The sequence below is a fragment of the Zea mays genome, chromosome 8, assembly GCF_902167145.1.
Source record: "Zea mays cultivar B73 chromosome 8, Zm-B73-REFERENCE-NAM-5.0, whole genome shotgun sequence".
Classification (NCBI taxonomy): Eukaryota; Viridiplantae; Streptophyta; class Magnoliopsida; order Poales; family Poaceae; genus Zea; species Zea mays.
This window is the reverse complement of record NC_050103.1, coordinates 108457758-108529846: the sequence shown is the minus strand read 5'-3', so window position 1 is coordinate 108529846 and position 72089 is coordinate 108457758. Positions and strand designations below refer to the sequence as shown.

General features: G+C 45.3%; 1 protein-coding gene and 1 long non-coding RNA gene across 3 annotated transcripts; one reads left to right on the top strand and one right to left on the bottom strand.

Moving 5' to 3' along the window:
- Positions 1 to 49980: 49980 nt before the first annotated feature.
- On the bottom strand, positions 49981 to 53209 carry LOC109942011 (uncharacterized). Of its 2 annotated transcripts, none has more exons than XR_004852009.1 (4): positions 52748 to 53209; positions 51839 to 51957; positions 51014 to 51079; positions 49981 to 50454 (listed from the first exon to the last, which is right to left on the bottom strand). It is a non-coding gene; the product is annotated as an uncharacterized lncRNA (long non-coding RNA). The 2 variants fall into 2 exon arrangements; XR_002749079.2 differs by having other exon boundaries at positions 50045 to 50454; positions 51839 to 51952; positions 52748 to 53182.
- Positions 53210 to 56077: 2868 nt separating this feature from the next.
- On the top strand, positions 56078 to 67407 carry LOC100281565 (LEC14B). Its single transcript, NM_001154484.2, has 10 exons — positions 56078 to 56263; positions 56763 to 57174; positions 57323 to 57442; positions 58479 to 58556; positions 59182 to 59358; positions 64416 to 64493; positions 65208 to 65380; positions 65754 to 65909; positions 66515 to 66575; positions 67010 to 67407. The coding sequence occupies exons 2-10, from the start codon at positions 56794 to 56796 to the stop codon at positions 67166 to 67168; spliced, it is 1383 nt and encodes a 460-aa protein (NP_001147956.2). The 5' UTR covers positions 56078 to 56263; positions 56763 to 56793; the 3' UTR covers positions 67169 to 67407.
- Positions 67408 to 72089: the final 4682 nt, after the last annotated feature.

Here is a 72089-nt window from a genome sequence, read left to right as displayed (position 1 = left end):
GTCCATGAGGGCCTTGGTGAGCCTGACGTCGCCGATGATGGGGTCGACAACGAGCGGGTATTTCCCCGGGCTCGGCACGTGGTCGGGGTGGTCGGCTCGGTCGAAGGCGATGGGCTTGTCGGACCAGTCTAGGTAGACTGGCGCCGCCACCTTCACCGAACAGACCTCCCGACGCTCTTGCTTGCGGTGCCGAGCCGAGGCGTTCGCCGCTTGCCCACCGTAGATCATGAAGCAGTCGCGGACCTCGGGGAACTCTCCTGCCTGGTGATCTTCCTTCTTGTCGTCGTCGTGAGCCCTGCCACCCTCCGCGGGTGGCCCGGCCCTGTGGAAGTGGCGCCGAAGCATGGCGCACTCCTCAAGGGTGTGCTTGACGGGCCCCTGATGATAGGGGCACGGCTCCTTGAGCATCTTGTCGAAGAGGTTGGCACCTCCGGGGGGTTTCCGAGGGTTCTTGTACTCGGCGGCGGCGACAAGGTCCGCGTCGGCGGCGTCGCGTTTTGCTTGCGACTTCTTCTTGCCCTTCTTCTTGGCGCCGCGCTGAGTTGACGCCTCGGGGGCATCTTCCGGTGGGCGGCCCTAGGGCTGCTTGTCCTTCCGGAAGATAGCCTCAACCGCCTCCTGGCCAGAGGCGAACTTGGTTGCGATGTCCATCAGCTCGCTCGCCCTGGTGGGGGTCTTGCGACCCAGCTTGCTCACCAGGTCGCGGCAGGTGGTGTCGGCGAGGAATGCGCCGATGACATCCGAATCGGTGATGTTGGGCAGCTCGGTGCGCTGCTTCGAGAATCGCCGGATGTAGTCCCGGAGAGACTCTCCCGGCTGCTGCCGGCAGCTTCGGAGGTCCTAGGAGTTTCAAGGGCGTACGTACGTGCCCTGGAAATTGCCGGCGAAGGCTTGGACCAGGTCGTCCCAGTTGGAGATCTGCCCCGGAGGCAGGTGCTCCAACCTGGCGCGAGCGGTGTCGGAGAGGAACAGGGGGAGGTTGCGGATGATGAGGTTGTCATCGTCCGTTCCACCCAGTTGGCAGGCTAGCCGGTAGTCCGTGAGCCACAGTTCCGGTCTCGTCTCCCCCGAGTACTTTGTGATAGTAGTCGGGGGTCGGAACCGGGTCGGGAACGGTGCCCGTCGTATGGCGCGGCTGAAAGCCTGCGGACTGGGTGGTTCGGGCGAGGGACTCCGATCCTCCCCGCTGTCGTAGCGTCCTCCACGCATGGGGTGGTAGCCTCGGCGCACCCTCTCGTCGAGGTGGGCCCAACGGTCGCGGTGATGGTGCTCGTTGCCGAGGCGACCCGGGGCCGCAGGCGCTGTGTTGCGCGTGCGCCCGGTGTTGACCGAGGCTTCCCGCATGAATCGGGAAGTCGCGGCGCGATGTTCCGAGGGGTACCCCTGCCTTCGGGAGGCGGAGCTTTCGGCCCATCGGACCGCGGCGCCTTCCAGGAGATTCTTGAGCTCTCCCTAGATTCGCCGCCCCTTGGTGGTTGATGGCTCCGGCATCGCGCGGAGGAGCATTGCCGCTGCAGCCAGGTTCTGGCCGACTCCACTGGAAGCGGGTGGCGGCCTCATCCTGACATCGTCGGCGATGCGGTGCTAGAAACTCTGGGGTAGATGACGCATTTCTCCGGCCGGAGGTTGGCCCGCCAATTCCTGCCCGACGTCCCGGCGGATTGGCTCAAGTGTTCCTGCTCCCTCGTCGAGCCTGGCCTGCACCCCGTGGATTTGCTCGAGCTGTGGGTCATGACCCCCCACCTGAACGGGGACCACTGCTAGCTCCCGTAGGATGTCAACGCGAGGCACAGGCCTAGGGAGATCACCATTCACCGGCATACCATGATGGTTGCCTTCGGAGGGACCCCCTAGATCGACGTGGAAACATTCACGACTTGGGCCGCAGTCCTCGTCGCCGAGGCTGCGGCTACCGTCGGAACAGTCGGAAAGGCAGTAGTTGCATGCGGTCATGAAGTCCCGCATGGCACTGTGGTTACCAAGTCCAGAGAAATCCCAATAGAAGTCGGGCTCGTCATCTTCCTCGGACCCCGAGGGCCCGTAGGTCGAGACGTCTGCCAGCCGGTCCCAGGGTGACCGCATACGAAACCCCAGAGGGTTTGGACTCGCCTTTACGAGAGCGTCCGCCAAAGCGAAGCCGCTTGGCGGGTCGAGGCTGAATCCAAGGGGCGTGAGATGGGAATCGGTCGGTACCTCTTGGTCGACGGGCGATGATGAAGTCACGTCAGGGACTGACTGCACCGTCGTCTCAGGTACGAGGGTGACGCCCAGCAAGCCTTTCGCGAGCGTGCTGGCGTCGTCCGTTCGCTCGGAATTGGCGTGTTGCGGGGAGACGGTGCTCGTCTTCGTCTCAAATGCGAGGTCGATGCCCGACGCGCCCCCCGTTGGGGCGCCGGCGCCGTCGACTCGCTCGACAGCCGACGAGGTGCCGCCTCCTGCTTGGCCTTGTTTGCCCCGCCTCCTCCTCCGTCGGCGGGGGAGAGGGCGGAGTGAGCTCGAATGTTGTCCTTCCACCACACGGGGAAGGCGTCGTCGATTCCGCCGCCGGCGGGCGGGCTGTCGGCCGCCATTGTCGCTGTCGCACGGCGGGGGAAGGAGTTTCATGTCGTAGCTGCCGTCAAGGGACATGAACTCAAGACTCCCAAAACGGAGCATCGTCCCGGGCTGGAGAGGTTGCTGGAGACTGCCCATCTAGAGCTTGACGGGAAGCTGTTCGTCAACACGCAGCAGGCCCCTACCTGGCGCGCCAACTGTCGGCGTTTCGAGACCGGGGGGTCCCTGGGCCGACAAGTGAAATGTCGCCGCGTGCCCCAGCCCAGATGGGTCGGCGCGAGACGGAGCACGAAGGGGGGAACCAAAGGAGAGAGACAGGCAAAAAGGGGAAACCCGCGGCCTTCGTGTTGTCCTGCGCCCAGGTCGGGTGCGCTTGTAGTAGGGGGTTACAAGCGTCCGCGTGGGAGAGAGCGAGGGACTCTACGCGCCGTCCCGTCTTCCCGCGCGGCCAACCCCCTGTAAGAGGGCCCTGGTCCTTCCTTTTATAGGCGTGAGGAGAGGATCCAGGTGTACAATGGGGGGTGTAGCAGAGTGCTACGTGTCTAGCGGAGGAGAGCTAGCGCCCTAAGTACACGCCATCGTGGTGGCCGGAGAGGTTTTGGCACCCAGTTCGTGTGGTGTCGTGGCCGTCGGAGGAGCGCTGGAGCCTGGCGGAAGGACAGCTGTCGGAGCTGTCGAGTCCTTGCTGATGTCCTCTTGCTTCCGTAAGGGGGTTGAGAGCCGCCATCGTCATAGAGCGTGCGAGGCGCCATCATTACTTGTCTGGCGGAGCGAGCCAGATGGGACGTCGGTCTTGTTCCCGGTAGCCTGAGTCAGCTTGGGGTAGGGTAATGATGGCGCCTCCTGTTGACGTGGTCGGTCCGCGCCCTAGGTTGGGCGATGTGGAGGCTCCTCCGAGGTCGAGGTCAAATCTGTCTTCCGTGGCCGAGGACGAGTCCGAGCCCCAGGGTCGGGCGAGGCGGAGACCGTCGGCTGAGGCCAGGGCTGAGTCCGAGCCCTGGGGTCGGGCGAAGCGGAGTTCGTCGTCTTCCGGGGCTGAGCCCGAGTCCGAGCCCTGGGGTCGGGCGGGTCGGAGTTTGTCGTCTTCCGGGGCTGAGCCCGAGTCCGAGCCCTGGGTCGGGCGGAGCGGAGTTCGCCGTCTTCCGGGGCTGTGCCCGAGTCCGAGCCCTGGGGTCGGGCGGATCGGAGTTCGTCGTCTTCCGGGGCTGCGCCCGAGTCCGAGCCCTGGGTTGGGCGGAGCGGAGTTCGCCGTCTTCCGGGGCTGAGCCCGAGTCCGAGCCCTGGGTCGGGTGAAGCGGAGCTTCCTATGGTGCCTGAGGCCGGGCCTGACTGCCTGTCAGCCTCACTCTATCGAGTGGCGCAGCAGTCGGAGCGGCGCAGGCGGCGCTGTCCTTCTGTCAGGCCGGTCAGTGGAGCGGCGAAGTGACTGCGGTCACTTCGGCTCTGTCGACTGGAGGACGTGCGTCAGGATAAAGGTGTCAGGTCGCCTTTGCGTTAAATGCCCCTGCGACTTGGTCGGTTGGCGTGGCGACTTGGCCAGGGTTGCTTCTTGGCGAAGACTGGGCCTCGGGCGAGCCGGAAGTATGTTCGTCGCTGGAGGGGGGCCTCGGGCGAGACGGAGATCCTCCGGGGTCGGCTGCCCTTGCCCGAGGCTGGGCTCGGGCGAGGCGTGATCGAGTCCCTCGAATGGACCGATCCCTGACTTAGTCGCACCCATCAGGCCTTTGCAGCTTTGTGCTGATGGGGGTTACCAGCTGAGAATTAGGAGCCTTGAGGGTACCCCTAATTATGGTCCCCAACAGTACTTATCTAGCCAATTCATCCCTAGGATGACATCTATTCACTGAGTACCCATTACTATGAGATTAGCGGGAAACGCTATCCCCCTTATTTCCACACTTACATTCAAGCAAATGCTATCGACTCGAATTCTACCACCGGCTGAGTCAATTTGGATGGGGGTTGACATGGTAGTTATTGGTAGGTTATGTGCTTCTACCCATGATGCAGTAATAAATGAATGTGTTGCTCCAGTATCAAATAACACTTCTGCAATATGGGAGTCGACTGGAAACATACCTACTGTCATACCGTGGGTTTCCTGAACTGCTTCAGCTTCCAAGTGGTTTAGTCTCCCATGGTTATAGTGTGGCTGGGAGCGGTTGCCTGCTCCAGGCTGGGGCACATTCTGCTTTGTTGGGGCACTAGGGCCTGACTGCTGCTGGGCTGCCTTATTTGAACATTGCATCACCCAATGGCCTTGCTCTCCACAGTGGAAACATGCTCTACTTCTGCCTTGGACTAGGGCTGCTTGACTGTTCTGGTTGGTTGCTAGGGCGGGAAGATGAGGTTCCTGCTGATTCTGTTTCTAGAACTGACCTCCTCCTGACTGGTTGTTCTGACGATTCTGCTGCTAGTGCTGGGGGTACTGCCTCTGAAACTGCTGTTGTTGAGGTGGGCGCTGGTTCTGTCTGAACTGCTGAGGTGGGTTGCCTGAGAAACGAGGGCGATTGCTGCTTTTAGGTTGAGTCCACCAATCTTGCACTTGCGATCCTCCATCTCCTTGCGCTTCTTCTCCGTCATGATCGCTCTGTCGATCAGGTGCTGAAATGTGGGGAAGGTATGATTAATCAGCTAATACTGCAGAGGATCAACTAAGCCTCTCAAGAAGCGATACTGCCTCTTGGCGTCTGTGTTGACACCTCAGGAGCATAGCGGGATAGCTGCAAAAACTTGTCTCAGTACTCACTAACGGACATAGGTCCTTGCTTGAGCGCCAGGAACTCCTCCTTCTTCACTGTCATCAGGCCTGCTGGAACATGGTACTGACGGAATCTATCTCTAAATTCTTCCCAGGTGATGGTATCGGGGTTGGCATGGGTGGCGAGATAAGACTCCCACCAAGACTGGGCTGCTCCTCTCAACAGACGGGGACCATACAAAACTTTCTCCCTACCGTCGCAATGGGCGGTGTGCAACTCCCGCTCCATAGTGCATAGCCAATCTTCAACATCCATGGGGTCAGAAGAGTGAGCGAAAACTGGGGGATGACCTCTCATGAATTCAGCACGCTTGTCTCTGGGCATCTAAGGCATCTAAGGCTGAGGTGGTGGTTGCTGCTGCTGCTGAATGGCGGCCAGAGTCTGACCAATGGCTTGAACTGCCTGAGTCTGCATTAAGAACATCTGCTCGATGGTCATCGGGGGCGGTGGTGGCAGCTGCTGATGGGGTGCCTCTTCCTGCGGGGCTGCCTGCTCCTGCTGAGCACGCCTTCCTCCTCTGTGCATGTTGTCTGACATCTGCAGAATGCAATCCCACATCAGAACTGATTTGCAAACCTTGCAGCATAAGAAAAGAGTATAGAATCCTTCCACAACACTGAATAGATGAACATCTTCACTGACTTCCAACACAGGCAAACACTCTCAGATAAAGAGGAAAGTAGAACAAAAGGGCTTCCCAACTAGGTAACTAATTCTATTAACATTTAACAGGTAAACCAAAGTGCAGGGGATACCCACACCCTAGCGACAGTCATTACAAAGATCCAAATCCAGCATAGTTCATCATGACAAACATAAAGGCACATGATAAGCAAACTACCCTGTCTAACTAAGACTAACTAAGAGTAACACTGATGCTAAGACTATAGCTTCTATATATGTTTTTTTGCATTAATTACAAGATCTAACGCTGACGATCTATGGTTCTAAATTTATCTTGGTCCTGCAGTCGGGGTTACCATAAGTATGGTGTCCACGCTGAGGTGAGCGGTATTGGTGCTGAGTCCCGACGGGAGCGGGGGAGCCATCCTCCAGGTGACGATGCTCCGCGCGCTCAGCCCGCAGCTGGGTGATCTCAGCACGAGCCCTACTCAGCTCATCTAATGCATGGTCCAGTTTCGTGTTTAGCACAGCGGCTAGGTTGACTGTGCTGCTCAACCTAGGATTGTCCTCACCAACAGGTGAGACAACCACCCCTCTTGTGCTGCCAGATGGGCGGCGGGGGTAATACTTCAGGTTGAGACCATCAGCTACCCCACCAAGCACTAAGTAGTAGTGCGAAGGCGCACACCGTGCGGCATCTTGCATGGCCGCCTCAGCTGAGTCCCGCTCAGAAATAGAGTAGTGCTCTGAGCAGACCTCCGCACCCCGGAGACTGTTCTCTGGACGGCGCACTAAGCAGGTCGCCTCCCAACGGTCCGGGTAAACCCCGTGACTGTGCTGGAAGACCACACAGCGATACTCGATAGACCAAGTACATCGGTCAAGTGCCCGGCATAGCAAGGTGTCGAGCGCATCGTGAAAGTGACACCCGCGAGCGGCGTCACGGGTGATGGGTTGTAATACCCAAAATTTAGATAACAAAATAGAAGGGAATAATACTTTGTGTAACATGGGTTCTTACTCGTTTTAAAGCATATAAAGGTTCATGATTAATGTAATTAATGTAAGAGATGAACTATAAAGAAGTTAAGCATTCATGCTAGATGTTTTCTTGATTTATACATTTAAAAAAACTAAAACTCTCATTTAGGTTTGAATTTTGGATTAAAAAAAGAAAACCTCTCTGCGGCCGACTGTTTTTTTTTTTTTTGTTCTGGCCCAGAACCACATGGGCTCTCGCTTTCCCCTGGTGCCGTTCAGTGGACCAACTAGGCAATCGTGGCTCACGGCTTTGGCTGGTGCTCAATCACTGAATTGTGGTCCCCACATGTCATCCCTTTCTTCTTTCCTCCTCACCGAAACAAGCGGGCGGTGCCATGAACCTCAGACGGCTGTGGAAACCTGATTCTGGGAGATGGGGCTCCACACCGCGCGGCCTCGCCACCAACAGTGCCTGGGGCCCAGGGATTTATCCGCCTGGTGTATTCCCCTCGCGAAAACTCTCCCAGAGCCATGCACGGAGTTCGTTATGAACTAATCCCGTGAATAAAGCATCTGTCTGGCCAGCTTCTCCTTCACCAGCGTAACAAACCCAACAACAACTGCATGATCACCGTAACTACCTCCTCCATGTATCCGCCCCTGGGTATATTTATTCACCACCGTGACCTCGCGTTGGACATCATACTTATGGTCTGCGCGAATTAACAGATATATAGCAGGTAGAGAAAGAAATAGAGTTTGTCACCGAGGAAGCGTTGTGGTGTCTATGCCATTGGTTAACCTCGGAGTGTAGCTAGGAGGTCCCTCAGATCAAGTCGTGCATGCACCAGAGGATTGCATGGAGCTACGACGGCTAGATAACTGGGAAGATCGTTGTCGAAGCCTCGGTCGTATTCGCGACCACGCGAAGCTATGGACAAACGCTGGCACCAGCACCGGGGTCCGTCCCTACTACCGGTATGATAGCCTTTCCGAGTTTGCCCCTCCTGTTTCATTTTCATCGAGTCGCGCTTAAGTTTGGATGCTAGCATACCGGATGGGCGTGTGCCGGCAATGGCCTCTGCTGTGTACTGCGCGAGCCACCATGGCTGACCGCCGGGAGAAGGAAGAAGCAATTTGAGACGCTGATCTGGTGTTGGACGAGTGAGATTAGAACTAGATGTTTTAAATCAAGGCCGTTGTAGTACATCAGACGGTTCAGGTTGCGCGGTACCCCTTCGGCCAGGCTTTTTACGTGAGAGACCCTCAGGTTTATGATATTGAACCCGCAGTCCACCCTAGCTGTAGCCTGAGCCTTGGGAGTCTTTCGAATTAGACCCTGCATTTCTCTGAAATGCTGCGCGCAGTCCTGTAATTCGAGAAAATAGGGAAAAGGTTTTAGAAAATGAATTTCTAGTGCTAAAATAATTCCAAAACTTATATACTTCATAGAAAATTCATTTTAAATCCTTTTTCATCCATTCTAGTTGCAATAATTTTTTTTGTCTATCACCTAGTAAGTTTATTTTGTTATGAAACCTAAACTAAAATTGTGTACTTAATTTCTTTTGTGCACCAGTGCTAAATCTATAGAAATTCGTAACTTTTTAACCGTAACTCTGATTTGATCCGTTCGAATTGCGTTAGATTCACAATAATATCATCTATACAGTATGACACTAACATTTATCGCACCCCATACTTTTATTTTTAGAAATTTGTCTAGCCTATGTTTAATAGATTAACTCCTCTAAACGAAGTTAACCTATCCATGATTATAGTTTGATTAAAATATGTTCTCTAGTCAAGTTATAATTAAGATTAAAGTTGAATTAATTATTCATAGAATATTATCTCATATGGTGTATACTAATCAATTTATAATATAGTTTAATAGTTAAATCACATAGATCTCCCATAAATCATAACTCCTTAACCATAACTCCAATTTTAGCTATTCTCGAACCCACGATCTTGTAGCTTCGCATAGATTATTATTACGCAGTTTATTCTTATGCTTGGTGTGATGTTAATTTTGCCTATACCATGTTTATTTGTATTGCTACGACTAGCAGTGAGGTCATGTGTCATCTGAAGAGCAAGTTGGTACCTGGAATATCAAGTCCCAGGCAAGTTGTGCCCTTGATCACTTCTTTTACCCAGTCATGTTCTAATTAATCATAATGATCTGCATAGGTTAATTTTGATGGGACCCAACAGGTTACCCTAGTTTGATTATCTTTATACCTTGACTCCACTAAACTTTTTGGGTAGTACCTGCTATTGCTTTATGTGGTTTTGGGTATGAAGATTACACTATTCATGATTATACTTTTGTTATCAGTTGTTATTTATTGTTCATGTTAAGATCATTATGTTAATTGGAACATGGAGAACCACCCGGGAAAACAGTGCTACCACAAGGGTTTATGGACGCCCTTGGCTGATTAACTAGGAAAGCTAGTGGATGACTACCTTAACCGAAAGGGGCAAGGGCAGTAGGGGAGTGGTCAGTGTAGGGATGTCCTTGGTTGATTTTGCTGCGATGGCGGTTAGGCGAGGGATTCCTGCACTGGAGCTTCCTATAAACTGTAGCTGGTTTTCTGAAGCTAGTGGAACTTTGTAAAGGCCTCGTAGTGTTACCCTGTCTCACCTCCTCGGTAGAGGTGTATGGGATTGGTCGTCTCTTGGCAGATGGGTAACATGACTTGTGGGTAAAGATGTGCAACCTCTGCAGAGTGTAAAACTGGTATACTAGTCGTGCTCACGGTCATGAGCAGCTCGGACACTCACATGATTAATATATGGAACTAAATTCAATTTGCCATATGCATTGCATCGCAGGTGATGTTGTTACTTTTGTTCTACTACTTAATTGGGTTGGTATTTACTTATACTTAATAATTGCTAATAAAATTTTGACCAACTTTAAAAGCAATGCTCAGCTCTAACCATCCTCTTTGGTAAGCCTTACACTTCACATGAGCTCCCACCTTTGGCGAGTTCATGCACATTATTCCCCACAACTTGTTGAGCGATGAACGTATGTGAGCTCACTCTTGCTGTCTCACACCCCCTCACAGGTCAAGAACAGGTACCACAGGATGAGGCGCATGGAGGATGCTGCGATGTGTTCGTGAGAGGTCTAGGCCGTCGTCTCCTAGTCAACTTTGGGTTGCTGGACCGTTGTCTCCTTATAATGTAATTATTCATTTATTTTGTATAGAACTCCTGTTATTTAGTAAAGATGTGACATTCGATCCTGTGCCATGAATCATCATATGTGTGAGACTTGGTCCCAGCACACCTGGTGATTATGTTCGCGCCCGGGTCTTGGTGCCCCTAAAACCCGGGTGTGACATGGGTCGGGCAACCCATCCTTCCAGCTCCTGCTCCTTTGAAAGGTCGGTGTTGTGGCTCGAGCTGCTGTCGCCACCTCCGTCGTCTGGGTCTCCTCCAACAGCTACTCCAGTGGCTGGGGCGCTCAGTGGTGGTGCAGGGGGCGCCTCCAGCGGGAGCACAGGGGAGCAGCTCTTCATAGACTCTATCTCCTGCTGAAGCAAGAAAGAAGAGTCCTGCTGCTCCAGCTCCTGTCGTCGACGCTCCTGCTCCTCGTGCAGGCGGTGGTGCAGCCTCTCCAAGTGGCTAGACTGACCAGTCACTGGACGGCGAAGCGGACGCTCCGCGAGACGAGAAGGCAAGAAAGGAATGACTGACTTTCGTGCGGTGTGTCTAAGACGAGCCATCTACAAAAGACACCGTAAGCATAAGAGTGAGAACAGAACTAATATGACCAGCAAGTAGACCATAAATGAATGATGAATTAGAATAAAACAAAATTTTCAGCAAGGTATAATAATATATAGTAGAACATAGGTTTGGTCGATATGACCAACTTTTGAAGAGATACCAAAGTCAAGGTGATAATAGGGGTCTATAATCCTTAGAACGACCATTCTATTCTAGGTTAGCGGTCCTACAGTCAGCACGGCTTTGATACCACCTATGTCACACCTGGTTTTAGAAGGCAAACCGAATGCGAACCATGTACGTGCCAGGATCAGCAATTCACGTACACAGCAGTTACATAACTGGATATCATCACACAGTGCTAAAATAATGACATAAAAGAGGGTATAATAGTCGATTACATCATGATGTCCGAGACATCCACATAGTCTTTTAATAATAACCAAAGTGCGGAAAAGAAACGTAGATACACACGGCCTACACAGGCAGCCGACTGGGGGTTTGCCGCTAACCCACGCCTAAAACTCATCATACTCCTAGAACTCTTGGAAGTCTTCCTCCACGGCTTCATCTTCTCCTGAGAAGTGGTTGCAACGCGGACAACCTGGGGGGTTTGGTGTGTAAAGCAAGGGTGAGTACACATCAACATACTCAGCAATATGTCCCGTTTGGCTGTAGTGGACTAGCTTTATGTGGAGTTAAGTCAAGCAGTTGCTTTTAGTTGGTCAGGTTATTATTTACTAGTAGAAAGCCAGGTTTTAGCATTAACCCAAGTTATTAACCCGGATGTACCCTTTCCAAACGGAAAGAATACCACTTACCATTACCATAAGCATAATCATAACCATCCTCCTCATCGCCACCTATAAATCATACATCTCTGATCAAGTATCTCTAATCAATGGAGCTCCCTTGACCGCTCATAACCGCGAGCACGGCTGATATATCAGTTTCATAACACTCTGCAGAGGTTGCGCACTTTACCCACAAGCCGTGATTCCCTCTTGCCTCGGGCCGATCAAACCCTTTAATACTACCAAGGTGAATAGGCAGGGTCTAACTACGTAGCCTTTACAAAGATTTCCTGGGGTTGTAGCCGCCCGTTAGGTTTCCTAAATGCACTGCACTCCTCCCCAAAGGGCGAACCAACCTTGGCAGAGCGAGCCGCATACACCGAGCCCCATTAACGACACGACAGAGAAGCGAACTACACCCCAGTTCCTCTAATTACTCACCTAAGGGCGTCCCACTCCACCCTCATGGTTGCACTGTTTTCCCGGGCGGTCATCCAACGAACAGGTCCTTACGGAGAGGCACTCGAGAAATAGCTCGAGTCCCCTTAAGGGCCACAAGTACCATCATCATAATCAAAAGGGAAAACAGCGTATCATAGATAATCTCATCATGTTCATTGATTAATGTGAAGCACTAGCATATAGCTAAACCAGAATAACCCAACCAAAATAGGTAAACAAGGACAAGATAAACAAAAGCTAGTCAATCCTTAGATATAAATTGTGTAAATGCGGGGAGTGAATTATAAAATGTATAGGACATAGATGGGTCAAGGGACACTTGCCTTTACCAACCAGCTGCTGCTCAGGGTCTTCACCTGCAACTCCTTCGGACTCTGCCAACTGACCGTTATCTATACGAGTTTCAAACATACATTCCACAAATTTAATACAAAGAAACAATACACCAAACAATAGAATGCAATAAATAAATAGACGTTCGACGCAGGGCTCACACCTACGACTAAGTGAGTGTTGGGACCATGCTTCGTCGCCGAAGGTCCTGCAGAAAGAGACAGCTTCGGCTGAAGCTGCTCGTACGTGACGCCGAAGGCACCATTCATGAGGCTTCGGTATTACAACATATCCGAAGATGAAGGGTCGAACCGACTTAAAGATAGAATGACCTTCTAGTCCATAAAGGTCTGAGTCAATGTTGTAAACTTTTATGAGGGGCATGATTGTAATTCCTCACAGGCTGTGTTCTGTGCCTATAAATAGTGAACAGTATTCCTTTACTGTTCATGCATCCCTGTAATTGCAATCACATCACTCGGAAATTATCCTTTGCCAAGGCAGAGGTATAAATGTATCTAATATTATATTTGAATACATCAAGTTTATATAATATGTAAATGATGTTGTTTACTTATAATTTACTTGTCTTTAATGCTTTATATCTCGCATTATTTTATATAATCTCTGAGAGTTCAATTACGAAGATTCAACCTTCGTAATTGTATCGTTTTAACCTTCGCCCGAAGTTCATTAAACCCTTGAAGGAATAATGCTTCAGCGGGCGAAGGACATTAACATTTAACATTTATGTTGCCTTGTTCTTAATTCATAGCATTTGAGAACAAGTCCCCAACATTGGCGCCCACCTCCGGTGAACTCACTTCCACTTTTCTGAGCTGATGGCTTCGTTCAACATTCAAGACGGAGTTGCTTCGGCTCCGAAGCTGGTACTCCCTATAACAGGCGGTTCATGTTCAGAGCCAGCCAACAAGAAGCAGAAGAAGGAGGCACAAAGAAGGGTACAACATGTCGGGGTACAAGGACCCTTCATTAAGTCAAGATGGTCTCACATTCCTATTACCTTCTCCCAAGAGGATCTTCAACTCAAGGATTATCCACACGATGCTATGGTTATCTCTTGTGTTATCAAAGGATTTCTGGTCCACAATGTTTTGGTTGATACAGGCAGTGCAGCTGATATCATATTTGCTAAGGCCTTCAGACAGATGCAAGAGCCCAAAGATAAAATTCTTGATGCCACACATCCCCTTTGCGGCTTCGGAGGAAGGCAGATTGTAGCACTCGGCAAAATCTCAATGTCAGTGGCCTTCGGATTTATCAACAACACAAGGACTGAACAAGTTGTGTTTGATATTGTTGACATGGAATACCCTTACAATGCAATCATTGGTCGTGGTACTCTTAATGCCTTCGAAGCAATTCTACATCCAGCTTATCTTTGCATGAAGATACCTTCGGACCAAGGGCCCATTGCTATTCATGGAAGTCAAGAAGCTGCCAGAAAGGCCGAAGGAAATTGGACAGACTCAAAAGCAATTCATAATATAGATGGAACTGAAGCTTGTGAGCAATACAAGTTCAGAAGGGAAAAAGCTGCTTCGGCTGACTAGCCGAAACCCATGCTCTTATGTAAGGATATAGCAGAGCAGAAGGTGCTATTGGGATCTCAATTGTCTGAAGAGCAGGAGAAAACCTTGATAAGGTTTTTGTTCAACAATAAAGATGTTTTTGCTTGGTCAGCTAATGATCTTTGTGGAGTTAACAGGGATGTTATTGAGCACTCGCTCAATGTTGATCCATCCTTCAGACCCAGGAAACAAAGGCTTCGGAAGATGTCTGATGACAAGGCCGAAGGTGCTCGGAATGAAGTGAAAAGACTCCTCAGTGCCCGAGTTATTAGAGAGGTAAAATACCCAGAATGGTTAGCTAACATTGTTATGGTGAAGAAGGCCAATGGTGAATGGAGAATGTGTATCGATTTTACTGACCTCAATAAGGCCTGTCCGAAGGACGAGTTTCCATTGCCAAGGATAGATTCTTTAGTCGATGCAGCAGCTTCATCAGAGCTTATGAGTTTGCTGGATTGCTATTTAGGCTATCATCAAATCTGGATGAAGAAGGAGGATGAACCGAAAACCAGCTTCATAACCCCTAGTGGGACATATTGCTACCTTCGGATGCCCGAGGGGCTTAAAAATGCTGGAGGAAGCTTCAGCAGAATGACAGCGAAGGTTCTCCATTCTCAGATAGGCAGGAATGTACTAACTTATGTTGATGATATCATTGTAAAAAGCACGAAGCAAGATAACCACATTGCTGATTTACAGGAGACCTTCGCTAATTTTAGACAGGCTGGTCTAAAGCTGAATCCAGAAAAATGTGTCTTCGGAGTAAAGAAGGGGAAATTTCTTGGTTGCCTAGTTTCAACAAAGGGAATTGAGGCCAACCCAAGTAAAATCGAAGCTATACTTCGAATGGAACCACCAAGTACAAAAAAGGGGGCTCAACGATTGACAGGAAGGCTGGCATCTCTCAACAGATTCATATCTAGATCAGCAGAGAGAAACTTACCATTCTTCGAAGTGCTGAAGTCAGCCGAAGTCTTTCAATGGGGACCAATCCAGCAAAAAGCCTTCGAAGAGCTAAAGCAGTATTTGATAGATCTAACAACATTAACTCCACCTACGCCAGGGGCTCCTTTGTTATTATATGTGGCAGCTTCGCACTCAGCGGTAAGTGCAGCACTTGTCCAGGAGAAGCTTGAAGGCCAAGTTAAGAGGCAGGCCCCAATATATTTTGTATCCGAGGTTCTTAGTTTATCAAAGAAAAATTATACAGAATTGGAGAAGGTACTGTATGCTGTTTTGATGGCCTCCAGGAAGCTTCGGCACTATTTTCAAGCTTACAACATAATTGTTCCTTCTTCACAACCTCTGAAGGATATTATGAGAAACCGAGAAGCTACTGGAAGGATTGGAAAATGGGCTGCAGAGCTCAATGAATTTTGTATTGATTATGTTCATAGATCTTCGATTCAGTCCCAGGCGTTAGCAGACTTCATTGCTGACTGGACGCCAGGGGCTCAGGAGGAAGAAACAAATAAAGATGCCGAAGCATGGACAGTGTTTTGCGATGGGTCTTGGGGAACCTTCGGAGCAGGAGCGGCTGCTGTGTTGCTTTCACCTTCCAAAGTTAAAACTTGTTATGCGGCAAGACTTGATTTTAGTTGCACAAATAACATCGCTGAGATGAACTCTGCTCTTGGGTCTTTGGAAATTAAAGGCAATGGGAATCAGAAGGGCCATCCTTAAAACTGATTCTCAAGTTATCTCTGGTCATATTGACAAGAGCTACAAAGCAAGAGACCCGAAGCTTGAAAAGTATCTAGATACAGTCCGAAGGATTGAGGCTTCCTTCGAAGGTTTCTCTGTCAAAAATATTCCTCGCGGAGAAAATGAATACGCTGATCTATTGGCTAAGTCAGCAGCCCAGGGGCTGCCTATACCTTCGGAAGTATTTTTTGAAACAATAAAAGCACCTTCGGTAGAGCTCCTTGAAAGAGCAATCCTTAACATATCCCCTATTTATAGTGAAGATTGGAGAACTGAGATCATCTCTTTCCTTCAGGGTAATTTTCTTTCAAACGACGAAGCTTATAACAGGAGAATAAGAGCAAGAGCTCGACCATATGTCATAATAGAAGGGGAGTTATACAAGCGTGGGGTCTGTTCCCCATTGCTCAAGTGTTTATCCAGATTCGAAGGTATAGAATTAATGAAGGAAATACATGCAGGCCTGTGTGGATCTCACATTGGATCTAGGCCCTTGCTTGGGAAAGTTTTTCCCCAAGGATTTTATTGGCCAAAGGCAGCTTCGGATGCAGCGGATTTAGTTCAAAAGTGCGAAGGTTGTCAGAAATGTGCAAGAGATCAAAAACAACCTTCGTCTTTAACTCAATTAATACAACCCACTTGGCCGTTACAAAGGTGGGGTCTTGATTTGCTAGGTCCATTACCACCAGCACAGGGGAACTTAAGATATGTGGTAGTGGCAGTGGAATATTTTTCCAAATGGATTGAGGCAAAGCCCTTAGCTACAATAACTTCATTTACTATTCAAAAGTTTTTCTGGCAAAACATTGTTTGTCGCTTCGGAGTGCCGAAGGCTATTACTGTGGATAATGGGACACAGTTTGATTCTGAAGCCTTCAGAGAATTTTGTGATCAAATTGGCACGAAGATCCATTTTGCATCAGTCCGACACCCAGAGTCAAATGGACTTGTCGAAAGAGCTAATGGGATCATAATGACAGGCATAATGAAGTCAATCTTCAATCAGCCTAGGGGAAAATGGCCAGACGAGCTAATCAAAGTGGTGTGGAGTCATAACACAACCATGTCAAGGTCAACAGGCTTTACACCTTTTAAACTATTGTTCGATGACGAAGCAATAACCCCAGAAGAGGCCAAAGCAGGATCAATAAGGACAGTAGCTTCGGCAAAAAGCGAAGACGAAGTTGATTGCTCTGTAGAAAAAGATGCTATTGAAGGGATCAGACTTCAAGCTGTGGAAAACATCAATAAATATCAAGCTGAAACAATAAAATGGCGTGACAGAAAGGTCAAGCTGAAGAACATTGAACCAGGACACTTGGTACTTCGAAGGGTAGCCAACCGTGAGACGGTAGGCAAATTACAGCTAAAGTGGGAAGGTCCCTTTTTGGTAGTATCTTCGTCAAGACCCGGTTCCTACAGATTGAAGGATATGGACGGCAACGACATTCCTAGATCATGGAATGCGGATGAGCTTTGGCGATATTATGTATAGCTTGATGTAATTTTTTATATTCCTTTTTGTGGCACCCTTTTCCTTTCCAAAGGGGGAGAAAGGTTTTTAATGGGGCCACAACATGTAATTTTCTTTATTTCAATTTTATGAAAGTGATATCCCCCAAAAAATGTAAATGTAAATGCAAAAGAAAAAAGAAAAGGAAATAGGGAGAAGCTCAAAAGTCGTTCCTAAGAGAATGCAGAGCTTACAGCAAAAAATAAACGCTGATTCCGCTGAAAGTAAAAGGCGAAGAAGCTCCTAAGGGAGGCTTGCAGCGAAAAATAAATGCTGATTCCGCTGAAAGTAAAAGGCAAAGAAGCTCCTAAGGGAGGCTTACAGCGAAAAATAAACGCTGATTCCGCTGAAAGTAAAAGGCGAAGAAGCTCCTAAGGGAGGCTTACAGCGAAAAGTCAACGCTGAAGGACTTTGATTATGGTTTTTTAATATATGTTTTGATATTCATTTGCGCAAGACATCTCATCATGTCATTTGCATTCATAAACATGCATTTAGACATATATAGAATCATCATCATACCGCACAAAAAACACAGATGCTTCGGCAATAAGGAGAAATTCGAAAGAAAAATTTTATGCTTCGTTGTGTACGAAAAGAAGGGAAGGTGTTTTTCGCCTTCGGCTCAAAAGAGAAGTTTCGTCCACAGCAAAGCAGAGTGTACACAGAGAGCAGAAACAAAATATATTACAAGGTATGTACAAATTTACATAAGTTGTTTCTTAACTATATTACAAAAGTTTCTCCAGAATTTTTGCAGGAAAGAATATTGTAAACAACTATCCAGCTTCAGGCTAGGCTTCGTCAGACTTCAGCTTCGTCATTCTTCAGCTTCGTCATCCTGCGTATATCAAACAGCAAAATAAGAAAGGTGCAAATTTCAAGGAGAAGGTAAAAGCAACAAACATAAGTTTCTTACCGGCTTAAGATGACTTCGAGCTTCGTCACCTGCCATTTTCCGCCCGCCACTTACCCAGATCTGGGTCATGAATCTATTTCCAATGCTTCGGGCTAGGCTTGGGATATCTATCAGATCTGATGCAGACAAGTTGAAGTTTGGTCTGTTCACAATATTTCCATGCGTACAGCCAGCCTTCAGAAAAGCGGCGGCTGTGCCCCGGGAAGCTACCAGGGCGCAAAAGTCGGCATGCCCACCAATGACTTCGTCAAGGGCATCAACCTCGCCTTCAATATATTCTAATGTGCTGGATAGATTTTCAGCTGAAGGTGTAAATTTTGCAGAGCTGGCTCCGACAGAATAAAACACACCCTTCAGACGCTGCACGCATCGGCTGCCGAAGCTTAAGCATTTCTCTTGAAGATCTTTAAAGGATTTCTGCAAATTTGAATTTTTATCCACCTCAGTTTTCAGCCTTGCTTCAAGATACTTCTTTTCTTGCTCAAATTTTTCCGACTGTTGGAGCAATTCATTCTTTAAGTTGCTATTCTCATTTTGGACTTCAGCCAAAGAACCCTCCATGGTCTGAATAACAAAATCTTTCTTCTCTAATGCACCTTTGTGCTCTTTAACCACGATTTCAAGGTCTTGGATGGTGAAGACTTTCTTTTTCAGATTAGCTTCGTAATTTTCAACTTTTTCAGCTAAATCTTGAATGACGGCCTTGTTCTTCTCTTCTTCGAGATCTTGTTGCATTTTAAGAACCTTACTTAATAATATGCTCTATCGAAACGATCTTCGTCAGAAAATGACCCAAAAGATAATAATAATAGTAATAAAATAACAAAAATATTTGTTACCTTGAAATTAGCATAAAGCAAGCTTCCGGCGATATGGTGTCGTTGGTAACGGCAGAGGTCCGCTTCTAGCTTCGGCAAGCCAATGTTCTTGCAGAGAGTTCCAACAATTTTAGCTTCGCTGCGGTTTCGAAGGCACCTCAGTTTTCCTTCGTTGACCCCACCGAATAGTGTAGCCCCTGGCTTATATCCGCAGGCTGTGGCACATTTTTTAAGTTCTGCCTTTTCAGCGTCTGTCAGTCCTTGCCCAAGTAAATCTTGAAATTCAAAATCTTCTTCCTCCAAAATGTCTTCAGCTTGTTTTTCCCCTTTTCAGTAGTTGTGCTTGCCGCAGCCACAACAGATTCTTCCTCAGTCATTTTTAGGAGTATGTTATCGATAACTTCAAGTGTCTCTTCCAGGTTCAGATCTTCTGTGGCCCCGATTTCAGCCCCGGCAGCTTCGGCTGCGCCAGTTTCAGCTTCGAAGATTTCCGCTCTGGTGGTTTCGGCTGCGGCGCCTTCAGCTTCGGCAGTTTCCGCAGTCTGTTCAATGGTAATTTTTTATGCCGGTGTTGGTGACGGTGTCCCATGAATTACATCTACTATTTGAATAATCCTTCGTTTTTTCGGCAGTGCAGGACCTTCGTCTGCCGAAGCTGCCTTGTCCTTCTGAAAAAACTTCGTCAGTTCCAGTGCCAGCGGACTTAGCCTGATAGGCAAGGGTTCAGTCATTACCTTCATGATCTCTTCTACTTCAGCAGCAGAAGGCGTTGCAGGAGTATCTTCTTCTCGAACCAGCGTTTCCGGTTCTGGAGATGCACTTTTTCTCTTTCTTGTAGTGGCCACCTTCGGCTCAGAGTTTAACTCTTCAGGGCTAAGTTTTTCAGAATCTTTCTTTTTCTTTTTGGCTACCTTGGCGACCTCTTCGTCAGTAGCGCTGCCAATTCTTTTTCGCTTCGGGCCTTCAGCGTCTCCGCTCAGTCGACCATAATCAGCATATTCAAATCCTATAGCATCAAGCACCCTGTTCAGCCTTCGCTTCGGCCGAGTGCCGAAGGCTGCTGTCATCAGCTGGTCCTCTTTTTTGGAGTAATTTCCAAGAATTTCATTACTCATTATTTCAATTGTATCGAGCTATTCTTGGCAGAGTGCTTTAAAATATTTTTTAAACTTATAATAATAGGGTAGTCGGACAAGCTCCCCTTCTTTCTTTTCTCCTTTAAGCTTCGGCATAGTCCACTCCTTCATAGTTGGAAATACTCTGAAGGCCAGAAATTCCTGCACTAAATCTCTAGTGTCAATGTGTTCTGCAATAATTTTGAATTCAGCTAGTGCGGTCCAAGTTGGACCTTCAGCTGTCATTCTGCAACGGGGTCTTGTTTCTCCGAAGATCAGTTCAAGAGGGCTCTGTACTAGCTTCTCTTTGTCTTCGTCAACCTTGACATAGAACCATTCTGACTTCCAGCCTGCCGGCCATTTGCTCTGGTAGCTAATCACAGGAAATTTTGTGGTTTTCCGATAGGCAAAATTATAGCAACCAAAATTTTCATGCAATCCATCTTTTCTGGCCTTAGTCTGGTAATGCAGCTCATGAACTCGGCAAAAGCTGTCGGCAAACGGCTCCACCGCCTGGCTTCGGAGAGCCCAGATATAAACGCTAAGCCTGACAATGGCGTTAGGAGCCAGTTGATGAAAATAGATCCCAAACTTTTGCAGCACATCAGAAATCATTCTATTCAAAGGAAATCTCAACCCAGCTTTCAGAAAACTCTTGAAAATAACTATTTCATCCTTTTCTGGCTTCGGGGTAGTTTCCTCCCCCCGAAGCGAAGAAGCTTCTTCTCATTTTCACTGAAATAGCCCGACTTCACCATTTTGGAGAAATCAGCCTTGGAGATAGTCGACTTTCCGAAGTCCAAATGGCTAGGCTTGCTCGGTACTGCAATATGATAATCATCGTCAGAATCAGCTTCCTCAATATCTCCTTGTTCTGTTTCGGCAGCAGCTTGTTCTGTATCGACAACAGTCTGTTCTGTCTCGGTAGTAGGGATTTTTTCCGAGGTCACCAATCCGGATCGCTGCATTGCTTCGGAGATAGGAACGGTCTCCACACCTTCGGCTTCGTCACCTTCACGCTCAACTCTAGCAGTAGAGCGCACCCTAGCCATTTAATTTTGAATTTCTTGAAAGATTTCTTGGGAATTAAATAATCTTTTCTCCCGAAGTTTTTCTTCTGACGAAGTAGGCACTAAACTGGAGCTTCGTCTGAATGCCAGAAGTCAAGCTTCGGCTATGGTTAAAAATTTTGGCAGCAAAACAGTGCAATAGCAATGAATGTTGTGGTAACTTCACATCTACCTGTCTGTTTATATAGTGCTGCAGGTAAGAAGGTGAATCGTCAGGATTTTTACACCAGGCAAACAGCTGCTCGCACCCGCTGCGCGGTGGGCCGCAAAGACCAAATAGTAAACCTACAGGGTGGGACCGCTAGGCGCTCGGAAACTGTATCGTTTCTCGACAACGAGCTCAGGGAAGGTGTTTTTTGGACCTTCGGCTTCCTGAAGCCTAAGTGACTTTTTTCACGGATCAAGCTCGTTACGAAAAACGATCTAGCACCGCAAAGGGGCTACTGTTGGGACCATGCTTCGTCGCCGAAGGTCCTGCAGAAAGAGACAGCTTCGGCTGAAGCTGCTCGTACGTGACGCCGAAGGCACCATTCATGAGGCTTCGGTATTACAACATATCCGAAGATGAAGGGTCGAACCGACTTAAAGATAGAATGACCTTCTAGTCCATAAAGGTCTGAGTCAATGTTGTAAACTTTTATGAGGGGCATGATTGTAATTCCTCACAGGCTATGTTCTGTGCCTATAAATAGTGAACAATATTCCTTTACTGTTCACGCATCCCTGTAATTGCAATCACATCACTCGGAAATTATCCTTTGCCAAGGCAGAGGTATAAATGTATGTAATATTATATTTGAATACATCAAGTTTATATAATATGTAAATGATGTTGTTTACTTATAATTTACTTGTCTTTAATGCTTTATATCTCGCATTATTTTATATAATCTCTGAGAGTTCAATTACGAAGATTCAACCTTCGTAATTGTATTGTTTTAACCTTCGTCCGAAGTTCATTAAACCCTTGAAGGAATAATGCTTCAGCGGGCGAAGGACATTAACATTTAACATTTTATGTTGCCTTGTTCTTAATTCATAGCATTTGAGAACAAGTCCCCAACAGTGAGAAAGGGAAAGTAACGGTCGAGGCTACGACCGACGAGCAATCATGTCACGTGATTATAAATTAAAATACTCGTCTAAACATAATGATATTAATTTAGCCATCGCGTTAAGCATAGGGTAAAGTAATGTTCCATGTTTAATTATTATGAACAGATAAAGGTAAATTAAAAGAATTGTCGCGCGGCGAAACGCGCGACACAACACTTAAATTGAATTAAGAAATAAACGACTCGTCGCGCGACGGAGCGCGCCACGAGACACTTGCATTAATTATAAAGAGATGTTAAACGTCGCGCGACGAAACGCACAACGACATACACCATCTAAATTGAATTTAAAATGAAACATCGCGTGACTGGACGTGCGACACCACACATTAAATAATCTAAAATTAAGATGAATCGTCGCGCGACGAAGCGCGCAACACAGCTCATTAATAAAGATGAATTTAAAATGAATCGTCGTCGACGAAGCGCGCGATGCAGCACATTCATTAAACTAAATCGAAAACTAATTAAACTGAAAATCGATTGCCGCGCGCACTGGGGCTGCGCGCGCGGGAACGTGTTGCGTGTGCCCGGTCGCGCGAGGCCGCACCGGGGACACGCGAGACCACGCGAGTCACGCCGGGAGCGCGCAGTCGCGCCGGGGACAGGGCGGGCGCCGCCGGGGAGGGGCCAAGAAGGGGCCACGCGGGGGCGCGCGCGAGGGCGCCGCCAGGGGGCCGCGAGGGACGTGCGCGGGGAGGGCGGGGCAGGGGGCCGCGAGGGGCGCCGCCGGGGCCACGAGAGGAGCGCCGCCGGGGGGCCACGCAGGAGCACGCCGGGGGGCCGCGGGGGAGCGCCGCCAGGTGGGCCACACGGGACTCGCGCCAGGGGGCCGCGGGGGAGCCGCGCGGGACACACGCAGGGGGCCACGTGGGGGGAAGAAGGGGAGGGGGAGGAGGAGAGAGAGGGAGAGGGAGAAGGAGAGGGAGCTCACCTCGAGGTCTAAATCCGGCGATCACCGTCTCCAAAACCTAGGGCACCACGGGGGAGAGAGAGAGATGGGAGAGAGATGGAGTTGTGCGCGGGAGAATTGAATGAGGGGAAAGAGACCAGGGGACGGGGGCGCGACATGGGGAGGGGCAGGGCGCCAGGGGCGCGCGGGCCAAGGCCGGGCCGAGCATGGCCGGGTCGGGTCGGACTAGGTCGGGCTGGGCTGGGCCGCACCGTGGGTCAAAATCCCGTGGCACGCACAACCACAGATCGGAATCCAATTCGCGAAACAAAATCCGAAACGAGACTAAGCAGCACACACGACTAAACACGACATCAGACAAAAGAAATATGATTCGGCATGATGCAACACCCATGTCAACTTAGGTTTTTGTTTACACATGACACATACACAAGTCTCTATATTGCTTTGAAATTGGGAAGAAAGAGCGAAACTGGAAAAGAAAAGGGAGTAACGCCTGAATTTGGTGAGTAAAGGAAGAAAAAATTCTACCCCCAAATTCAGGGCGTTGTAATGTGGTAAATTCCACGCAAATGATGGGTTCTTGTTCCGTGCTAACAAGCTATGTATTCCAGCAAGCTCTGTTCGTCTTTTGCTGTTACAGGAAGCGAATGGTGGCGGCCTAATGGGACATTTTGTTGTATACAAGACACAGGAGATTTTGGTCACACACATCTTTTGGCCCTAGATGCGCCGCGACGTGGAACGCCTTGTTGTACGCTGCACTACATGCCAGAAAGCTAAGTCACACCTGAACAACCACGATTTGTATATGCCATTACCTGTCCCTACTTCTCCTTGGATCGATATTTCTATGGATTTTGTTTTAGGCTTACCTAGAACTAAGAAGGGGATGAATATCATCTTTGTGGTTGTTGATCGATTCTCTAAAATGGCTCACTTCATACCATGTCATAAAACTGATGATGCTAGCAGCATTGTTGAATTGTTCTTTCATGAGATTATTCGCTTACATGGTGTTCCTCATACAATAGTCTCAGATCGCGATGCTAAGTTCCTAAGTCATTTTTGGAGATATCTTTGGAATAAACTAGGCACTAAATTGCTTTCAACATCACTTGTCATCCACAAACAGATGGGCAAACTGAGGTTGTGAACAGGACCTTATCTACCATGCTTAGGGTTGTATTAGACAAGAATCTAAAACTTTGGGAGGATTGCTTGCCACATGTAGAGTTTGCTTACAATCTTGCTACACATTCCTCCACAAAAATGTGCCCTTTTTAGATTGTCTATGGTTACATTCCACGGGCGCCAATTGACTTGTTGACCCTTGATCCTTTAGACGCCCCACATGTAGATGTTGTTGCACATGTTAAACACATGTTGGATATCCATTTGCAGACATAGCAGAACATCACGCACACTAATGCTAAAAATCGAGTTGTTGGTAGCAAAGGATGTAAACTTGTTACTTTTGAACTGGGTGATTTGGTCTGGTTGCATTTGCGCAAGGATCACTTTCCTACTTTGCGCAGGTCTAAGCTGATGCCACGTGCTGCTGGTCCATTCAAGGTGTTAAAGAAAATTAATGATAATGCTTATGTACATGACCTGCCTGCAGAATACAGTGTTTCCTCTAGTTTTAATGTTGTAGATGTGAAACCATATGCGGGCGAGGATGAGGAGCTACCATCGAGGATGACTTTGATTCAAGAAGGGGAGGATCACTACAAGAAATCATTTAATCCATGATGAATTCTCGGTGACGTAATTAGAAAACGTCATGAAGATGGCTTCGAGAGGGTTTTTTGCTACTCCATGACAAATTTTGTGAACCCCATTACAAAAGAAACATCATAGATTACAATTTATGACCCCCATTACAAGACGTTATCAAAATTCGTCATAATCATGGCTTTGTGACGTTTTTTTGCTAATCCATGAAAATTTTGTCTGTCATTGATTAAAGGATTTCTTGTAGTGTATGATGAGGACATCAACCCCAACAAAGGAATGGCTACTCCAACTAAACTAGCACAGGCACCACCAGGACCACTCACTTGAGCTCGTGCACGTGAATTAAACATCGTGATGATTCTGAAGAATGAAGAACCAGAAGTTTCCTAAAGTGCATGCGCCATCTATGCTCATGATGAATTTGCCCAGAATAAAGTCTAGGTCCTGCGCCACCTATCTATCTTTTTAGTTTGGAAAGAAATAATCAAGAAGGTGCTGCACCACCTAAATAAGGAATGGGGATCAAGGAGATGGCATGGCTGATTGGGCGCCTATTCCTTGCCTTGTGGGCAGGAGATTGTGTGGCAAATTGGGTGCCTAATTTCCTACCTTGTGGGAAGGTGGACGCCCACCTCCTCCTCCCTATTTAACCAGGGGTTGCGCCCCCTCCTAGAGTGGGTTTTTTATAAGTTTAGCCATCGTGCAAACATATGTACTGCAGTTGTGCTCAACGACCACCTGTGGACAGCCATCGTGAACCCCAATTCGTGAGTGATTGATATTCAGTTTTGCCTACATCTTGTTCTTGCTTGTTTCTTCGATTGCTCGCAGGAATAGAACTTCGTGTTCAGGTTGATCTTGTCACCAGCAAGGTTAATAACCATTTGGAGTTGGTTCTACGATTGCTAAGCGCCATGACCTGTTCGTTCGTAGTCGGATCGCGAGAGTCACCTCCTCCACCAATCGAAATTATCCACCTCACCGAAAGATTGGGCACTCCAGCTCTATCAAAACTGATGTGATTAAATACATGTTGCAAAACCCAATCAGGAGTGGTAGAGTTGGTAAATGGGCTTATGCACTTATAGAATAGGACTTGGCATGTGAGTCACTAATATCTATGAAACGCCAGGTCGTAGCAGATTTTATCGTAGAACATCAGATTAATGATACTCATAAACTAAACATGTCATATCTCATTATTACTCCATGTACTTTGTATTTTGATGGATCAGTTTGTAATGAAGGACAACGAATTGACATCGTACTTGTTTCGCCAAGTAATGCCTCTTTTGACTTCTCTAGCCGATTGAAACATTATTGCAGTAACAATCAAGCCGAATAGGAGGCCCTCTTATTCGGTTTGTGAAAGTCGCCTAGAGGGGGGGTGAATAGGGCGAATGTGAAATTTATAAACTTAAGCACAAACTACAAGCCAGGTTAGCGTTAGAAATATAAACGAGTCCGAGAGAGGGCGCAAAACAAATCGTGATCAAACAAAGAGTGAGACACGATGATTTGTTTTACCGAGGTTCGGTTCTTGCAAACCTACTCCCCATTGCGGTGGTCACGAAGACCGGGTCTCTTCCAACCCTTTCCCTCTCTCAAACGGTCACCTAGACCGAGTGAGCTTCTCTTCTCAATCAAATGGAACACAACGTTCCCGCAAGGACCACCACACAATTGGTGTCTCTTGCCTTGGTTACAATTGAGATTGATCACAAAAGAATGAGAAAGAAAAGAAGCAATCCAAGCGCAAGAGCTCAAATGAACACAACAAATCTCTCTCTCTAATCACTAAAGCTTTGTGTGGAGTTGGGAGAGGATTTGATCTCTTTGGTGTGTCTTGTATTGAATGCTATAGCTCTTGTAAGGTGTAGAAGTGTAGAAACTTGGATACTATTGAATGTGGGGTGGTTGGGGTATTTATAGCCCCAACCACCAAAAATGGTCGTTGGAAGGCTGCAGTCGCATGGCGCACCGGACAGTCTGGTGCGCCACCGGACACTGTCCGGTGCGCCAGCCACGTCAGCAGACCGTTGGGGTTCGACCGTTGAAGCTCTGACTTGTGGGGCCTCTGGGCTGTCCGGTGGTGCACCGGACAGGTCCTGTAGACTGTCCGGTGCGACACCCGCGCGTGCTCTGACTTCTGCGCGTACTGTAGCGCATTGAATGCGGTTGTAGTCGACCATTGTGCGCGAAGTAGTCGTTGCTCCGCTGGCACACCGGACAGTCCGGTGTGCACCGAACACTGTCCGGTGACTCACCGGACAGTCCGGTGAATTATAGCGGAGCGCCCTCTAAAATTCCCGAAGGTAGCGAGTTCAGCTTCAAGTGTCCTGGTGCACCGGACACAGTCCGGTGGCACACCGGACAGTCCGGTGCGCCAGACCAGGGTGCCTTTGGGTTGTCTTTTGCTCTCTTCGTTTGAACCCTTTCTTGGTCTTTTTATTGGCTTATTGTGAACCTTTGGCACCTGTAAAACTTATAGACTAGAGCAAACTAGTTAGTCCAATTATTTGTGTTGGGCAATTCAACCACCAAAATCAATTAGGAAAAAGGTGTAAGCCTAATTCCCTTTCAATCTCCCCCTTTTTGGTGATTGATGCCAACACAAACCAAAGCAAGTATAGAAGTGCATATTTGAACTAGTTTGCATAATTGTAAGTGCAAAGGTTACTTAGAATTGAGCCAATATAAATTCTTATAAGATATGCATGGATTGCTTCTTTATTTTTAACATTTTGGACCACGCTTGCACCACAAGTTTTGTTTTTGCAAATTCTTTTGTAAATTCTTTTCAAAGTCCTTTTGCAAATAGTCAAAGGTAAATGAATAAGATTTTGAAAAGCATTTTCAAGATTTGAAACTTTCTCCCCTTATTTCAAATGCTTTTCCTTTGACTAAATAAAACTCCCCCTTAATAAAATCCTCCTCTTAGTGTTCAAGAGGGTTTTAAGATACCAATTTTGAAAATACTACTTTCTTCCCCTTTTGAAAACAGTAAGGTATCAATTGAAAAATTTCATCACTTGAATATATTTTTGAAATCGGTGGTGGTGCGGTCCTTTTGCTTTGGGCTAATACTTTCTCCCCCTTTGGCATGAATCGCCAAAAACGGATTCTTTGAGTGAAATATAAGCCCTTACAAACTACTTTCTCCCCTTTGGCAAACGGAATATGAGTGAAGATTATACCAAAGATGGAGAGATGCTCAGAGCGACGGCGAAGGGTGAATACTTGATGGAGTGGAGTGGAAGCCTGTGTCTTCGCCGAAGACTCCAAATCCCTTTCAATCTATGACTTGGTTTGAAATTCACTTGAAAACACATTAGTCATAGCATGTAAAAGAGACATGATCCAAGGTATATTAATGTGTTATGTATGCAAGACATCAAAAGAAATTCCTAGAATCAAGAATATTTAGCTCATGCCTAAGTTTGTTAAAAGTTTGTTCATCTAGTGGCTTGGTAAAGATATCGGCTAATTGTTCCTTGGTGTTAATATATGCAATCTCGGTATCTCCCTTTTGTTGGTGATCCCTAAGAAAATGATACCGAATGGCTATGTGTTTAGTGCGGCTATGCTCAACGGGATTATCCGCCATGCGGATTGCACTCTCATTATCACATAGAAGAGGAACTTTGGTTAATTTATAACCGTAGTCCCTAAGGGTTTGCCTCATCCAAAGCAATTGCGTGCAACAATGGCCTGTGGCAATATACTCGGCTTCGGCGATAGAAAGAGCCACGGAATTTTGCTTCTTTGAAGCCCAAGACACCAAGGATCTTCCCAAGAACTGGCAAGTCCCCGATGTGCTCTTTCTATTAATCTTACACCCCGCCCAATCGGCATCCGAATAACCAATCAAGTCAAATGTGGATCCCCGAGGGTACCAAAGCCCAAACTTAGGAGTATAAACTAAATATCTCAAGATTCATTTTACGGCCGTGAGGTGAGCTTCCTTAAGGTCGGCTTGGAATCTTGCACACATGCATACGGAAAGCATTATATCCGGTCGTGAAGCACATAAATAGAGTAAAGAACCTATCATCGACCGGTATACCTTTTGATCTACGGATTTACCTCCCGTGTCGAGGTCGAGATGCCCATTGGTTCCCATGGGTGTCTTGATGGGCTTGGCATCCTTCATTTCAAACTTGTTTAGAATGTCTTGAATATACTTCGTTTGGCTAATGAAGGTGCCCTCTTGGAGTTGCTTCACTTGAAATCCTAAGAAGTACTTCAACTCCCCCATCATCGACATCTCGAATTTCTGTGTCATGATCCTACTAAATTCCTTACATGTAGATTCGTTAGTAGACCCAAATATAATATCATCAACATAAATTTGGCATACAAACAAATCATTGTCAAGAGTTTTAGTAAATAAAGTAGGATCGGCCTTTCCGACTTTGAAGCCATTAGTGATAAGAAAATCTCTTAGGCATTCATACCATGCTCTTGGGGCTTGCTTGAGCCCATAAAGCGCCTTAGAGAGTTTATATACGTGGTTAGGGTACTCACTATCTTCAAAGCCGGGAGGTTGCTCAACATAGACCTCTTCCTTGATTGGTCCATTGAGGAAGGCACTTTTGACGTCCATTTGTTAAAGCTTGAAGCCATGGTAAGTAGCATAGGCAAGTAAAATGCGAATTGATTCTAGCCTAGCTACGGGTGCATAGGTTTCACCAAAATCTAAACCTTCGACTTGTGAATACCCCTTGGCCACAAGTCGGGCTTTGTTCCTTGTCACCACACCATGCTCATCTTGCTTGTTGCGGAAGACCCATTTGGTTCCTACAACATTTTGATTAGGACGTGGAACTAAATGCCATACCTCATTCCTAGTGAAGTTATTGAGCTCCTCTTGCATCGCCACCACCCAATCCGAATCTTGAAGTGCTTCCTCTACCCTGTGTGGTTCAATAGAGGAAACAAAAGAGTAATGCTCACAAAAATGTGCAACACGAGATCTAGTGGTTACCCCCTTATGAATGTCGCCGAGGATGGTGTCGACGGGGTGATCTCGTTGGATTGCTTGGTGGACTCTTGGGTGTGGTGGTCTTGGAACTTGTTCATCTTCCTTATCTTGATCATGGGCATCTCCCCCTTGATCATTGCTCTCCTCTTGAGGTGGCTCAACTTCTTGATTTTCTCCTTCATTATTTTGAGCTTCATCCTCATCTTGAGTTGGTGGAGATGCTTGTGTGGAGGAAGATGGTTGATCTTGTGCTTGTGGTGGCTCTTCGAATTCCTTAGGACACACATCCCCAATGGACATGTTCCTTAGCGCGACGCACAGAGCCTCTTCATCACCTATCTCATCAAGATCAACTTGCTCTACTTGAGAGCCGTTAGTTTCATCAAACACAATGTCACAAGAAACTTCAACTAGTCCAGAGGACTTGTTAAAGACTCTATATGCCCTTGTGTGTGAATCATATCCTAGTAAAAAGCCTTCTACAGCCTTGGGAGCAAATTTAGATTTTCTACCTCTTTTAACAAGAATAAAGCATTTGCTCCCAAAGACTCTAAAATATGAAACATTGGGCTTTTTACCGGTTAGGAGTTCGTATGATGTCTTCTTGAGGATTCGGTGTAGATATAATCGGTTAATGGCGTAGCAAGCGGTGTTGACCGCCTCGGCCCAAAACCGATCCGAAGTCTTGTACTCATCAAGCATGGTCCTTGCCATATCCAGTAGAGTTCTATTCTTCCTCTCCACTACACCATTTTGTTGTGGGGTGTAGGGAGAAGAGAACTCATGCTTGATGCCCTCCTCCTCAAGGAAGCCTTCAATTTGAGAGTTCTTGAACTCTGTCCCGTTGTCGCTTCTTATTTTCTTGATCCTTAAGCCGAACTCGTTTTGAGCTCGTCTCAAGAATCCCTTTAGGGTCTCTTGGGTATGAGATTTTTCCTGCAAAAAGAACACCTAAGTGAAGCGAGAATAATCATCCATAATAACTAGACAGTACTTACTCGCGTCGATGCTTATGTAAGCAATCGGGCCGAATAGATCCATGTGTAGGAGCTCGAGTGGCCTGTCAGTTGTCATGATGTTCTTGTGTGGATGATGAACACTGACTTGCTTCCCTGCCTGACATGCGCTACAAACCCTGTCTTTCTCAAAATGAACATCTGTCAGTCCCAAAATGTGTTCTCCCTTTAGAAGTTTGTGAAGATTCTTCATTCCAACATGTGCTAGTCGGCGATGCTAGAGCCAGCCCATGTTAGTCTTAGCAATTAAGCAAGTGTCGAGTTCAGCTCTATCAAAATCTACTAAGTATAGCTGACCCTCTAACACTCCCTTAAATGCTATTGAATCATTACTTCTTCTAAAGACAGTAACACCTACATCTGTAAAAAGATAGTTGTAGCCCATTTTACATAATTGCGAAACTGAAAGCAAGTTGTAATCTAAAGAGTCTACAAGAAAAACATTGGAAATGGAATGGTCAGGAGATATAGCAAATTTACCCAATCCTTTGACCAAACCTTGGTTTCCATCCCCGAATGTGATAGCTCGTTGGGGATCTTGGTTTTTCTCATATGAGGAGAACATCTTCTTCTCCCCTGTCATGTGGTTTGTGCACCCGCTATCGATGATCCAACTTGAGCCCCCGGATGCATAAACCTACAAAACAAGTTTAGTTCTTGATTTTAGGTACCCAAATGGTTTTGGGTCCTTTGACATTAGATACAAGAACTTTGGGTATCCAAACACAAGTCTTTGACCCCTTGTGTTTGCCCCCAATATACTTGGCAACTACCTTGCTGGATTTGTTAGTTAAAACATAAGATGCATCAAAAGTTTTGAATGAAATTTTAGAATCATTTGATGCGATTGGACTTTTCTTCTTAGGCAATTTAGCACAGGTTGATTGCCTAGAGCTAGATGTCTCACCCTTATACATAAAAGCATGATTAGGGCCAGAGTGAGACTTTCTAGAATGAATTCTCCTAATTTTGCTCTCGGGGTAACCGACAGGGTACAAAATGTAACCCTCATTATCCTGAGGCATGGGAGCCTTGCCCTTAACAAAGTTTGACAATCTTTTAGGAAGGGCATTAAGTTTGACATTGTCTCTCCTTTGGAAACCAATGCCATCCTTGATGCCAGGGCGTCTCCCACTATAGAGCATGCTTCTAGCAAATTTAAATTTCTCATTTTCTAAGTCATGCTCGGCAATTTTAGCATCTAATTTTGCTATATGATCATTTTGTTGTTTAATTAAAGCCATATGATCATGAATAGCATCAATGTTAACATCTCTACATCTAGTGCAAATAGTAACATGCTCAATGGTAGATGTAGAGGGTTTGCAAGAATTAAGTTCAACGATCTTAGCACGTAAAATATCATTGTTATCTCTAAGATCAGAAATTGTAACATTGCGAACATCTAGTTCTTTAGCCTTAGCAATTAATTTTTCATTTTCAATCCTAAGGCTAGCAAGAGAGACTTTCAATTCTTCAATCTTAGCAAGCAAGTTAACATTATCATCTCTAAGATTGGTAATTGAAACATCACAAATATTGGAATCAACCTTAGCAATTAATTTAGCATTTTCATTTCTAAGGTTGGCAATAGTGTCATGGCAAGTGCTTAGCTCACTAGATAGTTTTTCACATTTTTCTATTTCTAGAGCGTAAGCATTTTTAACCTTAACATGCTTCTTATTTTCCTTAATTAGGAAGTCCTCTTGGGTGTCCAAGAGTTCATCCGTCTCATGAATAGCACTAATTAATTCATTCATTTTTTCTTTTTGTTGCATGTTAAGGTTGGCAAAAAGGACGCGCAAATTATCCTCCTCATCACTAACATTATCCTCATCACTAGAGGTTTCATATTTAGTGGAGGATTTTGATTTTACCTTCTTCCTTTTGCCGTCTTTTGCCATGAGGCACTTGTGGCCGACGTTGGGGAAGAGGAGACCCTTGGTGACGGCGATGTTGGCGGCGTCCTCGTCGGAGGAGGAGTCGGAGGAGCTCTCCTCGGAGTCCCACTCGCGGCACACATGGGCATCGCCGCCCCTCGTCTTGTGGTACTTCTTCTTTTCTCCCCTCTTGCCCTTCTTGTCGTCGCCCCTGTCACTATCACTGGACAATGGACATTTAGCAATGAAATGACCGGGCTTACCACACTTGTAGCAAACTTTCTTGGAGTGGGGCTTATAATCCTTCCCCCTCCTTTGCTTGAGGATTTGGCGGAAGCTCTTGATGATGAGCGCCATCTCCTCATTGTCGAGCTTAGAGGCGTCGATGGGTTATCTACTTGATGTAGACTCCTCCTTTTTCTCCTCCGTCGCCTTGAATGCGACCGGTTGTGCTTCGGACGTGGAGGGGCCATCTAGCTCGATAATTTTCTTTGAGCCTTTGATCATCAACTCAAAGCTCACAAAATTACCTATCACTTCCTCGGGAGACATTAGTGTATATCTAGGATTACCTCGAATTAATTGAACTTGCGTAGGATTAAGAAAGACGAGGGATCTTAGAATAACCTTGACCATCTCATGGTCATCCCATTTTGTGCTCCCGAGGTTGCGCACTTGGTTCACCAAGGTCTTCAAGCGGTTGTACATGTCTTGTGGCTCCTCCCCTTGGCGAAGCCGGAAGCGACCGAGCTCCCCCTTGATCGTCTCCCGCTTGGTGATTTTGGTCACCTCATCTCCTTCGTGCGCGGTCTTGAGTACGTCCCAAATCTCTTTGGCACTTTTCAATCCTTGCACCTTGTTATACTCCTCTCGACTTAGAGAGGTGAGGAGTATAGTGGTGGCTTGGGAGTTGAAGTGCACGATTTGGGCCACTTCGTCCTCATCATAATCTTCATCCCCTACGGATGGTACCTGTACACCAAACTCAACAACATCCCATATACTTTTGTGGAGTGAGGTTAGGTGATATCGCATCATATCACTCCACCTAGTATAATCTTCACCATCAAACGTTGGTGGTTTGCCTAATGGGACGGAAAGTAATGGTGTATGTTTAGGAATGCGAGGATAGCGTAGGGGGATCTTACTAACTTCTTGCGCTCATGGCGCTTAGAAGTTACGGATGGCGTGTCGGAGCCAGAGGTGGATGGCGACGAGGAGTCGGTCTCGTAGTAGACCACCTTCCTCATCTTCTTCTTCTTGTCACCGCTCCGACGTGACTTGTGTGAAAGGGATTCCTTTTCCTTCCCCTTGTTGCGGGACTCTCCCGATGGAGCTTTCCCGTGGCTTGTAGCGGGCTTCTCGCCGGTCACCATCTCCTTCTTGGTGTGATCTCCCGACATCACTTCGAGCGGTTAGGCTCCAATGAAGCACCGGGCTCCGATACCAATTGAAAGTCGCCTAGAGGGGGGGTGAATAGGGCGAATCTGAAATTTATAAACTTAAGCACAAACTACAAGCCGGGTTAACATTAGAAATATAAACGAGTCCGAGAGAGGGCGCAAAACAAATCGTGAGCAAACAAAGAGTGAGACACGATGATTTTTTTTACCGAGGTTCGGTTCTTGCAAACCTACTCCCCGTTGAGGTGGTCACGAAGACCGGGTCTCTTCTTCCAACCCTTTCCCTCTCTCAAACGGTCACCTAGACCGAGTGAGCTTCTCTTCTCAATCAAACGGAACACAACGTTCCCGCAAGGACCACCACACAATTGGTGTCTCTTGCCTTGGTTACAATTGAGATTGATCACAAAAGAATGAGAAAGAAAAGAAGCAATCCAAGCGCAAGAGCTCAAATGAACACAACAAATCTCTCTCTCTAATCACTAAAGTTTTGTGTGGAGTTGGGAGAGGATTTGATCTCTTTGGTGTGTCTTGTATTGAATGTTATAGCTCTTGTAAGGTGTAGAAGTGTAGAAACTTGGATACTATTGAATGTGGGGTGGTTGGGGTATTTATAGCCCCAACCACCAAAAATGGTCGTTGGAAGGCTGCAGTCGCATGGCGCACCGGACAGTCCGGTGCGCCAGCCATGTCAGCAGACCGTTGGGGTTCGACCGTTGAAGCTCTGACTTGTGGGGCCTCTAGGCTGTCCGGTGGTGCACCGGACATGTCCTGTAGACTGTCCGGTGCGCCACCCACGCGTGCTCTGACTTCTGCGCGTACTGTAGCGCATTGAATGCGGTTGCAGTCGACCATTGCGCGCGAAGTAGCCGTTGCTCCGCTGGCACACCGGACAGTTCGGTGTGCACCGGACACTATCCGGTGACTCACCGGATAGTCCGGTGAATTATAGCGGAGCGCCCTCTGAAATTCCCGAAGGTAGCGAGTTCAGCTTCAAGTGCCCTGGTGTACCGGACACTGTCTGGTGGCACACCGGACAGTCCGGTGCGCCAGACCAGGGTGCCTTTGGGTTGTCTTTTGCTCTCTTCGTTTGAACCCTTTCTTGGTCTTTTTATTGGCTTATTGTGAACCTTTGGCACCTGTAAAACTTATAGACTAGAGCAAACTAGTTAGTCCAATTATTTGTGTTGGGCAATTCAACCACCAAAATCAATTAGGAAAAAGGTGTAAGCCTAATTCCCTTTCAGTTTGGAACTTCTAAATTATATGAGAGTAAAACTTGTGAAGACATTTGGTGATTCCCAGCAAGTTGTCTAGCAAATTTTATAGGAGTATCAATGTTTAGATGGTACTCTAAATAGTTATCTTGAAAAATGTTGGGATATAATCCATTCTTTTGACGAATTCAACATTCGGCATATATCCGACGCTGAGAATTGTAGAGCTAATAATTTGGCACAAGACGCCTTAGGTTATCAGATAAAACGAGGGAAATTTCACAATACCGAAAAACGGATAACCGATGGTGCGCTAAATCCCCAGGTCGCGGACCGTCCGAGCTGCCCAGCCGGACCGTCCGCGGTGGGCTCGGACCGTCCAAGCAAGGGGCCCGGACCATCCGACGGTGCCAAGAACATCCTCTTAATTAATTCGGCTAAAATACAACCGATGCAACTGATTAGAGGGCACATATAATTATACGTAGTCCCAGTGTTAGAATGGATAGGAATGTTCGGCGTACAACTTTCAAATATGTTTTAATTGATGATAAACTCTATGGTCGAACTGTCAACGATGTCCTGCTTAAATGCTTGGGCCCACATGATGCTATATTAGGCATGACCGAAGTACATGAGAGGATTTGTGGTACTCATCAATCGGCTCCAAAGGTGAAGTGGTTATTGCAAAGATCTGGCTTCTATTGGCTTGACATACACTACAACAAATGTGACCTTCTATGACATTCTCATTACGTCATAAATAAGGTTTTTTTTGTCATAGTTTTTGTTGTCGTGAGTCGTGACGCCTCTGTGACGAAAATACCATTGTCACAGAAGGTGCGTGTTAAGGATCTTTTGTGACGAAAGGCAAGAAAACGTCATAAATGTTGTGACGAAAACTATATTTGTCATAGAATCTATGACGCTCTAAATTGTCATAAACGAGGCCAAAAAACGTCATATAGTGTAGCATTGGACCAATGCCACGTGGCAGTCTTTTGACGAATATGTTCGTCATAAATGGGCTGACATGGCAGCTGAGGTGGCAAAAAAGTGTGACGATTAATTTCGTCACAAGTAGGATGAGGTGGCAGGTGACATGGCAACTGACATGTCAAACAATTTGTGACGAATATTTTCATCATAAAGCATGATGACGTGGCAACAAACATGGTAGGTTCATTACGTTTTTAGTTCATCATTAATTAATAAAAATCAATATTCAATTGAATTCAAACCAAATCGTGTATACAATTTCATCAAATAACATGAGTGTACACAACTTTTCTAGCATCCACATAGAATTGACACATAAAACATCCAACACAAGTATTAAACATCAAATATTTTTAACTATCCTTAACTTGAATCCAAAAGTAAGTAGAATAGGTTCAACGGCCACAAGCATCAGTTGAGTACAATGTTCTGAAACATAAAAGTTGCTTGCATCATCCCAAAACAAAGCTCCATGTAACACCCCTGGTGTTACTGTAACTAAAACTTGAGCATGGCATCATAAGCATTGGCATTGCATATGTTTGATACACCTAGAATGCATTCACTAGGCAAAAATTTCAAACAAGTTGTATTGTTTTAATATTTTGCAAATAGGACCCTGGATAGGAAGCTTTAACCCTAAACAGGGATTAAAGGGGTAAAACTTAACCCAAGTTAAGGAAACCTAAAGACTTTAGGGTAAAAGTCATAAAATGACCCCAAGAATAAACTTGAATCACATTTATACCCCTGGGATACTAGAAACCCTAATTGGAACCCTGGAAAACCCTGAAACCAAACCCTAGGGGCTTATATGCAAAATTGGTCCACTTTTGGACTAAAGTGCAAAAACCAAGCTAAATAAGTGTTTTAAGTCAATTGGTTCACAAATATGTGGACTTGAAAGCCAAACCCTAAGTTTTGGACTTAAATGCAAAATGGACCTCATTTGAGTTCTACACTAAGTCTGAAATTCAGTGTTGAAGGCTCCACTTTGGGGCTTTGTAACTTGCAAAGCATAGGGTTTTTGCCCTAGGTCACCACATCAAAGTTGAAGACCAATCATAGGAGAACAACTTTGTTTAAGGGTTCAAGCCATGGTCTTATGAGAAATTTGGAGAAAAACCCCATCAAAGATGGACTGTCAGGCTGCCTGAAGTCTGAAATACAGAATGACAGTGTTTTGAGATGAATTTTGAGCTCGATTTGGATGGGGATCCAGTGACCTTTTGTGAGTACACATTGTAGCAAAGAAATAGATGGATTATAGCACTACAACTTTGCTATAGATCGCTGGGTGTGTTGCCATCTGAAAATCAGAGAAAATGATGCTCCAATATGCTCTGTCAGTCGCTCTGAATTGGTGACTGCCATGGTACAGTGCTCAATAGGGATCAGACCGCCAGCGCGGCTGTCCTCACCGCCGACGGCTCCCTCCGCCGTGATTCGTGCTGCCGCCGTCTGGATTCGCGCTCATAGCTAATGGATAACCTTGCGGGGTAAAAGATCTTCACCGCCCTTGCGCTGGCGATCACTCCGGTGACCCCCGTGGCTCTCTCCCTCTTTGCGGCTGAGTGGATTACCTCGCCGGTGACCGCCGCATCCCGGCCATGTGCCGCGTGGCTTAGCCTTTCCACCGCACCACCGTGACACCTTAAGGCTGTCCCATCGTCGCTGGTGAGCTTGCCACGCCGTTGGCCACGAACTCACGCGACCAGTGCTTCTTCTTCACCTCCGACCGCTGCGTGTCTCGTCCAAATTCGCGGCCACCGCCCATCCTCCCTATAAATTGAGCCCGTGTCTAGCTCCGTGAGGTAGTCAGCTAGCTAGCCACCGCTAATCGGCCACAATCATCCACCAGAAAGCTTCAATTCGAGATTTCCCCCAAAACGCTCAAGAAAACCGCACATCTTGACCTCGCCGCGGCCAGCGCAAATCAGGTCTGATACTGCCATCCTCAGTCTTGTTCTAACATTCTCATGTGCCCTTGATGCTCTCCAAACCATCCAATTGAACTTAACTGCCATGAATCGATTGGAACATGAACACCTATCCGCGCCGTGCACTGTCCTCGCGGGCAGAGCTTGGCAGATCACCAAGTATGAAATTGATTGGGGGGAAAGGGTCCTTAGGACTTGAATTTGGTGTCTGCTGCTCAAAAACCCTAGCCGTTGCCCCTTTTGGCCGGTTCTGGCGCTCGCCGGAGCTCGGCGGGGCGTGAACGCCGTCATGGACGTGCCGGGTGAAGGAATAGAAAGTCAGGGGCTTTTCTGTAAACCGTCAGCGACTCAGTGAATAGTGCTACAGATCTACTTCAGGTTGTTCTGAAACGCGAGGCCCTTTCTATAAAACCGCCAGGGCGCGGGCGCGCGCGGGCGCGTTTTACCCTAGACCTGGGCCGCCTGGGCTGAATCCGGCCCATCACTGTTGAAACCTTTTCCTTTTTCTTTTACAACAGAGCTTTAAAAATATGTAGAAAAATGTAGAAAAATACTAAAATTGTGAAACTAATTTTCCTAGACTTGTTATTTTCCCTAGAATTTAATAAAAATAGTTTTGTGATTTTTAGTGGAAATAAGAAATTTTAGGGTATTTAAAGTAGTTAAAAGTATCAGTTATGGATTTTTAGAAAATATTTGGTAAGTCTAAAAATGCCTAAACTTTTTATGAGAACCTAAAACAATATTTAGAAGCCTTGGGTAGAGTTTGAATTGATTTGGACCTTGTTTGATCACCAAACCCCAAAACACCCCCTGCCCTATGAACTCCTTTACCGACTCCGGAAACCCTAAGTTCCCGGAATTCCGTGAAGGAAAGTTGTATTCAAGATATAGATAATAAGTTTATATTATCCTTGCATCCTCATGAGCATCCCATGGCATCCATTTTTATACCTATGTATGGTTATGGTTAGAACGTGAAGAAGAAATCGAAGTAACTGAAGAGGAGACACCACCACCTTCGGAGTCTCAGGCCGGGCATAGTTTCTACTTTGATATCTGCGGATCTGAGCCTGACTCACCCGTAAACGAAGGCAAGCCCCGGTGCATGCAACCCCTTTCCTTGTGTTTTTAAATACTTTTCGCACACTTAAGTCTAGTGAAATGTGCATTAAGTTCATAGGAGTTACTTGAAACCCTTTGATGCATTGCTTTCCTTGATATCCATACCTTTATAGATACTTCTGTGAAGTATCAAAATTATGATTTACAAAAATGCTTAGCCTTGCTTAGATCTTGTGGATAGAGGTTGTCCTCAATTTAACCATGGAGAGGATGGCTTCTACCTGCAAGAATATTTTCATTTGGAGCAATAGTGGGATCTTACTGCAAAGCTCCCTGTGATGCTCTTTCATCCTAAGGAACAGACACAATCCTAAGGATGGAAATACTTAAATTGAGACTTGGGTTAGGAACAGGTGATGTTCTACCCAAGTTGGTTAAGGATGAACGCGTATGTAGGCGTGCTGACCGAGGACCCTTTAACTGGTCACATGCCTCGTCATGGGTAAGCCTTGCCTCGGGCAGACTAAGGCCGGAATAAGATAACACGAAATGGGCGTGGAGCGGTGGCGAGAGTAGCGTGTACCCTCCGTGGCAAGAGGCTGGACGGTGGTGTATCTGTGCTCTCGGTTTGCGTGAACCTGATCCGGTCTTAAGAACCCCGGTGGCGGGTTGACATATGCAAGGGTTAAGTGCTACATATGTCGTGTGATTGGAGATCCTCAGCTGAGTATAATCGATTCGGATCGCCGTACCTTCGCGGTTATGAAGACTTGGTCACTTTTCTACAACGTAAGTCAAGATGTGAACACTATGGATAAACATGATGTTGTATTGATGAGATGATGAAATTAGACTAGATGCAAATAGAGTCTATTAATACTTAACATGGCGTTAAAAGATTGAAAGTAAGGACTCACTTTAGTAAGCTACTTCTGCAAAAGTATAAGTTGATTTTTGCTAAAGCCTCTCCTTGACTCCTATTTATCCAGCATACCCTTGAGAGTCTTTTCCTTAGTCGGGTAAGACTTGCTGAGTATTCCATACTCAGGGTTTATCCCTTTGTTGTTTTTAGGTGAGGAAGCGACAAATTTTTGTTGCTTTTGCTCCAAGGTGGTACCAAATGAGGAAAAACAAGACTGAAGTGCGGGAGGACTCGGTCCTCCACTTAGGATCTTTTGCTTATAACTTATCGGGAAGAGTCTGTGCCTCCCTTGGTTTGTATAATATTACTACTCTGCACTCACTTTTAGTTCTGGTCTGTAATAAAATAACTCAAGCTTGCTTTTGAAATAAATGTAAGATTATGTAATTGCTTCCGCATTTCTTTATCTCCGATGTTCTGTAATGTCTGCAAGACGGGTGAAACGTTCCTGGTGAGGTAAGGAAAGATACCGAGCTTGTCAAGTGACTTAGGAACATCTATAGGGTGTCTGATGTCTGTTAGACAAGGACAACTGTAGGTGGGCCTAGTTACTTGGGAGGTTCCGTCACAGCTGGTATCGGAGCGTAGCCCTTCTTTGCAGATATTATGAGGCATCTTCAAAAGAATTTTCAAAAGTCTTACCTAAAAATTCTTTTCTTACCCAAGTATTCTGAGGAGTCTATCTTAAAGACCAGATAGGAAGAGTGCAATGTATAGAAGGTTGAATCGACTAAGGTTGATTCTGTAATTATACATGCATCATGCTAAGAATCATACTAATAACATTTTCCCCTTAAAAAGATGCCGCCACGCACCAGACTAACGGCACGCAAGTCTACGGGACCAATTGGGGTGCCTCGACATCAATTGGCTCCCCGACATGAAAGCAGCAGCAGTGGAAGTAATGACCCCATCGGAGACCTTGAAGCCCGAGTGAGTCGACTTCAAGCAGCGCTTCAACACAGGACCGATGCTTGGGTCGCCGACGGAGATAGAATCAATGAACTGAGAAGGGACATCCGACATCTGCAGGATCAACTCGCTGATCGAGACTTAGCACTTGACTGGGTCGTACAGTCTCGTTTGCTAATATGTGCTAAGGAAGCAAGGGCTCAGGCCCGAATTAAAGAACTTAGCTCGACTGTCGATGACCTGCAGGTTTACTGCAATACGTTGCATGAGGAAGTCCATATACTATACTCACAATTACACCCTAGTGAGCCTGCACATCCTGCTGAGGCAGAAGCCGGACCATCTCACGTTGCGGGACGTGCGCTGGGTGGGGAGTTAGACCTTTTTGAGCCCCCTCCTTCTTTGAGGTTGGTTGACGTCTGGACTCCCACACCTGACGATGAGGCCGCCAAGACTAATGGAAAGCAGGAATAATGGTGTAATAGAAGTAAAAGTAGAGTAGTGTATTGTAGGGAGTACTGTTGTATAATAGGTTGAACTTTTGTATAATGGGTAATGTATCCTGTTATGTAATATCGAGTCTGTATCATTACTTTTTATAGTAATGTAAAATGGAAGGTTTTCTCTGGCATATTATGTTTACTTCAAATGTTCTTTGCCACAGATGCCGACCAGGACTCGAGGACAGGACGCAGCCGGAACTTCTGGGGGAAGGGATGTTACCCCAAACCCACCTCCGGTTCCTCCCACGTTAGCCGAGGCGATTGCCGCCTTGGTGAATGCCACCGCAGACAATACCCGCTTCCTTAGGGAAATGGCGGGTCAGCAGCAATTCCAGCAGCAGGCAGGAAGAGGTTATTCGCAAGGCCCCCGGGAGACCACCTATATGGACTTCTTTGAAACCCGTCCACCCCTATTCGTCAAAGCTGAAGATCCCCTTGAAGCGGATGAGTGGATTCGGGTTATTGAACAAAAGTTTGGTCTTCTCCATTGCTCAGAGACGCAGAAGCCGTTGTTCGCAGCACAACAACTCCGTGGTCCTGCCAGTACCTGGTGGGGAAATTTTGTGGCTATTCAACCTGTCAACCATCAAGTCACCTGGGATGAGTTTAAAGCAGCCTTCCGTGAGCACTACATACCCGAAGGAGTGCTGCATATGAAACAAGAGGAATTTATGAAGTTAAAGCAAGAAGGGGATACCGTCACTCAATATCTCAACAAATTTAATCACCTGTCGCAGTATGCCATCGACCAGGTGAATACTGATTTAAAGAAGAAGAACTGTTTTATGCGGGGACTGAATGATCGGCTACAAAGGAAAATGGCCACATGCATAGATCTCACGTATGGAAAGGCTGTCAGCACAGCCTTATCTGTTGAAGCAAAATACACAAATTCTGGGAAGAATAAGGGATTCGGTGGAGAGAGGCCTAATCAGGGCCAGGCGAAGAAGCAACGGTTTGTGATCCGACCTTCAAGCCAAAATCGCACTTTTTCTCGTCCACCTTCATTCCCTTTCAAACAACCTATCATTATTCGCCCCAACAATACCCCCACTACCCCAAAACAGCCGGGTGCCCCAGGCACTCGATTCCCTGCCTTGCCTAGTTCTTCAACTGGGTGTTTTAATTGCGGCAAGTCGGGACACTTCATCAAAGACTGCCCATATCCTAGGCAAAATCAATCGAATGCTCCGCAAGGATCTGGGAAATCAGCTCAGCCCAAAGGAAATGCTGTGGGGAAGAATACAAAGAAGACAGGGCGTGTATATTACACTCAAGTGGCTACTACACCGGAAGGAGAGCCGGTGATGATGGGTACGTTTCCCGTGGCCAGTCACCCAGCAATTATTCTTTTTGATTCTGGTGCTTCACATACATTCATTAGCAAGAAGTTTGTGGAACAACATCATATTGCATACCATGAATCAAAGGAGGGATTTAAAATTCATTCACCTGGGGGACACATTTTTACTAGAGAAGTGGCCTATGGAGTGCCAGTAACAATGGCCGAACGGAACTTTCCTGCTAACATGATTGTTCTGAAGGGCCAGGATATAGATGTAATTTTGGGTATGAATTGGTTAACCCAACACAAGGCAATTCTCAACACTGAACTCAGAACCGTCAGGTTGAGCTATAATCAAGAAGAGATTCTTTTGACTCTCCCCGTAACCAATCCAGCCAAAACTTCTGGTAGAGTATATGAAGCCATTGTACCGGAGATCAAGAACATTCCAGTAGTATGTGAGTTTCCAGATGTATTTCCGGAAGATTTGCCTGGACTGCCCCCTGAAAGAGATGTAGAATTCGTAATTGAGCTAAAGCCCGGTACGGCTCCCATCTCCCGAAGATCGTACCGTATGCCCCCTAATGAATTGGCGGAATTGAAGATTCAATTACAAGATCTACTGAATAAGGGATTCATCCGGCCAAGCTCATCCCCATGGGGTTGTCCCGCCATTTTTGTTAAGAAGAAGGATCAAACCTTGCGAATGTGCGTGGATTATCGACCCCTGAATGAGGTCACCATCAAGAATAAGTACCCTCTTCCAAGGATCGACATCTTATTTGATCAACTGACTGGGGCGAGGGTATTTTCCAAAATTGATCTCAGGTCGGGCTATCATCAAATCCGTATTCGGCCCGAGGATATACCGAAGACCGCGTTTACTACGCGATATGGATTGTTTGAATATCTGGTCATGTCTTTCGGGCTCACAAATGCTCCTGCCCACTTCACCTATCTAATGAACTCGGTGTTCATGCCCGAGTTGGATAAGTTCGTGGTAGTCTTCATCGACGATATCTTGATATATTCTAAGAATGAAGAGGACCATGCTCAGCATTTACGGATTGTATTGACGCGCCTAAGGGAACACCAGCTATATGCCAAGTTCAGCAAGTGCGCGTTCTGGCTGGAGGAAATTCAATTTTTGGGGCACGTGTTATCGGCTAAAGGAATTGCGGTAGATCCTAGCAAGGTCAAAGATATTCTGGAATGGAAACCCCCAACAACTGTTCATCAAGTCCGGAGTTTTCTTGGACTAGCTGGGTATTATCGCAGATTCATACCAGATTTTTCTAAGCTTGTGAAGCCAATCACAAGTTTATTGAAGAGTGACATTAAATTCAATTGGTCTTCTAAGTGTAATGAGGCCTTTGAGCAATTGAAGACACTATTGACCACTGCTCCGGTATTGGCTCAACCGGACATCACTAAGCCTTTTGACGTATATTGTGATGCATCTGGCAGTGGGCTCGGCTGTGTACTGATGCAAGAGGGCCGAGTAATTGCGTATGCTTCAAGGCAGTTGCGCAGACATGAGGAGCATTATCCAACTCATGATCTGGAGCTAGCTGCTGTGGTTCATGCCCTGAAGATTTGGCGTCACTATCTGCTGGGAAATATCTGTCACATATATACAGATCATAAAAGTTTGAAGTACATCTTCACCCAGTCAGAGTTAAATATGAGGCAAAGACGATGGCTTGAGCTCATTAAAGACTATGAACTGGAGATCCATTATCACCCAGGCAAAGCCAATGTGGTAGCAGATGCGTTGAGTCGTAAGACCTCCTGCCACTGTCTTATGGCGAAGACCTCCGAGAGCACTTTGTGTCAAGAAATGGAAAAGCTAAACCTGGGGATCATTCAACAAGGGACTCTAAATCAGCTAAAGCTTGAGTCAATCATTTTGCAAAGGATAATTGATGCTCAAAAGGATAATCTGGGTATGAAGCACATACGAGAGAAGATAAGAGCTGGAGTAGCCAAATGTTTCAAGGAAGACGATCAAGGTGTGATATGGTTTAAAAACCGCATAGTAGTGCCAAAGAACGAAGAACTCCGCCAGCAAATTCTTGATGAGGCACATCTTAGTCGCTATTCTATTCATCCCGGAAGCACTAAGATGTACCAAGACTTAAAACAACATTACTGGTGGACTAAGATGAAGATCGAAATTGCACGCTATGTGGCTAAGTGTGACACTTGCAGACGTGTCAAGGCCATACACATGAAAACTGCTGGTCCATTACAATCGTTGCCAATCCCAACATGGAAATGGGAAGACATCAGTATGGACTTTATTGTGGGACTGCCCAGGACGGCCAAAGGGTATGATTCTATTTGGGTTATCATTGATCGGCTCACAAAGGTTGCCCACTTCGTACCTGTTAGGGTCACATATACAGTAGTCACTTATGCAGCATTATACATTGCCCGTATTCTCAGTCTGCATGGTGTTCCGAAGACCATTGTGTCGGATCGTGGACCTCAATTTGTAGCCAAGTTTTGGGAAGCACTTCACAAATCCTTGGGTACTAAGTTACTCCACAGTTCGGCTTATCATCCTCAAACCAGTGGGCAGACTGAGAGGGTCAATCAAATACTGGAAGATATGCTGCGGGCATGTGTTCTGGACTTCTCACAAAGATGGGATGAATGTTTGCCCCTAGCGGAGTTTTCATACAATAACAGTTATCAAGAAAGTATCAAGATGGCACCTTTTGAAGCTTTGTATGGGCGACGGTGTCGAACTCCGCTAAATTGGTCTGAACCTGGAGAAAGGTACTTCTTTAGGCCTGATATGGTAAAAGAGGTCGAAGAAAAGGTTCAGAAAATTGTTCATAATATGAAGAAAGCTCAGACTCGACAAAAGAGTTATGCAGATCGACGACGACAACCCTTATGTTTTCTGGTAGGCGATTATGTCTACCTGAAAGTTTCACCAATGAAGGGTGTATCGCGTTTCGGGGTTAAAGGGAAGCTTGCACCCAGGTACATTGGTCCATTCCTGGTGATTGAACAATGTGGACCAGTGGCATACCGACTTCAGCTCCCCGAAACATTGTCTGCTGTGCATAATGTGTTCCACGTGTCACAATTGAAGAAGTGTCTTCGGGTTCCTGATCGAACCGTTGAAGTGACTGATGTTGTCCTGGAACCAGATTTAACATACTCGGAACATCCTATTCGAGTTCTGGATCAAAAGGACAGGATCACCCGAAGAAAGACTCTCAAATTCTACAAGATACAGTGGAACCAGCATTCTGAAGAGGAGGCTACATGGGAAACCCAAGACTTTTTAGATAAGAATTTCCCAGGCTTTCTAGCCTCATGTAAATTGTAAAGCCTGTATAGCTGTGTAATAAAGAAGTGACCCCCACACCACCCCTGTTTTGTACCAAAATTTAGGAAATAAAAATGTGATGTGTTTCCTTTACCATTACCTACCCTAGGATTTTTAATCTCGGGACGAGATTCTTTTATGGGGGGAAGGATGTAACACCCCTGGTGTTACTGTAACTAAAACTTGAGCATGGCATCATAAGCATTGGCATTGCATATGTTTGATACACCTAGAATGCATTCACTAGGCAAAAATTTCAAACAAGTTGTATTGTTTTAATATTTTGCAAATAGGACCCTGGATAGGAAGCTTTAACCCTAAACAGGGATTAAAGGGGTAAAACTTAACCCAAGTTAAGGAAACCTAAAGACTTTAGGGTAAAAGTCATAAAATGACCCCAAGAATAAACTTGAATCACATTTATACCCCTGGGATACCAGAAACCCTAATTGGAACCCTGAAAAACCCTAAAACCAAACCCTAGGGGCTTATATGCAAAATTGGTCCACTTTTGGACTAAAGTGCAAAAACCAAGCTAAATAAGTGTTTTAAGTCAATTGGTTCACAAATATGTGGACTTGAAAGCCAAACCCTAAGTTTTGGACTTAAATGCAAAATGGACCTCATTTGAGTTCTACACTAAGTCTGAAATTCAGTGTTGAAGGCTCCACTTTGGGGCTTTGTAACTTGCAAAGCATAGGGTTTTTGCCCTAGGTCACCACATCAAAGTTGAAGACCAATCATAGGAGAACAACTTTGTTTAAGGGTTCAAGCCATGGTCTTATGAGAAATTTGGAGAAAAAACCCCATCAAAGATGGACTGTCAGGCTGCCTGAAGTCTGAAATACAGAATGACAGTGTTTTGAGATGAACTTTGAGCTCGATTTGGATGGGGATCCAGTGACCTTTTGTGAGTACACATTGTAGCAAAGATATAGATGGATTATAGCACTACAACTTTGCTATAGATCGTTGGGTGTGTTGCCATCTGAAAATCAAAGAAAATGATGCTCCAATATGCTCTATCAGTCGCTCTGAATTGGTGACTGCCATGGTACAGTGCTCAATAGGGATCAGACCGCCAGCGCGGCTGTCCTCACCGCCGACGGCTCCCTCCGCCGTGATTCGTGCTACCGCCGTCCGGATTTAGCTAATGGATAACCTTGCGGGGTAAAAGATCTTCACCGCCCTTGCGCTGGCGATCACTCTGGTGACCCCCGTGGCTCTCTCCCTCTTTGCGGCTGAGTGGATTACCTCGCCGGTGACCGCCGCCTCCCGGCCATGTGCCGCGTGGCTTAGCCTTTCCACCGCACCACCGTGACACCTTAAGGCTGTCCCATCGTCGCCGGTGAGCTTGCCACGCCGTTGGCCACGAACTCACGCGGCCAGTGCTTCTTCTTCACCTCCGACCGCCGCGTGTCTCGTCCAAATTCGCGGCCACCGCCCATCCTCCCTATAAATTGAGCCCGTGTCTAGCTCCGTGAGGTAGTCAGCTAGCTAGCCACCGCTAATCGGCCACAATCATCCACCAGAAAGCTTCAATTCGAGATTTCCCCCAAAACGCTCAGGAAAACCGCACAGCTTGACCTCGCCGCGGCCAGCGCAAATCAGGTCCGATACTGCCATCCTCAGTCTTGTTCTAACATTCTCATGTGCCCTTGATGCTCTCCAAACCATCCAATTGAACTTAACTGCCATGAATCGATTGGAACATGAACACCTATCCGCGCCGTGCACTGTCCTCGCGGGCAGAGCTTGGCAGATCACCAAGTATGAAATTGATTGGGGGGAAAGGGTCCTTAGGACTTGAATTTGGTGTCTGCTGCTCAAAAACCCTAGCCGTTGCCCCTTTTGGCCGGTTCTGGCGCTCGCCGGAGCTCGGCGGGGCGTGAACGCCGTCATGGACGTGCCGGGTGAAGGAATAGAAAGTCAGGGGCTTTTCTGTAAACCGTCAGCGACTCAGTGAATAGTGCTACGGATCTACTTCGGGTTGTTCTGAAACGCGAGGCCCTTTCTGTAAAACCGCCAGGGAGCGGGCGCGCGCGGGCGCGTTTTACCCTGGACCTAGGCCGCCTCGGCTGAATCCGGCCCATCACTATTGAAACCTTTTCCTTTTTCTTTTACAGCAGAGCTTTAAAAATATGTAGAAAAATGTAGAAAAATGCTAAAATTGTGAAACTAATTTTCCTAGACTTGTTATTTTCCCTAGAATTTAATAAAAATAGTTTTGTGATTTTTAGTGGAAATAAGAAATTTTAGGGTATTTAAAGTAGTTAAAAGTATCAGTTATGGATTTTTAGAAAATATTTGGTAAGTCTAAAAATGCCTAATCTTTTTATGAGAACCTAAAACAATATTTAGAAGCCTTGGGTAGAGTTTGAATTGATTTGGACCTTGTTTGATCACCAAACCCCAAAACACCCCCCTGCCCTATGAACTCCTTTACCGACTCCGGAAACCCTAAGTTCCCGGAATTCCGTGAAGGAAAGTTGTATTCAAGATATAGATAATAAGTTTATATTATCCTTGCATCCTCATGAGCATCCCATGGCATCCATTTTTATACCTATGTATGGTTATGGTTAGAACGTGAAGAAGAAATCGAAGTAACTGAAGAGGAGACACCACCACCTTCGGAGTCTCAGGTCGGGCATAGTTTCTACTTTGATATCTGCGGATCTGAGCCTGACTCACCCGTAAACGAAGGCAAGCCCCGGTGCATGCAACCTCTTTCCTTGTGTTTTTAAATACTTTTCGCACACTTAAGTCTAGTGAAATGTGCATTAAGTTCATAGGAGTTACTTGAAACCCTTTGATGCATTGCTTTCCTTGATATCCATACCTTTATAGATACTTCTGTGAAGTATCAAAATTATGATTTACAAAAATGCTTAGCCTTGCTTAGATCTTGTGGATAGAGGTTGTCCTCAATTTAACCATGGAGAGGATGGCTTCTACCTGCAAGAATATTTTCATTTGGAGCAATAGTGGGATCTTACTGCAAAGCTCCCTGTGATGCTCTTTCATCCTAAGGAACAGACACAATCCTAAGGATGGAAATACTTAAATTGAGACTTGGGTTAGGAACAGGTGATGTTCTACCCAAGTTGGTTAAGGATGAACGCGTATGTAGGCGTGCTGACCGAGGACCCTTTAACTGGTCACATGCCTCGTCATGGGTAAGCCTTGCCTCGGGCAGACTAAGGCCGGAATAAGATAACACGAAATGGGCGTGGAGCGGTGGCGAGAGTAGCGTGTACCCTCCGTGGCAAGAGGCTGGACGGTGGTGTATCTGTGCTCTCGGTTTGCGTGAACCTGATCCGGTCTTAAGAACCCCGGTGGCGGGTTGACATATGCAAGGGTTAAGTGCTACATATGTCGTGTGATTGGAGATCCTCAGCTGAGTATAATCGATTCGGATCGCCGTACCTTCGCGGTTATGAAGACTTGGTCACTTTTCTACAACGTAAGTCAAGATGTGAACACTATGGATAAACATGATGTTGTATTGATGAGATGATGAAATTAGACTAGATGCAAATAGAGTCTATTAATACTTAACATGGCGTTAAAAGATTGAAAGTAAGGACTCACTTTAGTAAGCTACTTCTGCAAAAGTATAAGTTGATTTTTGCTAAAGCCTCTCCTTGACTCCTATTTATCCAGCATACCCTTGAGAGTCTTTTCCTTAGTCGGGTAAGACTTGCTGAGTATTCCATACTCAGGGTTTATCCCTTTGTTGTTTTTAGGTGAGGAAGCGACAAATTTTTGTTGCTTTTGCTCCAAGGTGGTACCAAATGAGGAAAAACAAGACTGAAGTGCGGGAGGACTCGGTCCTCCACTTAGGATCTTTTGCTTATAACTTATCGGGAAGAGTCTGTGCCTCCCTTGGTTTGTATAATATTACTACTCTGCACTCACTTTTAGTTCTGGTCTGTAATAAAATAACTCAAGCTTGCTTTTGAAATAAATGTAAGATTATGTAATTGCTTCCGCATTTCTTTATCTCCGATGTTCTGTAATGTCTGCAAGACGGGTGAAACGTTCCTGGTGAGGTAAGGAAAGATACCGAGCTTGTCAAGTGACTTAGGAACATCTACAGGGTGTCTGATGTCTGTTAGACAAGGACAACTGTAGGTGGGCCTAGTTACTTGGGAGGTTCCGTCACACTCCACTCCACCATCTAGTTTAATTATTGGGGGGACCATTGACCTGACGCTCCAACTACATTAGAGAACAGAGAACACATGAGTGCTATACATGGAAAAGAAGAGAAAAAAATCATCATCACTACATAAATATATAATGGCCAAAGAAGGAGTAACAAAGAACTAAACATTCTACACAGAATCTTAATATATGAATATGCAAATATAAGGACTAGACAATCTAGCATTCAGTTTCTAAACCCTAAATCAACCTCAACGAAGTCAGTGCCAATGGAAAATAGACATGCTTACTAACAAAAGGTGTAGGTACATGGAGTATAGAATATTGTCTAAGAATATTGCACTATATCTAATCTCAAACTAATTTCTATTGTTCCAGAAACAAGACAAATACGACATCACCCTTTCCTACACCGACGCTTTTCAAGTAATTTGAAAGCTATCAGAAAGCACAACATAACACATTAGACTGCCCAAGCTCTGCACACATTGCATTCAATGGCGGATGACGACACAAAGTTAAGGTGTTGCTATCACAACATCGAATGGAAATTCACAACACAGTTTAAAGCAAATCATTACTAAAAAAAATAAAGGATGAGTGTGAAAAATACCTTATTCAACTATGATCATAATCCATTTACAGCCAAATGTCATATAGAGATGGCAGACCCGTATCACTGCATCAATGTACATGAAACAGGTTTTAGAAACAAAATCTTAATAAATTCTTGAAACTTGAAAGCATGACACAATATACAATATTAGCACCCACTGGTTATGGCCAAACAAAAGAAGGAAAACCATGTACAACAGTTATGGCTGGAAAGGCTCACAAGAATATATTAAGTCTGAATATCAATAAATTGTGTATTTCAGTCATCATACTAGCAATACCCTGTAGAATGGAGGCAGTAACCTATATATGGAATGTAAGCAGTTTAAGACAAACAAGGTTAATCGAAACAAAATAGATAAAACAAGAATGCCATGTACAATCTCTACTTCAAAAAAGATAAATTTACTGCTCCCAGATCGAGAACTCAATGGATGTGTAAAGTTTCCAAAGTTTCAGTCGGACACCATCGACAACGAGACTATGAATGCTGCATCACCTGAACATTGTTGCAGAGTTCAAATAGTGGAACAACAAGCAGTTTTAAATTCCTTAGAACAACAAAATACTCTCGGATAGGTGAACAATGACAAGTTTCTTGCACTCCTGTTCAACGAATTGGTCATTCTAGTTATGATCATAACAGCATAGGTAAGAAATTCTCCAGAGCAACAATGTACCATGGGAGTAATATATGGAGGACAGTAAGGATTAAAGATACATCAGTATCATGTGGATAAATATTATCTACATTGTCCTAGATGTCATAGGTGTTGATAAATATTATATGCACTCTCAGGATGAGGAACAATTTCATTATAACCTTCATTTTTCATGATAGAAAGCACAATCTCCATGTCACTTATATTCATTTGGCAACCATACGTCTTGTGATAGATGCGTCCCTTGGTTGAAGTTGAAGTTGTTGAACCAGACACTAAACTAGACAAAGCAAAAACATTAGATTGTTATATTCCACACAAGTAGCAATCACCACAAGCTCACACTAAACTAGACAGTTGAATATGATACATGGGAACAACGAATGTTTTCAGCTCGGAACTGCTACTATAAGAAATAGAACCACCAATGATCGGAGAGAGTGGTTTAGCTTGGAATTGGTGCATAGTTACTGCCAACTACCAATTAGTCTATTTTGCAACCTTCATAAACACCAAAGGCAATTCAAAACTGGTGCATAGTTACTGCCAACTACCAATTAGTCTAGTTTGCAACCTTCATAAACACCAAATGCAGTTCAAAACTGCTTGACGCAATACCATCCCGAAGAATCATACTACATATATTATATATTTCGCACTGGTCAGTGGATGGATAATCTAACAAAATGGTATTTAACATATGTATTTATAGCTTTACAAATGGTCTGATAAATAAGTTTCCACTAATTATCATCTTTCATATATCCTCTTAATGTACCATGAAATTTAATCTTGGCAAAGAAAAAGATGGTGTCAGACCTCTAGAACGCATCCATAGTCCTTACTTCTTAAGTCATCAACAACCAAAATAAATTCAAAACCAAAGTTACTGAATGTGATCATGCTACAAGCAATTTCCATGCCCCATAACAAGCCTACAACTAGATAGGCACCAGATCCACACATCACTAGTAAATTCTCCTCAAAATCTAGTGATAATTTTCCCTAGAAATTCACAATACCCACTAATACACAATTAAAGCAATTATTACAAGAGAACCTACACTTACAATACCATGACTGAGCAGAACCATCTAAGTGGCCAGGGCACTGGACAGGAGCGTGGGGCGTAGCTCGGACAATGGCCCTGGGCGGAGGCATGGAGCTCCGTTGGGCGGGGGTGGGTCTGCCGGGAGAAGCTCCTGGCCCGGCCTGGGCGGACCTCAGCACGGCGGTTTGGGGCATAACAGGGCGGTAGGCGTCTGGGCGAAGCTCAGCCTTGGCGTTCCCCGATGTCGCGCCCGCGACTCAGTGGAGGCAGGAGACGGAAGGCGGACGGGGGCGTGGTCGCATAGGACGATCGACGACGGAGTTGGTGCTAGGCGGAGGCTCGGCCGCGGAGGCTCGACGTCGGCCGTCGGTGGCTTGGCTCGCTAGTCTGATGCGGCAGGAGTAGGAAATGTTATTAGGGTTAGGGATTATAATATTTTTTTGTTGATATCTTGTTAGCGGTAGAGGGGCTTCACTCGTGTGGGGATTTTGACACAATTTTAACTATTAACATCTAAATCGACGGTATTAACTTTTTAACACTACTTCTATTGTTCTTGTTAATAATAAATCATTTAACTAGTTCTTTATTTGTTTTGGCGCTACTTTTCACGTAATAAGTACTTTTTCCAAAAAAATGTCATACATATGAATATAAGATAAACAAAATATCTAATTAAAATAAATAAATATTTATTTTTTATTTGTAATATAGCCAAGACGAGTGTATATTATTTGCGCTATTTTTTGAAAATTAAAATATAAATACAACATATTCTGATATGATTTTGTTTTATTACGTATAAGATAAATAAAAACCTATTTTGTATTTGTCATAGAGGAAGGCCATGCATACACTATTTATGTTGTATTTTAGAAAATTAAAAATATAATTATAGTATCTTTTGATATGATCATGCGTAAAAAAATCTAAAACAGACTTAAATCGTGAAAGATATTAATTTCTAAATGAAGAGGCAGATTTCTAATGAAGATGTAGAGTTCGTGTTCAGCTTGAAAAGAGGAGTCGATGACTAACCTAAGACTAAGACTCCCACAACATTAACTATTTATGTAGGATATCTGAACATGGATGATTCTTTTTTAAAAAAATCATCATATGTTAATGACATATGTGCTTTGTTATGGCAATTTATTTTGTTGAGAAGGTTATGGCAATTTACTCGTACGACGATTTTATATTGTCATAGAAAATTATCATAAAAATGTTGCTAGAGTATATTATGACAGTTTTAATGACAGAGGTTAAATTTTTGTCACTATACTACGCCATCTTCTGAAAATCGTCATAAACAAGGTGATATAATGACGAATTACTCTAGTGTCATCGACTATTCGTCATAGAAGGTCATAAATGTTGTAGTGATAATAGCCGATTGTTTCAAGTACTACAAATGATGCCAAGTGTGTTAGAAATTCGGTGACTTGCAGTTAGTTTCTGCGGCTGAATTACATCATATTATCAAACCTTGGCCTTTCAGAGGATGAGGATTGGATTTTATTGAAGAAATCCATCCTTCATCATCAAAAGGCATCAATTCGTGTTAGTCACCACATATTACTTTACCAAATGGACTGAAGTCGTTGCTCTGAAGAACATGACACATAGAGAGGTAATTGGGTTGATAACTGGCATATCATTCATAGACTTGGCATTACTCAGACTTTGACCATAGACCAGGGGACTTCTTTTATATCAAATGAGGTACATAAGTTTGCTGAATCATATAAGATCAAGTTGCTCAATTCGTCTCCATATTATGCTCAGGACAATGAGAAGGCCGAGTCTAGTAATAGGACATTGATTAGCCTTATAAAAAGAAAATATCTGATCATCCTAAGCATTGGCATAAGGTTTTGTCTGAAGCTTTATGGGCTCATAGAATATCTAAACACCATGCTACTAAAGTTTCTCCTTTGAGCTTGTTTTTGGCAGGAAGCGGTTTTGCATGTGGAGGTAAGCCTAAATGTTGTCAGGTTCGCCAGTCAGAATGATGTAACTGTCGGTGATTATTATAATTCAATGATAGACTATATTGATGAAGTGACCAACAAGAGATTGATAGCTCTAGGAGAAATAGAAAAGACAAGATCATGGTCGGCAAAGCTTACAACAATAAGGTCAAGGCTAAGTCATTCCAGGTTGGAAACCTGGTATGAAAGACCATCTTGCCATTGAGGAACAGAGACCGGAAGTTTGGAAAATAGTCGCCAAGCTAGAAAGGTCTTTAAAAGATCACACATGTAATATCATTACCTGGAAACACTTATATATTACAAAATTACAAGGTGAGGACTTGTCCAATGCGCTGAACGAACGTTTTTGGAAGCAATATCATTGTAGTACGTGGCAAGATGCTTAAAAGAACCGATGTGGTCACGTCGAGTTGATTACATCATGTGCTAGTGCTTTTGGTTCACCCAGCTCCTCCAAAAGAAAGAGGGACATGTGTTGAGCACCATTTGTGGTACTGGGCATAGTCAGATGGTCCGACCTTGAGGATCGGATGGTCCAGCACGAGGACAGTCCGCCCGTAGGCGTGGACGGTCCACGAATAGATCAGATTAGGCACAACTAATCTGTTTTCCACGCGATTTGCCCCTCTAAATCCGGTGTTGCTGTTGGGAGACGTCTAGAAACGGATCTAGATCTCCCTCCTATATATATTAAGGGGTACGACCGATACAATCACCAACAATTAATCAAACAATCAATTTATCTTCCGTTCTTTACCTTTTGCCCTAGGTGTGGACAATAACATAGTTTCCCCTCTAATCTTCATCTCTCTCCGGCTCTATGTCGTTTAGAGGCGTCTTGGATGGTCTGCCGATCCCAAAATAAATCCTATAACCTCTCCTCCTCGATGGGTCCCTTCCGGAAGCGAGATCTAGGTGTTGTTGGCGAACTCCATCGCCTCTACACGCGTGGACCGTTCGCCCATCAGGCGTGGACCGTACGACTTGTCTGCAGAAACTCTAACTCCTGCGCCAGGTCGCGGACCGTCCACGCTGCCGTAGAGAGCACCGCCATTAATGCACATTGTAGTGATTGGCGTATAGATTGGCGCCTACAAATACTAATAGCAATTTTCTCCCATTCTTCACTTTGTTTTCTTATGCGTGAGGTGTGATTGTGTCCGCGAGCATCATCACCAATGCATATCGTAGTGATTGACGGTTAGATCGGCGCCAACAAATACTAATGGCAAATCTCTCCCGTTCATCACTTTGTTTTCTTATGCGTGAGGTGTGACTGTGTGTGCAAAGAACCGCTTGCTACCAGCAAGAAAACCCTCTACAAGCCCTTTTTTTTTTGTTATCCGGTCCGCCCAGGCTCTTCCCATTCTCCGGCGCTTCCCTCTGTCCCTTGGCTCGCTCTGGCGTGGTTCTCCCGTCCCCTGGTGCGTGCGCGCTTCTCGCTCTCTCGTGGCGGCGACTGGGCGACTATCGCCTCCGCCCTACAACAGTTGCTCAGGTCTTCTTTGGGCCCTTCGCCGGGGACAAGCACCCACCGGGTACGCCTATCCCTTTTCTTCCCCTAACATCTATTTGTCGAATCTGATGTAGTTACAAGTGTAGTGTACATGTAGTATTATCCCTGCTAACTCTTTTTTTTGGGCAAAAATTATCGTGTGTACATGTGTATACCCATGCCCTTTACTGGGTTCCCCCTGATAGCTAGTAATTATCAGTAGTAAAATCTTTGTTCCTGCATGTTCGCGGATGCAGTTTCACTGTTTTAAAATATTTTATGATGCAATACCACAATTTATAGGGTGTATTTAGAGTAGAAACCAGAGGTTTGAATCGGGCTTGTGAATTCTAGTTAAAAAAGCACATTCAACGAACAAACTGGCCAACATAAGCTGCTCCTGACCTTAAAAAACAGGCTGCTCTCACGTGATATGTGTCTTTTATGCAATTGCAAAGATGTAACAAATTTCGTTGTTCCTTGGAAACATTCCGATTTCTATAAACAAGCCTTTGAGTCTGAATATTGATAAGTGTTTGCAGAGAAAATCAATAAATACATCGGCCTGAAAGAATGGGTTATGGCATGAGTAGGCTAGACGATGAATACTATGAGGCTGAAGGGCAGAATACTGGTGGATCTGGCTCAGTTCAAGTGAACGATGAGTTTGCAACACTACATAATGATATTTTTCATATGACCCGAATGAGATCAGGACTTACTGAAAGCTACAAGTCCATGGGTACCAACAGAGGCATAATATCAACTGCCAAGTTATTATCTCGAAGGGAAATTGATTGTTCTGGAAAGGGGATGTTCTCTTCTGGTGACCGTGCATTTGTTCTAGGTCGTCATGTTCCGATGAACAATCCTGAATTATTGGATAGGATGGATTCTCGTGCTTACGTTTCACAGTTTTCTGCTGATGGTACTCTTTTTGTTGCTGGTTTTCAGGTATGCTATGCTCAACCAACAATAGTCGAGGTTTTAAACAAGTTCAAGTCAGAATTTCCTGGTGTTTACTTTTTCTGTCATCATGTTATGCATTTTTAAAGTTAAAATTTATAGACGTAGTATAAATAACATTTCTTTTCATTTTCAGGGAAGTCACATAAGAATATACGATGTTGATAGAGGCTGGAGCATACACAAAGACATTCATGCTAGGTGTTTAAGATGGACAATCAGTGATGTATCCTTATCACCTGATCAGCGGTATCTTGTAAGTTTCTCCTGGATTTAATAAGTTTAGCTTATCACCCTTATTCTACATGCTTTGTTCAGTTTTGGTTTGCATGTAACTCTATTTTGCAACTTTTCATCAGTCAGCATTGTAGATAAATCTCTTTCATTATTCTTCTTATCAAGAAGAAATATTTCATATGCAACTCTGTTCAACAGGTGAATAAACCAAAGAGTACCAGATGTGGTTACATGTTTTACAACAAGTTTTCATTTTTTTTATTATTGTATCTTTTGACGGGAGAGCATATGGGCTGGGAGCTGGGTAGTTCCGGTTCTTCTAGTGGAAACATGTTGCAGTTGGGAAATGGATGTTTCACATGGACAATATCATAGAGGCTAGCATCCAAAGATGAGTTGTGCAATATTGACCTTACCTATGTCTGGCTACCAAGATGAAATGCATCGAAGTTGTTCCAACCATTACATCAACTACAATGACTGGAAGTACCTGTAGGACAATGAAGTTTACAGGGACATTTGAGACTTCGTCTAGTCCATTTGGTCCTTTCATGACATAATGCTACATATTTTGTTTGTTGGTATGAGCACGCCTTAGAGGTTTGCAAAGGGCCTCTAGCGTAATGGTTAAGGCTTCCGAGTAGCACCTCCAGGTCCCTGGTTCGATCCCCCTCAGGGGCGAATTTCGGGCTTGGTTAAAAAAATCCCCTCGCTATGCCCTGCCTGCTCCCGGGTTACGTCCTGCGCGCCACCTTCTGGCTGGGCCGTTGCAGAGTGGGCGGTGACGACCTGCTAGTGATGGGGGGCCAAGGTTCGGGGATCTTCTCGGCCGGGACCATGTTTCGGTCTCTTCTGCCGAGAGGGCGGTCTTTCCCTCCCCACCGAGTTTATTTTACGCCTTAGAGTTTCGAAATGCATTCTAGCTCTTTATGTTTGCATATCATATTATCCTTTATGTATATCTCTACTTCACCAATCTGTGGAATGCTCTCTCTTGCTCCCCATTTTTGCTTGCATATCAAGCCCAATAATTGTTTTTCATTGTAAATATGCAGGCCTACTCTAGTCTGGCACCTATTATCCATATTGTCAATGTTGGGAATGCGGCAAGAGAATCCTATGCTAACGTCACTGTGAGTTCTTACTAGGTTCTTGCAATTTGCACTCATTCGCTTTTCAAGTTTTTTTATGATAAAAAGTGGGCACAGTTGGGTTTGCTTTGGACTTTCACATGCCTGGTTGCGCAGCAAACAATGACTCTGTAGAAACATGTTTCTTTTAATAATACGATTTTTATGTTAATCATCTATAACTGCATTTCATTTTAACTTCCATTGCAAATAAACAGAGCAAGATATGCAAGCACCAAACCTATTTTAGTGAAGGAACCTCTGTGGATTTAGTTGTTGTTTCTTGGTAAAACATTAGTGAACTCATTAACTTTTTATTTCTTAAAGTTGGCATTGAATCCATCAGCTGGATGGTGCTAATATTAGAAGACAAGATGTACCCCCCCCCCCCCTACTGTGTTTATCATTTAGTTTAATTGATGAACCTTGGAATATATTGATGAGCTCAGTAAGTGATAGAGCTTATATATATGTATTTGGGGATGATATTCACTTTGTTTTGCAGTTAATTACTCTGGGTGTTTAAAATCAGTTACAATACCTTTTGGAGATGTACCATGTTAGATGTAATCCTTCACTGTTTATTTTACTTAGTCAACAGTAATCACAATTTTACATCTTTCTGTAGGACATCCATGATGGATTGGATTTTTCACAGCATGAAGATGTTCAATATTCATTTGGAATATTTTCTGTAAAATTTTCCTCTGATGGACGGGAACTTGTTGCTGGCAGCAATGATGACTCAATATATGTCTATGATCTTCATGCAAACAAATTGACATTACGTTTATCTGCTCATACAGTATGAAAATTGCTTACTTTCTTGCTTATATTTCCTTTGTTTTTTCATTTGATCTACTCCCTCCCAAAAAGGATGCAATCGAGCTTTCTACCAAGGCAATCTATCTCAGCTTTGACTAAATACATACAAAAAACTATTTATGATATCTAATAATAATAATTAGATTCACAATGAAGTATCATACCTATTAAGAGTCATAAATATTAATAACATTCTCTATAAACTTTTTTTTTGACCGGGAAAACTGTAGGGGAAGCCCCTACAGCGGCGGCAATTTTATAAATATAAATATAGGAAAAGAAATGGTATAGGAGGGCTGTACAGACAAGGAAGAGAAAAGAGAGGAGAGGAAGGGGGAGCACAAACCTGACTTACCTAGACAAAGAAAGAAAAGATAGACAAACAAAAGAGAATAGAAAAAAGCTAGCTACCATCCAAACAATCAAGGGAAAAAACAACTGGGGGGAACTATAAGGAGGAAAGCCAATTGGCTCACTAAGTTCTTCACATCAGTAGGCATTTTCTATAAACTTAGTCAAACTTAAGGAACTTTGATTCACTCCAAACACAATTCTATCCTTTTTGGGCTGGAGGTAGCAAATTACATTTGCTTAATGGAGTCCTTTTTCTAGTTCACATCTGACTCTTGGTAGATTGGGGTTGATCTATAACTCTATTTTCTTAATTTGGTTATGCTGTGTTATCTGATTGCTCCAAGAAAAATCAGTTGGTGCTTGTACAAATGCAATTGTTATGTCCCTCCCCCTTTTCTGCTAGCTGCAGTGTTGATATCCAAACTGTAGACTTGAGTTTCAGAAGAAAGAAGTGCTATTCATGGATCCGAAGGTAGTGTTGGGGAAGTGGGCCATCGCTTGATTCCTGGAGGCCCTTGGGAGGAAGGCCCTTGGAGGATGTTCTGACGGGGTCCCTTTGGGGACCTACAGAAGAACTATCAGGAGCAGCCCTGAAGGGCCCCTCTGAAGGTTGCTAGCTAGACAGAAGCAGCCATCAGAGGGAGCCCCCTCAATGTTCACCAAAGGGATCCTCTGTTGGAATCCCCCAGGATGGATCTGGAATCAGTAATGGCCAATGAGGATAGTTGTCCCTAGAATCCATCGGCGGATGGATGTTATTAGGGTGTGCCAAAGGACAGGAGGGGTCTGACCTTAGCTCCCTCCCATGTCAGAACACAGTACTCTCTGTTAGAGAAAGGTCTGTCCTAGGATGGAGGGATGAACACCAGAGCTGGATATCTTGGGACAATCCGTTCCATATTTATGGAAGAAGGATGGAGTGTGGGTGTGGGGAGACTTTCAGTGGACAAGAAGGGGTCGTGTTCCCTATTTTAATTTCTCGAACAGCACAGGAGAGCTGCGTGTCATTTTATCAAGAAGGAAAAAGGTACAATCTGCATACAGAGAATGGGAGACTAAGCGCCTGATTGGATCCTGTGTCTGGATGCGCAGGCTCTGATGGCCCTGGCTGTCCGCATACGGCAGCTTCCTGCATACCAACGGATGCAACCAAATGGTTACAAAATGGTTTGTTTTGCATTCACTCATGCAACTTACGTCTCCTATGTGCAGGCAACCAAACAGAAGCTCAGACAGAGTCAACATATATGGTGGTCCAAGACGAGACGGTGAGGTTAACCAAACAAACGGTAAAATAAGCCCCTCCCGAACAAACCGACACATACTGTTAGAGAAGTATAGGTGTGTATATCTTTGTACTCACCTCACTTGTACACCAAGCCATACTCCTCCTGAACACACCGACACATTCCTGTTAGAGATATGTATAGGCGTGTATATCTTTGTACTCACCTTACTTGTACATCAAGCATACATCCTACTTGTACACCAAGCCACACAACCTATATACTAAAAGGTCACCATCTGCTATGGGTGTGTGGTGTCTCCCTAATTCTTCACATGGTATCATGAGTCCGAGCCTAACCCTGGCTCCACTCTGCTGCTTGCGTGCCTCACCCCACCCCTTAGCTATCGACCCTTACTTATGGCGCCACTGGCTCCCTTCCCCTCTCTGTTTGCCATCCCAAACCCTAGGGCGCCGCTGCCCCCTCCCTCCCCCCTCCCTGTACATCTTTGGTCGAAGCCACCGATCTCTTCTTTTGGGTACCTATCGCCGCTCCTCTTCCTGGTCGTTGTCGCACTTCTTCTGATGGCGCCACCGAACTCTAGTGACTCCAGCACCACGTCCACGACAGAGGACATCCCCTCCAGTAACCAGGAGCAGCTGGTGGTGATTGTCCACCTTTGTGCCACCGTCTGTGTCAAGTCCCACATCCCCATGACATTGGAGATGCAAAACTCCAACTACACTAAGTGGGCATCCCACTTCAAGTCCTTATGTTGCAAATTTTGCCTCAAGCCGCACATCGATGGCACAGGCTTTGCCAATCCCACTGACCCTCAATGGGATCAAGTAGACTGATGTGTTCGCAGTTGGATATTTGGCTCCATCGATGGCTTCGTCCTCGGCTTCACCATGGACGATGACGACCAGACTGCGTGCAATCTCTGGGTTACCATCAAGAACCTTTTCCGCGCCAACAAGGAGCCTCAGGCCATCTTCCTCATCCATGAGTTTCACTCCATGCAGCAGGGTGACACTTCCATCAACTCCTATTGCTAGCATATGAAAACCATTGCCGACACCCTCCGTGATGTCAGTCATCCAGTCCAGGACTCTGATCTCGTCCTCAACCTTCTCCGTGGCCTCAACCGTCGCTTTTCTCCAACATTGTGGACATCATTGCCAACTCCACGGTGCTACCCAACTTCACCACGACATGCAACATGTTCACCCTCAAGGAATTGTGCCTTGCCAACAAAGACAAGGTCTCCTCCGGTACCTCAATTGTTGCCACTGGCTGCACCACTTTGGATGGGTGTCTTAGCTCCATCGCCACTACAAAGTCTAGCGCCCCTGTCCCCTGCCCCTGATGGCAAGCCAAAGGGCAATAGTGGTCGACGCTCGAACAAAGGCAAGGGTGGCAATGGTGGCGGCTACAACGGCGGCCCAGTCGACAACTAGCCCCCTCGCAGGGGCAGGTCTCTTCAAGTGTTTTTTCTTGGAAGCATCGTTGAGGCGCCTCCACTCATTCTGTGGGGTTTTTATGAGGAAACTTCACCTAGGCTTGTGACGGCGGCACTCAACATCGTGTCTTTCTTGAAGGCGACACCTAGAAGATCTTGCACCGCTTTGATGGATGTCGATCTGCCAATTCGCGTGGCTGATCTGCAAGCCCTGGGTTTTCGACGAGGCTGAGCTCTCTCTAGCTCACGATTTTCTTGTGGCACATCTCAGGTTCTTTTGGAGTGGATCTGCAGTGGTGAAGTCGGAGCTGCTTTGGTTTTGAGGGTGCAACAAAGCTCCACAACGATGGCAAATTGTTCTTTTTCTCAAGAGGTCGTGGCTTGTTGCGAGTGAGTGGCAGCTTAGTATGGGCTTTGACTGAGGTTTTTTGTGGGAAGTCGGAGTTGCTTATCACTATCTTGGGATTAAGCTCGGCAACGATGGCGCACGGTAGGCTACATTGGTTGTGTGACACTTTTGTGTATTTGTGGGTTGCTTAGGGTTAGCTATCTGGGCTGTTATGTTTAGGTATTTTTGGTGGGTTTCCCTTTAATAAACTGTGCCATTGTGAGGTTTTTAGGCTTGGTTTCCTTCATAATCTGGGTTAATTCTATCTCTCCTTTAATTGAAAGGCAAAGATCCTGCCATTGCGTTAAAAAAGAAATATGAGAGTCTCTAACCAAGGATAGAAATAAAACATGACGGAGAAATGCTTATTAGCTATCAAGTAGGGTCACTGAATTATGAGCTGGAGTGTAAGACGTGGACGAGTGGCTGTGGCATGCATTTAAGTCAAATTGAAGGGGTTTATAAAGGTGTTCTCTAGCTGGCTTCTATCTATAAGAAAGAAAAGGCAGATTTCTAGTGCCGAACTTCCGTATCTATTCCCAGGACTCATATCATGGTGTTGTATTTCAATTTCATCACAATTTGACAGTTTATGCTGTTCATGCTACCTTGCTTCTTGGTGACAATGTGTCCTCAAACCTAGATCCTCTCTGGTCCCTTCCATTTGCCCCACTCAATATCCCTCTTGGGCAGCTTACACCTTACAGCAGAATTACCGCAAACCCAACCAGCACTACAATATGTCAACCCCTTGGGGGCTTGTTCGGTTAGGATAATTCCTTGCTAGTCAAAATTAAATAGAAAGAGATTTAGTCCCCCCTCAATCCCCATGCAACCAAACAAGACCTAGAGTGGAATCTGGCACTGAGGCTTGGTAAAAAATAAAAAAAAAGATAATATTGCAGCTCAACGGTTCTGTCAGCAAAGTATATCTTGATTTTAGGTTCCCATTGGCCCCAACTCCAGTGCCACCCTCTTCACCTTGTGCTGTGTACCTACAACGTATGACTTTTTTGGAGAATGTGCTGAGCCCTGAGCGTGTTTTTCATCACAAAGATGAGTGTTCCAGTCCAGACTGACCTGAATGAAAGGGGCATAAAGAAGGTAAGGAGAGTTGAAAAACAACAAGCACAATGAGAACAAATAGCTAGAAGCCAGGAACTCAAAACTTTGGTGGTGATGAGTTCCTCTTGTTGTTGTCCACTTTCTCTGCATGTCGATGGCCATGTAAATGGTAGAGCATTGGAAGTTTTGGATGTGAAGTGAACTGTTGTTAAAGTCCACTGGAGTGAAGCTGACTTTTGCTTTTATATAGTAGCCAAAATAAGTTAGGCCATACAAACAAAAAATTTCCAATCATGATATCCTTTGTGCTATTTGTTGGACATTGTTGGATGACAAATGCAAAGGATTGTAAACTTCTATATGGATGTTTTATGATGCACCCCACAGAGGGGTGTAATATGAGTCTTTGCCACAGCTACAGAAATCTCACCTATTCGCTCTGTGACAGTGAATTGTTTACCACCTTGATAGTACTTGTATACTTCATATTTATCTATTTTGGTATATAGAATGATGTTATCATTTGATTTTGGTCTTTCCAGTCTGATGTCAATACAGTAGCATTTGCTGATGAAACCGGCCATCTCATATATTCTGGAAGTGACGACACTTTATGCAAGGTAGGTTGCTGTTCCTCAGATTTCTTCATCATATCTGAGTATATGCATGCCTAAGGTTTCTTTAGTGGCACTCCATGTTCTTTTTAGGAAAAAAATGTCAATTTTACTTCCTACTAGAAGGTTTTTAGTTGTCTGGATAACCCCTCAAAACTTTTTTTCAGTTCAGTTATAACCCTTGAATAATTGAAACAGTGTAACCTCATTCCCATCTAATGTTTCCCCCTGCCTTTTTTTTGTTCTACACAGGTAGTGTTATGCTATGTTATGAAAATTTTCATGACTATTAGTATAGGTTGGAGGCTTTGGAGCACTTGAAACTGCTTTAACCCCCAAGATATGAAAACATTGGAAGATAGTAAACAAGATGAAGCTATTTCATAGCATACTGGGTGATGTTATCTACCGTCACTATAACTTAAAATGCAACTTTAACAAGGAGAAAAGAAAACAAATGTTATTAGGGATTGAAGTGTCCTAACTTTGGTAATTTGCGGGCTAATATGAGCCAAAAGTTTTGAGGGGTTATATGTGTTAGAATGAGAGTATGAGACCATGAATGGACGGATGTTCAGTTATGGATTTTTTGCAGTCCTGTTTCAGTTCTTTAGGGCTGGATATTCTGAGATCACCTTGGGAACATAAATAAAATTGTTTAATGTTCTAAATTGCACTCATTTCAGCAGTGCTACGGTATGTGATCTTTGTAGTCTGCAGGTCTGGGACAGGCGGTGTTTGTCCGCAGGACAGGCTGCCGGAGTTTTGACTGGACATTTGCATGGGATAACACATATTGATAGTCGTGGAGATGGCCGAAGTTTCATATCCAATGGAAAAGATCAAGCAATCAAACTGTGGGATATCAGGAAAATGATGTCCAATGCTGATAGGTACTTTCTGAATCTAAATATAAGTCCACCTAGTCATCCGCTCTTCTACCAACATAAATTCATATACCATTTTGCCTTATCCTTTTGGCTTTGCTACTTCTTTTCCTTGTAAATGTGCTGACAATGATTTATGGGCAATGCAATCATAATACCACCCACATTACTCCATGTGTACGAGTCCAAATGAACTTCTATGTGGAATGGGAGTGTTAAGGCACCAATGTCAAATGTGTCTGATGTACACGAGGATTATGTGTTGTTACCCTCAATAGCGGCCAGTTTGCTGACTCCATGTTCTTATCTTAAAGGAGCTGTTCGACCTTAGATTAAGTGGTCATCTTACAGTATAAAATTAGTTTATTCTTCTATGCAGTTGTGCAGATGGAGCCCCAGCCTGGGACTACAGATATTCAAGGTATCCGCATCAACATAAACAGTTAAAGCATCCGCATGATCAGTCAATAGCGACGTACCGTGGACATACAGTCCTCCGGACATTGATCCGTTGCTACTTTTCTCCTTCGTATAGGTAACCCTTTTTACCTCCATTCCGGTATGATTTTGTTGACAGTTTCACTATTGATGTCCCCTATTGTAGGATCAACCAATAATATTTCGATTTTTAAGTGCTATTTATCCAATTATAGAGTATAGCTGGGTGCTCACGTCATTACAGCAACAATAATAAAACCTTTTAGTCCCAAACAAGTTAGGTTAGGCTAGAATTAAAACCCAATCGAAGCCACAAATCAATGTTTAGCCATATGGATATTTGTTTTCCATTCGCTCCTATTCAAAGTTATTATCTTTGGATATATTCCATCCTTTTAAGCCTCTTTTTCAGTCTCTTCCCATATGAACCATGGCCTTGCCTGTCTGTCTTTCTCGTTACTATCATGTCTTAGAATCCCATCACACACCGTTGTTATTGGAGATCTCTTCATTGGACATGTCTAAACCATCTCAATTGGTGTTAGATTTTTTTTTTCAATTGATGTTATCCCTAATCTATTACGTATATCATCGTTCCGGATTCGATCCCTTTTTCTTGTATGGCCATAAATTCAACATAACATATGTATTTTCGCAACACTTTCTGTTCACATCACTGATGTGTGAATTTTGTTTATGCAGCACTGGGCAAAAGTACATATATACAGGGTCGTATGATTCCAATGTTTGCATCTATGATGTGGTATATATCTTCCCGACACGCACTTCATTTATACCATACCATTTCTTGGGGTAGTCTGTCTGCACCATGCATTCATAGGCACCTGCCGTGGATTCATGCATACATAATTATCTAACGCATGAGAGCTGTGGTTTTTCTTTTCCAACTACTACTACTTGATAATTTATGCAGTAGTCTCATGCATTGGATGATTATGCATGGACACGTGACATTAACCCACCTGTCCATAGGTACCTGGTGGAGATAGTCTCCATCCATTTTTTTTCCTGAATGCATGCCTATGCCATTTTTTTACAGCAGTTGATGAAGAAGCTCCTTTTTCCTGCCGAGAAATTGTGCATGATCTGACGAAAACACAGAACACAACCGCATAAGTTACTAGTGATAGACAATGCCGGTTGATTCTCAGTTTCGTTTCGTGGTTCGTGCTGCAGGTAAGTGGATCCCAGGTTGCGAAGCTGAAATGGCATCAAATGGCGATTCGGGACTGCAGTTGGCACCCATTTGAGCCCACGCTTGTGAGCTCATCCTGGGACGGCCGGGTAGTGAAATGGACCAGCGCACGTGATGAAGGGGCTTCTGATGTCGATTGAGTTGAGTCGACCGTGCAGGTGCAGCGCGAGTGATCTTTACTGTTCGTGGTTGTGGGCTAAAAAAAAACATACCCAATCTTGCACTAAAAAAAAGGAGAGTAAGCACAGCTCGTAATAAAGAAAGAAGATCATGTGTTGCAGTGGTAATTTGTAAATGTAAATACTGAACTGAAACCATGTGGGCAGGACCGAGTGCATAAGCACCTTTGTGAATATGGTTGTTCCATAAAGCCTTTTCCATGTCCTTTGGAGGGAGCGTGTTTTTGTTGGCATTTGGTTTTCGACGTTCCGTTTTTTTTGGGTATGGGTATGGGCAATGCGCTTTTTTTAGAAGATGTTTGGTTTCTAGGGACTAATTTTTAGAAACGGGGAGATCTAGGGGTGCAGAGTACTCCACCAGTTTTTCTGATCCAACCCTCGCGCCAAAACTGCGAGCGAGGTGTCGCAAGGCATGAAAAGAAAACCCGCTGCCTTTTCCGCTAATAACAGGCAAAGCGGAAGCAAGCACACTGCACACACTTGTCGTCGCCGGCGTTTGTAGCGTGCCCATCAAGGCAAGAAGTGACCAAGCGAGACGACAAGAAGGTGATGAGCCCTGCTCTTCTTTTTTCACGCGTACCGCGTCGTCTGCTTTGTCGACGAACGAACCAGTACACTTTCACTCTGGCGCCTGACGTGACGCCGCTGCACATCCTCGTCACGCGGGGCAGTCAAAGGAGGGAGGCAGCAACGGGGAAGAGCAGTCGGCGGACCGAACAAAGCTGGATCTGCTGCTTTGTCCCAAGCCAGCAGCAGGTATCTGCCTGCCGAAGCAACCGCAAATGTGACCCAGCACGCTTTCCTCGGCAATCCGGTGTGCCGGCGGGACCATCTGCCACCACGGGCTCTCCTCCGATCCGGCTCTTTTACAGCTCGGTTGACGAGCGGACGCGTCGAGTTGCCGTCAGCGCTGCGTACTGTACGTACGTACGAGTAGGAGAACAGATCGCGAACGCGGGGCCGGGGGAAAGGAACGTAAATAAATGTGCATCATGCTCGTCACACCGCTGGCAGTAAATGTAAAGGCTGGGGCGCCATGTCGAGGCAGAGTACTGCGGATACGGTTACCTGCTGTTGCAATTCAGTAATTGCTTGTAGACGACTGAATCACACGGAACGGAATCGTACTGTACGACGAGTTATTAGTGTCTTTCTAACTGCTCTCGACGGTACGAACCTGGCATGGCTTGCCACTAGGGTCTATTTGGAACACAAAATTCAGTATATTGCGCAGGAAAAAAAAATCTAGGAACGAGAAAAATCCCCGTGTTCTAACCAGAGCCTCATCTCAGGTGGCAAAATCATTTGTGTGTGTGCGCGCGCGCGCGCGCGTGGAAAGACCCACAACATCCAAGTTCAGGGAAGGGCGGATTGAGAGGGCGTTTGGTACAGCCTTTTCTGCTTGGATACTATACTTTGGTATGTAGTTAAAGTATGGTGAATGCCGAATTTATGAATAATGTGCTCAGTTACAAACTCCAGTTCATTTGGTCAGTCAAATAATTTGTGGCAGCTGGCACAAATCAATGCTCTTTTGATGACGAAGGATGAATTTCTCCAACAAAGTCTAAACCTCATCCTCTAAAGGACCAATATTTTTTTATAGATTCATATGTTTATGTTGAAGCAACTGAATTTATCTTTATGTTGAAGCAAATTATTCTTGTCATTAGAACTATTTTTTTCTAGATTCATATGTTTGGAACAATATTTTCTTGTTCGTGTGCTATGAATTGTAATACGATGGTATGCTATAAACTATAGTATTTATGTGAATTTTTATGTTGGTGTGTTATGAAATAATTATTCTCTAAATGTGTAGATGGATGCAAATATGGAAAATTTGGTAAAGAAAGGGCACAATGGACTACAATTTCTAGCAGAGTTATCTAAACATACTGCCATCGTTGGTCACTTAGGTGAGCAATAAATACTATGAGAGGTTTTTAAACAAAAGTGGTTATAGAGTTCCTTGACAATCTGGAATTGAATGGGTCGAAGAGTGCTTAGCTCATCCTAGATATTCTTGCAATATGTGACTTTGACATGAGATTTACATTTGTGGTTGATGGTTGGCCGGGTTCTGCACATGACACACGAATTCTCAATCATGCACTCACAAATTTTGGTGATAAATTTCCAAAACCCCCCTACAGGTACTGATGGTAACTTTTTTGTAAGTTAATTTAAAGTTTCATACCCTTAACAAACATTGAAATTTCTTTGTATTTTTAGGGAAGTACTACATCGTGGATTCTGGTTACCCAAATCGAATCAGATATCTTGCTCCTTACAAAGGTAGTGCATATCATCTACCAGAATTTCGACTTCGTCGACAACGTGCACCTAACTAATCCAGTTGTATATATTACCCAAATCTAACCATTTTTTCTGAACCGACTTTAAAGAGGATCAAGCTGGTGGTTTGGCCTTTGCTGACCAAACAAATTCAGTTGTATATATTTCTGGAGACTTGTCTTCTGAACCACTCTCATCATACTCATCTATGTGAATGTTGTGACGAGTCCCTTTAGATGTAACTTTGCTTCGGCTCTTACAAGTAAAAGCCCGATGATGCAAATGAGTTAGTGTAAAGAATTAGATGTCTTCTAATTTTTTAAGTATAATTGCATCCCATTAAAAGATAATCATGCTAGCTGTTTATCTGCAATGTGAATCTAAAAACATTGTTTTCTCGTGTCCAGGAACCTCCACATGTAATCATTAACCAACTCATCTCATCCTTGTCGCAGTGCTATTAAATCTACCAGGTCTAACTCATGCTCTCCGAAGAAAAAATGGTCATTAAATTTTTGCTCTAAATTCTCCCAAGAGTAGATGGGATTAGGTGGTAGGGTGGCATACCATGCAAAAGTAGCACCAGTTTAGGATAGTGAAAACAAGCTAACGCGGAAAGGCTCCCTATCGCCCAATTCTCTAATTGTGATGGAATTGTCCTACGTGCTCATGCGTGTTTTTGTCGTGGTCACTCGAGAATTTTGAGAATTTGGGTATCCTTGTCCCCTTTGGGTATGGGTCATAGTCAAATCGGTATCATAGGGTTTCCGATATGAATGCCTCCCACACTATGTTAATGGTGATCGGTGGTAATCCATCGACCCTTTGGTTCAAAGGTATGGGCTCTTGTGTTTCTGTATGTCACCCCCTTGCCCATGGGTTTGGGTTCTGTGGGGCATTAATGCTCGCCATAGGTGCCTCATAATGCATGTTAAATATTTTCGGCCTTCTAGGGGCCGAAAAGTGCTCGCCCCCACGTTTTCGTGGGGCCACCCCATGATTTTGTGTTGTGGGTGGCAAGGGGAAGCTTCGCTGAGGCGAGTGTAAGGATTGTAGGTAATAACATGCATCTTGTTTTGTGTGCCCCATGTCGGGGCTAGTCCGGTGTAATACATGATGTGTATGTAGGTATACTCAGATGGTCCACGCGTATAGCCGGATGGTTCGTGCATGTCTGTTAGCCCTTGCACAGAGTACGACAACCCTGACGTAGATCTCGATGGCTCATCACGAAGTACGGAGCTGTCGGGTACCATAATTAGGGGTACCCCCAGTGCTCCTAAACGTGGTTGGAGAGCATCTTTAAAACAAATCATAAAGACTGGTAAGCACAGTTCAAAGTCAAGGTCTCGTCTACCAAGGGACACGGTCCCGTCTTACCCGAACCCAGCCTCGGGCAAGAGCAGTAGTCCTGTACGGATTCACGGCTCGCCTGAGGGTCCCCTCAAGTAGTGGGCGCACCCCCGGCTCGCCCGAGGCAAAGCTCGGGTAAACTTTGTCGTACGACGGCCTCAGCCAAACCGCCTCGCCACCTACCGTATCACATGCGCATTAAATGCGGGGATCACCTGACACCTTATCCCGACACGCGCACCTCAGTTGGCAAGGTCGAAATGACCGCAGTCACTTCACCCTTTTACTGACAGTTCTGACAGGATAACGACACTATTCACCCCGTTCCGACCACTGTGCCAACCACCGGGGTAAGACTAACAATAGTAAGTTGTCGCCTCTCCCGAGTTCAGCCTCGGGCGCAACAGGAAGTTCCGCCTCGCCCGACCCTAGCCTCGGCCTCGGGAGGAATCGGCGCCTCGCCCGACCCAGGCCTCGGCCTCAGCCTCGGCCTCGGGAGGAGGCCTTCGCCTCACCCGACCCAGGCCTCGGCCTCGGCCTCGGAAGAGGCCTTCGCCGCACCCGACCTAGGCCTCGGCTTCGGGAGAAATCATCGCCTCGCCCGAGACGGCCTCGGACCGACTACGCGAATAGGGAGTACAATACTATCCTTCCCCTAGCTAGCCACCTCAGGCTATGAAGGAACAAGACCGGTGTCACATCAAATTACTCCAGTAACAGGTAATGATGATTTCCGGCATGCGCCCATGACGTCGACTGTCCTCAGCTCTCTATGAAATCGAAGAAACTTCAGCAGGACACAAACTTCAAAGCCACCTCGACGACCAGGCTATACCGCCAGCCACGCTTCTACAGGGCTCAAGCACTTCTCCGCCATCCACGTTAGCACATAGCTACACCCCTATGTGTACAACTGGGTCACCTCCTTGTGTCTATAAAAGGAGATGCCCAGGGCCTTCCCAAGGGGCGGAGGAAAAAGCTGGGAGAGCTCACCCATACGGCTCATCCAACATCAACCTCCTCTCCACAACACTAGACCTCTCAAGAGACCTGGGATCTGTTCCCTCTCTCGCAAAGCTTGTATCTCCTACTACAAGCACCCCGGTGCAAGATAATATAAGCCTCATCCTCCCTCTGCTAGAAGTAGGGCCTTCTTAGCCCGAACCAGGATAAACCTTGTGTTTCATCTTGCATCAATCCATCCGGGCAGGGACACACATCATAGAATTTA

Coding starts and splice junctions, on each gene's coding strand:
- LOC100281565 (NM_001154484.2), top strand. CDS start 56,794: ATGGGTTATGGCATGAGTAGGCTAGACGATGAATACTATGAGGCTGAA. Junction 57,175..57,322: donor TTTTTGTTGCTGGTTTTCAG/GTATGCTATGCT, acceptor TTTCATTTTCAG/GGAAGTCACATAAGAATATA. Junction 59,359..64,415: donor TACGTTTATCTGCTCATACA/GTATGAAAATTG, acceptor TGGTCTTTCCAG/TCTGATGTCAATACAGTAGC.